We start from the raw sequence: 72,089 nt of genomic DNA, 5'->3' as shown, positions 1-72,089 counted from the left end.
TTCAATATCTTACTCAGTATTTTAACGAGAAACAAATGGATTATTGCAAATGAAGTATTTAAGGTTGTTATCTAATCAATTATGTGTTTGCATTATTTTTACTGTGTATTTAATGAATTAATACCAATAAACTGAAAATTTACAAAAACGTGGAAAAACGGGAAAATATTGCCTAATTCGATGATATTTAGTTTAAATCACATAAAGGAAAAGGGGATTGATAAACGTCAAAATATTGCTAAATTCGACGATTTTTAGTACAAAACAAATTGCAAGAAACTTGCTTAAAAATACAAACTTTGCGAAATTCTGAGATATGAAGGCCAAATCACATATCGTGAGAAAGCATGAAGTAGAATCGAAATATTGGTAAAAACGAATATATTTACGTAAAATCACACTACATGAAAAACGTGAAAAAAAGTCACTCTTTTACCACATTTGAGGATTTTAACTTCAAATCATAGAGCGAGGTTTCGTATTATTTAGATTTAAGAAAAGACATATGACAATGCGAAACACATTTTATCATTCCAATACAAATGATATAAATCAATGTGTTTTCATTAGAATTAAATAAAATGTTCCTGATTTTCCGTTTATATTACCGATGGAAGATGTACACGTAAAACCGCTCTAATCCAGCTGAAACGTCGATATATGCAACAAAAACAGAACTTCTCCCCTTTTTAATATCTTAGTCTGTATTTTAACGAGAAACAAATAGTTGATTGAAAATAAAGTATATAAGAGTAATATCTAATCAATTATGTGTTTGCATAATTTTTATCGTATATTTAATGTAACAATAACTGAAAAATCACCAAAACGTGGAAAAACAGCAAAATATTGCCTAAATCGATGATATTTTGTTTAAATCACATAAAGGAAAAGGGGAAGATAAACGTGAAAATATTGCTAAATTCGATGATTTTTCGTACGACACAAAATGCAAGAAAACTTGCTTAAAATGCAATATTATGCGAAATTCTGAAATTTGAAGGGCAAATCACATATCGTGATACTTCACGAAATAGTACGGAGATATTGGTAAAAATGAATATATTTACATAATTTCAAACTATATGGAAAAACGTGAAAAAAGTCACTCTTATACCAAATTTGATGATTTTAACTTCGAATCATGGAGCGAGGTTTCGTATTATTTAGATCCAAGAAAGGACATATGACAATGTTGCTTCCAATACAAATGATAAAAATCTATGTGTTTTCATTAGAATTAACTAATATGTTCCTGATTTTCCGTTAATATTACCGATGGAAGTTGTACACGTAAAACCGCTCAATTCCGGCTGAAACGTCGATATATGCAATAATAACCGAACTTCTCCCCTTTTCAATATCTTACTCAGTATTTTAACGAGAAACAAATTGATTATTGCAAATGAAGTATTTAAGGTTGTTATCTAATCAATTATGTGTTTGCATTATTTTTCCTGTATATTTAATGAATTAATACCAATAAACTGAAAATTTACAAAAACGTGGAAAAACGGCAAAATATTGCCTAATTCGATGATATTTAGTTTAAATCACATAAAGGAAAAGGGGATTGATAAACGTCAAAATATTGCTAAATTCGACGATTTTTAGTACAAAACAAATTGCAAGAAACTTGCTTAAAAATGCAAACTTTGCGAAATTCAGAGATATGAAGGCCAAATCACATATCGTGAGAAAACATGAAGTAGAATCGAAATATTGGTAAAAACGAATATATTTACGTAAAATCACACTACACGAAAAACGTGAAAAAAGTCACTATTTTACCATATTTAAGGATTTTAACTTCAAATCATAGAGCGAGGTTTCGTATTATTTAGATCCAAAAAAAGACATATGACAATGCGAAACACATTTTATCATTCCAATACAAATGATAAAAATCAATGTGTTTTCATTAGAATTAACTAAAATGTTCCTGATTTTCCATTTATATTACCGATGGAAGATGTATACGTAAAACCGCTCTAATCCAGCTGAATCGTCTATATATGCAACAAAAACAGAACTTCTCCCCTTATCAATATCTTACTCAGTATTTTAACTAAACAAATGGTTTATTGAAAATGAAGTATTTAAGGTTGTTATCTAATCAATTATGAGTTTGCATCATTTTTATAGTATATTTAATGTAATAATAACAATAAACTGAAAATTCACCAAAACGTGGAAAAACAGCAAAATATTGCCTAATTCGATGATATTTTGTTTAAATCACATAAAGGAAAAGAGGATGATAAAAGTTAAAATATTGCTAAATTCGATGATTTTTCGTATAACACAAAATGCAAGAAAACTTGCTTAAAATGCAATATTAAGCGAAATTCTGAGATTTGAAGGTCATATCACATATCGTGATACTACATGAAATAGTATCGAGATATTGGTAAAAATGAATATATTTACGTAATATCAAACTACATGGAAAAACGTGAAAAAAGTCACTCTTATACCAAATTTGATGATTTTAACTTCGAATCATGGAGCGAGGTTTCGTATTATTTAGATCCAAGAAAGGACATATGACAATGTTGCTTCCAATACAAATGATAAAAATCTATGTGTTTTCATTAGAATTAACTAATATGTTCCTGATTTTCCGTTAATATTACCGATGGAAGATGTACACGTAAAACCGCTCTATTCCGGCTGAAACGTCGATATATGCAATAAAACCCGAACTTTTCCCCTTTTCAATATCTTACTCAGTATTTTAACGAGAAACAAATGGATTATTGAAAAAGAAGTATATAAGGTTGTTATCTAATCAATAATGTGTTTACATTATTTTTATCGTATATTTAATGAATTAATACCAATAAACTCAAAATTTACAAAAACGTGGAAAAACGGCAAAATATTGCCTAATTAGATGATATTTTGTTTAAATCACATAAAGGAAAAGGGGATTGATAAACGTCAAAATATTGCTAAATTCGACGATTTTTAGTACAAAACTGCCGGGGAGCAAGCTGAAAAAAACTGCAAGAAACTTGCTTAAAAATACAAACTTTGCGAAATTCTGAGATATGAAGGCCAAATCACATATCGTGAGAAAGCATGAAGTAGAATCGAAATATTGGTAAAAACGAATATATTTACGTAAAATCACACTACATGAAAAACGTGAAAAAAAGTCACTATTTTACCACATTTGAGGATTTTAACTTCAAATCATAGAGCGAGGTTTCGTATTATTTAGATCCAAGAAAAGACATATGAAAATGCGAAACACATTTTATCATTCCAATACAAATGATAAAAATCAATGCGTTTTCATTAGAATTAACTAAAATGTTCCTGATTTTCCGTTTATATTACCGATGGAAGATGTACACGTAAAACCGCTCTAATCCAGCTGAAACGTCAATATATGCAATAAAAAGAGAACTTCTCCCCTTTTCAATATCTTAGTCTGTATTTTAACGAGAAACATATAGTTGATTGAAAATAAAGTATTTAAGGGTAATATCTAATCAATTATGTGTTTGCATCATTTTTATCGTATATTTAATGTAATAATAACAATAAACTGAAAATTCACCAAAACGTGGAAAAACAGCAAAATATTGCCTAATTCGATGATATTTTGTTTAAATCACATAAAGGAAAAGGGGATGATAAACGTGAAAATATTGCTAAATTCAATGATTTTTCGTACGACACAAAATGCAAGAAAACTTGCTTAAAATGCAATATTATGCGAAATTCTGAGATTTGAAGGCCAAATCACATATGGGGATTTGTGGGATACTACATGAAATAGTATCGAGATATTGGTAAAAATGAATATATATACGTAATATCAAACTACATGAAAAACGTGAAAAATGTCACTATTATACCAAATTTGAGGATTTTAACTTCGAATCATGGAGCAAGGTTTCGTATTATTTAGATCCAAGAAAAGACATATGACAATGTTGTTGCCAATACAAATGATAAAAATCATTGTGTTTTCATTAGAATTAACTAATATGTTACTGATTTTCCGTTTATATTACCGATGGAAGATGTACACGTAACACCGCTCTATTCTAACTGAAACGTCGATATATGCAATAAAAACCGAACTTCTCCCCTTTTCAATATCTTACTCAGTATTTTAACTAGAAACAAATGGATTATTGAAAATGAAGTATTTAAGGTTGTTATCTAATCAATTATGTGTTTGCATTATTTTTATCGTATATTTAATGAATTAATACCAATAAACTGAAAATTTACAAAAACGTGGAAAAACGGCAAAATATTGCCTAATTCGATGATATTTTGATTAAATCACATAAAGTAAAAGGGGATTGATAAACGTCAAAATATTGCTAAATTCGACGATTTTTAGTACAAAACAAAATGCAAGAAATTTGCTTAAAAATGCAAACTTTGCGAAATTCTGAGATATGAAGGCTAAATCACATATCGTGAGAAAGCATGAAGTAGAATCGAAATATTGGTATAAACGAATATATTTACGTAATATCAAACTACATGGAAAAACGTGAAAAAAGTCACTCTTATACCAAATTTGATGATTTTAACTTCGAATCATGGAGCGAGGTTTCGTATTATTTAGATCCAAGAAAGGACATATGACAATGTTGCTTCCAATACAAATGATAAAAATCTATGTGTTTTCATTAGAATTAACTAATATGTTCCTGATTTTCCGTTAATATTACCGATGGAAGATGTACACATAAAACCGCTCTATTCCGGCTGAAACGTCGATATATGCAATAAAACCCGAACTTTTCCCCTTTTCAATATCTTACTCAGTATTTTAACGAGAAACAAATGGATTTTTGAAAAAGAAGTATATAAGGTTGTTATCTAATCAATAATGTGTTTACATTATTTTTATCGTATATTTAATGAATTAATACCAATAAACTCAAAATTTACAAAAACGTGGAAAAACGGCAAAATATTGCCTAATTAGATGATATTTTGTTTAAATCACATAAAGGAAAAGGGGATTGATAAACGTCAAAATATTGCTAAATTCGACGATTTTTAGTACAAAACTGCCGGGGAGCAAGCTGAAAAAAACTGCAAGAAACTTGCTTAAAAATACAAACTTTGCGAAATTCTGAGATATGAAGGCCAAATCACATATCGTGAGAAAGCATGAAGTAGAATCGAAATATTGGTAAAAACGAATATATTTACGTAAAATCACACTACATGAAAAACGTGAAAAAAAGTCACTATTTTACCACATTTGAGGATTTTAACTTCAAATCATAGAGCGAGGTTTCGTATTATTTAGATCCAAGAAAAGACATATGAAAATGCGAAACACATTTTATCATTCCAATACAAATGATAAAAATCAATGCGTTTTCATTAGAATTAACTAAAATGTTCCTGATTTTCCGTTTATATTACCGATGGAAGATGTACACGTAAAACCGCTCTAATCCAGCTGAAACGTCAATATATGCAATAAAAAGAGAACTTCTCCCCTTTTCAATATCTTAGTCTGTATTTTAACGAGAAACATATAGTTGATTGAAAATAAAGTATTTAAGGGTAATATCTAATCAATTATGTGTTTGCATCATTTTTATCGTATATTTAATGTAATAATAACAATAAACTGAAAATTCACCAAAACGTGGAAAAACAGCAAAATATTGCCTAATTCGATGATATTTTGTTTAAATCACATAAAGGAAAAGGGGATGATAAACGTGAAAATATTGCTAAATTCAATGATTTTTCGTACGACACAAAATGCAAGAAAACTTGCTTAAAATGCAATATTATGCGAAATTCTGAGATTTGAAGGCCAAATCACATATGGGGATTTGTGGGATACTACATGAAATAGTATCGAGATATTGGTAAAAATGAATATATATACGTAATATCAAACTACATGAAAAACGTGAAAAATGTCACTATTATACCAAATTTGAGGATTTTAACTTCGAATCATGGAGCAAGGTTTCGTATTATTTAGATCCAAGAAAAGACATATGACAATGTTGTTGCCAATACAAATGATAAAAATCATTGTGTTTTCATTAGAATTAACTAATATGTTACTGATTTTCCGTTTATATTACCGATGGAAGATGTACACGTAACACCGCTCTATTCTGGCTGAAACGTCGATATATGCAATAAAAACCGAACTTCTCCCCTTTTCAATATCTTACTCAGTATTTTAACTAGAAACAAATGGATTATTGAAAATGAAGTATTTAAGGTTGTTATCTAATCAATTATGTGTTTGCATTATTTTTATCGTATATTTAATGAATTAATACCAATAAACTGAAAATTTACAAAAACGTGGAAAAACGGCAAAATATTGCCTAATTCGATGATATTTTGATTAAATCACATAAAGTAAAAGGGGATTGATAAACGTCAAAATATTGCTAAATTCGACGATTTTTAGTACAAAACAAAATGCAAGAAATATGCTTAAAAATGCAAACTTTGCGAAATTCTGAGATATGAAGGCTAAATCACATATCGTGAGAAAGCATGAAGTAGAATCGAAATATTGGTATAAACGAATATATTTACGTAAAATCATACTACATGAAAAACGTGAAAAAAGTCACTATTTTACCATATTTGAGGATTTTAACTTCAAATCATAGAGACGGTTTCGTATTATTTAGATTTAAGAAAAGACATATGACAATGCGAAACACATTTTATCATTCCAATACAAATGATATAAATCAATGTGTTTTCATTAGAATTAAATAAAATGTTCCTGATTTTCCGTTTATATTACCGATGGAAGATGTACACGTAAAACCGCTCTAATCCAGCTGAAACGTCGATATATGCAACAAAAACAGAACTTCTCCCCTTTTTAATATCTTAGTCTGTATTTTAACGAGAAACAAATAGTTGATTGAAAATAAAGTATATAAGGGTAATATCTAATCAATTATGTGTTTGCATAATTTTTATCGTATATTTAATGTAACAATAAACTGAAAAATCACCAAAACGTGGAAAAACAGCAAAATATTGCCTAAATCGATGATATTTTGTTTAAATCACATAAAGGAAAAGGGGAAGATAAACGTGAAAATATTGCTAAATTCGATGATTTTTCGTACGACACAAAATGCAAGAAAACTTGCTTAAAATGCAATATTATGCGAAATTCTGAAATTTGAAGGGCAAATCACATATCGTGATACTTCACGAAATAGTACGGAGATATTGGTAAAAATGAATATATTTACATAATTTCAAACTATATGGAAAAACGTGAAAAAAGTCACTCTTATACCAAATTTGATGATTTTAACTTCGAATCATGGAGCGAGGTTTCGTATTATTTAGATCCAAGAAAGGACATATGACAATGTTGCTTCCAATACAAATGATAAAAATCTATGTGTTTTCATTAGAATTAACTAATATGTTCCTGATTTTCCGTTAATATTACCGATGGAAGTTGTACACGTAAAACCGCTCAATTCCGGCTGAAACGTCGATATATGCAATAATAACCGAACTTCTCCCCTTTTCAATATCTTACTCAGTATTTTAACGAGAAACAAATTGATTATTGCAAATGAAGTATTTAAGGTTGTTATCTAATCAATTATGTGTTTGCATTATTTTTCCTGTATATTTAATGAATTAATACCAATAAACTGAAAATTTACAAAAACGTGGAAAAACGGCAAAATATTGCCTAATTCGATGATATTTAGTTTAAATCACATAAAGGAAAAGGGGATTGATAAACGTCAAAATATTGCTAAATTCGACGATTTTTAGTACAAAACAAATTGCAAGAAACTTGCTTAAAAATGCAAACTTTGCGAAATTCAGAGATATGAAGGCCAAATCACATATCGTGAGAAAACATGAAGTAGAATCGAAATATTGGTAAAAACGAATATATTTACGTAAAATCACACTACACGAAAAACGTGAAAAAAGTCACTATTTTACCATATTTAAGGATTTTAACTTCAAATCATAGAGCGAGGTTTCGTATTATTTAGATCCAAAAAAAGACATATGACAATGCGAAACACATTTTATCATTCCAATACAAATGATAAAAATCAATGTGTTTTCATTAGAATTAACTAAAATGTTCCTGATTTTCCATTTATATTACCGATGGAAGATGTATACGTAAAACCGCTCTAATCCAGCTGAATCGTCTATATATGCAACAAAAACAGAACTTCTCCCCTTATCAATATCTTACTCAGTATTTTAACTAAACAAATGGTTTATTGAAAATGAAGTATTTAAGGTTGTTATCTAATCAATTATGAGTTTGCATCATTTTTATAGTATATTTAATGTAATAATAACAATAAACTGAAAATTCACCAAAACGTGGAAAAACAGCAAAATATTGCCTAATTCGATGATATTTTGTTTAAATCACATAAAGGAAAAGAGGATGATAAAAGTTAAAATATTGCTAAATTCGATGATTTTTCGTATAACACAAAATGCAAGAAAACTTGCTTAAAATGCAATATTAAGCGAAATTCTTAGATTTGAAGGTCATATCACATATCGTGATACTACATGAAATAGTATCGAGATATTGGTAAAAATGAATATATTTACGTAATATCAAACTACATGGAAAAACGTGAAAAAAGTCACTCTTATACCAAATTTGATGATTTTAACTTCGAATCATGGAGCGAGGTTTCGTATTATTTAGATCCAAGAAAGGACATATGACAATGTTGCTTCCAATACAAATGATAAAAATCTATGTGTTTTCATTAGAATTAACTAATATGTTCCTGATTTTCCGTTAATATTACCGATGGAAGATGTACACGTAAAACCGCTCTATTCCGGCTGAAACGTCGATATATGCAATAAAACCCGAACTTTTCCCCTTTTCAATATCTTACTCAGTATTTTAACGAGAAACAAATGGATTATTGAAAAAGAAGTATATAAGGTTGTTATCTAATCAATAATGTGTTTACATTATTTTTATCGTATATTTAATGAATTAATACCAATAAACTCAAAATTTACAAAAACGTGGAAAAACGGCAAAATATTGCCTAATTAGATGATATTTTGTTTAAATCACATAAAGGAAAAGGGGATTGATAAACGTCAAAATATTGCTAAATTCGACGATTTTTAGTACAAAACTGCCGGGGAGCAAGCTGAAAAAAACTGCAAGAAACTTGCTTAAAAATACAAACTTTGCGAAATTCTGAGATATGAAGGCCAAATCACATATCGTGAGAAAGCATGAAGTAGAATCGAAATATTGGTAAAAACGAATATATTTACGTAAAATCACACTACATGAAAAACGTGAAAAAAGTCACTATTTTACCACATTTGAGGATTTTAACTTCAAATCATAGAGCGAGGTTTCGTATTATTTAGATCCAAGAAAAGACATATGAAAATGCGAAACACATTTTATCATTCCAATACAAATGATAAAAATCAATGCGTTTTCATTAGAATTAACTAAAATGTTCCTGATTTTCCGTTTATATTACCGATGGAAGATGTACACGTAAAACCGCTCTAATCCAGCTGAAACGTCAATATATGCAATAAAAAGAGAACTTCTCCCCTTTTCAATATCTTAGTCTGTATTTTAACGAGAAACATATAGTTGATTGAAAATAAAGTATTTAAGGGTAATATCTAATCAATTATGTGTTTGCATCATTTTTATCGTATATTTAATGTAATAATAACAATAAACTGAAAATTCACCAAAACGTGGAAAAACAGCAAAATATTGCCTAATTCGAAGATATTTTGTTTAAATCACATAAAGGAAAAGGGGATGATAAACGTGAAAATATTGCTAAATTCAATGATTTTTCGTACGACACAAAATGCAAGAAAACTTGCTTAAAATGCAATATTATGCGAAATTCTGAGATTTGAAGGCCAAATCACATATGGGGATTTGTGGGATACTACATGAAATAGTATCGAGATATTGGTAAAAATGAATATATATACGTAATATCAAACTACATGAAAAACGTGAAAAATGTCACTATTATACCAAATTTGAGGATTTTAACTTCGAATCATGGAGCAAGGTTTCGTATTATTTAGATCCAAGAAAAGACATATGACAATGTTGTTGCCAATACAAATGATAAAAATCATTGTGTTTTCATTAGAATTAACTAATATGTTACTGATTTTCCGTTTATATTACCGATGGAAGATGTACACGTAACACCGCTCTATTCTAACTGAAACGTCGATATATGCAATAAAAACCGAACTTCTCCCCTTTTCAATATCTTACTCAGTATTTTAACTAGAAACAAATGGATTATTGAAAATGAAGTATTTAAGGTTGTTATCTAATCAATTATGTGTTTGCATTATTTTTATCGTATATTTAATGAATTAATACCAATAAACTGAAAATTTACAAAAACGTGGAAAAACGGCAAAATATTGCCTAATTCGATGATATTTTGATTAAATCACATAAAGTAAAAGGGGATTGATAAACGTCAAAATATTGCTAAATTCGACGATTTTTAGTACAAAACAAAATGCAAGAAATTTGCTTAAAAATGCAAACTTTGCGAAATTCTGAGATATGAAGGCTAAATCACATATCGTGAGAAAGCATGAAGTAGAATCGAAATATTGGTATAAACGAATATATTTACGTAATATCAAACTACATGGAAAAACGTGAAAAAAGTCACTCTTATACCAAATTTGATGATTTTAACTTCGAATCATGGAGCGAGGTTTCGTATTATTTAGATCCAAGAAAGGACATATGACAATGTTGCTTCCAATACAAATGATAAAAATCTATGTGTTTTCATTAGAATTAACTAATATGTTCCTGATTTTCCGTTAATATTACCGATGGAAGATGTACACGTAAAACCGCTCTATTCCGGCTGAAACGTCGATATATGCAATAAAACCCGAACTTTTCCCCTTTTCAATATCTTACTCAGTATTTTAACGAGAAACAAATGGATTATTGAAAAAGAAGTATATAAGGTTGTTATCTAATCAATAATGTGTTTACATTATTTTTATCGTATATTTAATGAATTAATACCAATAAACTCAAAATTTACAAAAACGTGGAAAAACGGCAAAATATTGCCTAATTAGATGATATTTTGTTTAAATCACATAAAGGAAAAGGGGATTGATAAACGTCAAAATATTGCTAAATTCGACGATTTTTAGTACAAAACTGCCGGGGAGCAAGCTGAAAAAAACTGCAAGAAACTTGCTTAAAAATACAAACTTTGCGAAATTCTGAGATATGAAGGCCAAATCACATATCGTGAGAAAGCATGAAGTAGAATCGAAATATTGGTAAAAACGAATATATTTACGTAAAATCACACTACATGAAAAACGTGAAAAAAAGTCACTATTTTACCACATTTGAGGATTTTAACTTCAAATCATAGAGCGAGGTTTCGTATTATTTAGATCCAAGAAAAGACATATGAAAATGCGAAACACATTTTATCATTCCAATACAAATGATAAAAATCAATGCGTTTTCATTAGAATTAACTAAAATGTTCCTGATTTTCCGTTTATATTACCGATGGAAGATGTACACGTAAAACCGCTCTAATCCAGCTGAAACGTCAATATATGCAATAAAAAGAGAACTTCTCCCCTTTTCAATATCTTAGTCTGTATTTTAACGAGAAACATATAGTTGATTGAAAATAAAGTATTTAAGGGTAATATCTAATCAATTATGTGTTTGCATCATTTTTATCGTATATTTAATGTAATAATAACAATAAACTGAAAATTCACCAAAACGTGGAAAAACAGCAAAATATTGCCTAATTCGATGATATTTTGTTTAAATCACATAAAGGAAAAGGGGATGATAAACGTGAAAATATTGCTAAATTCAATGATTTTTCGTACGACACAAAATGCAAGAAAACTTGCTTAAAATGCAATATTATGCGAAATTCTGAGATTTGAAGGCCAAATCACATATGGGGATTTGTGGGATACTACATGAAATAGTATCGAGATATTGGTAAAAATGAATATATATACGTAATATCAAACTACATGAAAAACGTGAAAAATGTCACTATTATACCAAATTTGAGGATTTTAACTTCGAATCATGGAGCAAGGTTTCGTATTATTTAGATCCAAGAAAAGACATATGACAATGTTGTTGCCAATACAAATGATAAAAATCATTGTGTTTTCATTAGAATTAACTAATATGTTACTGATTTTCCGTTTATATTACCGATGGAAGATGTACACGTAACACCGCTCTATTCTGGCTGAAACGTCGATATATGCAATAAAAACCGAACTTCTCCCCTTTTCAATATCTTACTCAGTATTTTAACTAGAAACAAATGGATTATTGAAAATGAAGTATTTAAGGTTGTTATCTAATCAATTATGTGTTTGCATTATTTTTATCGTATATTTAATGAATTAATACCAATAAACTGAAAATTTACAAAAACGTGGAAAAACGGCAAAATATTGCCTAATTCGATGATATTTTGATTAAATCACATAAAGTAAAAGGGGATTGATAAACGTCAAAATATTGCTAAATTCGACGATTTTTAGTACAAAACAAAATGCAAGAAATATGCTTAAAAATGCAAACTTTGCGAAATTCTGAGATATGAAGGCTAAATCACATATCGTGAGAAAACTTGAAGTAGAATCGAAATATTGGTAAAAACGAATATATTTACGTAAAATCACACTACATGAAAAACGTGAAAAAGTCACTATTTTACCATATTTGAGGATTTTAACTTCAAATCATAGAGCGAGGTTTCGTATTATTTAGATCCAAAAAAAGACATATGACAATGCGAAACACATTTTATCATTCCAATACAAATGATAAAAATCAATGTGTTTTCATTAGAATTAACTAAAATGTTCCTGATTTTTCATTGATATTACCGATGGAAGATGTACACGTAAAACCGCTCTAATCCAGCTGAATCGTCTATATATGCAACAAAAACCGAACTTCTCCCCTTTTCAATATCTTACTCAGTATTTTAACTAGAAACAAATGGTTTATTGAAAATGAAGTATTTAAGGTTGTTATCTAATCAATTATGAGTTTGCATCATTTTTATCGTATATTTAATGTAATAATTATTACATTATTACATTAAATATACGATAAAAATGATGCAAACACATAATTGATTAGATGTTACCCTTAAATACTTTATTTTCAATCAACTATTTGTTTCTCGTTAAAATACAGACTTAGATATTGAAAAGGGGAGAAGTTTTTTTTTTTTTTTTGCATATATCGACGTTTCAGCTGGATTAGAGCGGTTTTACCTGTACATCTTCCATCGGTAATATAAACGGAAAATCAGGAACATTTTAATTAATTCTAATAAAAACACATTGATTTATATCATTTGTATTGGAATGATAAAATGTGTTTCGCATTGTCATATGTCTTTTCTTAAATCTAAATAATACGAAACCTCGCTCTATGATTTGAAGTTAAAATCCTCAAATATGGTAAAATAGTGACTTTTTTCACGTTATTCATGTAGTGTGATTTTACGTAAATATATTCGTTTTTACCAATATTTCGATTCTACTTCATGTTTTCTCACGATATGTGATTTGGCCTTCATATCTCAGAATTTCGCAAAGTTTGCATTTTTAAGCAAGTTTCTTGCAATTTGTTTTGTACTAAAAATCGTCGAATTTAGCAATATTTTGACGTTTATCAATCCCCTTTTCCTTTATGTGATTTAAACTAAATATCATCGAATTAGGCAATATTTTGCCGTTTTTCCACGTTTTTGTAAATTTTCAGTTTATTGGTATTAATTCATTAAGTATACAGTAAAAAAATGCAAACACATAATTGATTAGATAACTACCTTAAATACTTCATTTTCAATAATCCATTTGTTTCTCGTTAAAATACTGAGTAAGATATTGAAAAAGGGAGAAGTTCGGTTATTATTGCATATATCGACGTTTTAGCCGGAATAGAGCGGTTTTTCGTGTACATCTTCCATCGGTAATATTAACGGAAAATCAGGTACATATTAGTTAATTCTAATGAAAACACATAGATTTTTATCATTTGTATTGGAAACAACATTGTCATATGTCCTTTCTTGGATCTAAATAATACGAAACCTCGCTCCATGATTCGAAGTTAAAATCCTCAAATTTGGTGTAATAGTGACTTTTTTCACGTTTTTCATGTCGTTTGATATTACGTAAATATATTCATTTTACCAATATCTCGATACTATTTCATGTATTATTTCAAATCACGATATGTGATTTGGCCTTCAAATATGAAGGCCATATTTAATAATTTAATAATAATAATTAAATTCTTAGTAATTTAAGAATAATTTCGCATAATATTGCATTTTAAGCAAGTTTTCTTGCATTTTGTGTTATACGAAAAATCATCGAATTTAGCAATATTTTAAGATTGATCATCCTCTTTTCCTTTATGTGATTTAAACAAAATATCATCGAATTAGGCAATATTTTGCTGTTTTTCCACGTTTTGGTGAATTTTCAGTTTATTGTTATTATTACATTAAATATACGATAAAAATGATGCAAACACATAATTGATTAGATAACAACCTTAAATACTTCATTTTCAATAATCCATTTGTTTCTCGTTAAAATACTGAGTAAGATATTGAAAAGGGGAGAAGTTCGGTTATTATTGCATATATCGACGTTTCAGCCGGAATAGAGCGGTTTTACGTGTACATCTTCCATCGGTAATATTAACGGAAAATCAGGAACATATTAGTAATTCTAATGAAAACACATAGATTTTTATCATTTGTATTGGAAGCAACATTGTCATATGTCCTTTCTTGGATCTAAATAATACGAAACCTCGCTCCATGATTCGAAGTTAAAATCCTCAAATTTGGTATAAAAGTGACTTTTTTCACGTTTTTCATGTAGTTTGATATTACGTAAATATATTCATTTTTACCAATATCTCGATACTATTTCATGTAGTATCACGATATGTGATATGACCTTTAAATCTCAGAATTTCGCATAATATTGCATTTTAAGCAAGTTTTCTTGCATTTTGTGTTATACGAAAAATCATCGAATTTAGCAATATTTTAACATTTATCATTCTCTTTTCCTTTATGTGATTTAAACAAAATATCATCGAATTAGGCAATATTTTGCTGTTTTTCCACGTTTTGGTGAATTTTCAGTTTATTGTTAATGCATTAAATATACGATAAAAATGATGCAAACACATAATTGATTAGATAACAACCTTAAATACTTCATTTTCAATAATCCATTTGTTTCTCGTTAAAATACTGAGTAAGATATTGAAAAGGGGAGAAGTTCGGTTATTATTGCATATATCGACGTTTCAGCCGGAATAGAGCGGTTTTACGTGTACATCTTCCATCGGTAATATTACCGGAAAATCAGGAACATATTAGTTAATTCTAATGAAAACACATAGATTTTTATCATTTGTATTGGAAGCAACATTGTCATATATCCTTTCTTGGATCTAAATAATACGAAACCTCGCTCCATGATTCGAAGTTAAAATCATCAAATTTGGTATAAGAGTGACTTTTTTCACGTTTTTCCATGTATTTGATATTACGTAAATATATTTATTTTTACCAATATCTCGATACTATTTCATGTAGTATTTCAAATCACGATATGTGATTTGGCCTTCATTTCTCAGAATTTCGCATAATATTGCATTTTAAGCAAGTTTTCTTGCATTTTGTTTCGTACGAAAAATCATCGAATTTAGCAATATTTTCACGTTTATCTTCCCCTTTTCCTTTATGTGATTTAAACGAAATATCATCGATTTAGGCAATATTTTGCTGTTTTTCCACGTTTTGGTGATTTTTCAGTTTATTGTTACATTAAATATACGATAAAAATTATGCAAACACATAATTGATTAGATATTACCCTTATATACTTTATTTTCAATCAACTATTTGTTTCTCGTTAAAATACAGACTAAGATATTAAAAAGTGGAGAAGTTCTGTTTTTGTTGCATATATCGACGTTTCAGCTGGATTAGAGCGGTTTTACGTGTACATCTTCCATCGGTAATATAAACGGAAAATCAGGAACATTTTATTTAATTCTAATGAAAACACATTGATTTATATCATTTGTATTGGAATGATAAAATGTGTTTCGCATTGTCATATGTCTTTTCTTAAATCTAAATAATACGAAACCGTCTCAATGATTTGAAGTTAAAATCCTCAAATATGGTAAAATAGTGACTTTTTTTCACGTTTTTCATGTAGTATGATTTTACGTAAATATATTCGTTTATACCAATATTTCGATTCTACTTCATGCTTTCTCACGATATGTGATTTAGCCTTCATATCTCAGAATTTCGCAAAGTTTGCATTTTTAAGCAAATTTCTTGCATTTTGTTTTGTACTAAAAATCGTCGAATTTAGCAATATTTTGACGTTTATCAATCCCCTTTTACTTTTTGTGATTTAATCAAAATATCATCGAATTAGGCAATATTTTGCCGTTTTTCCACGTTTTTGTAAATTTTCAGTTTATTGGTATTAATTCATTAAATATACGATAAAAATAATGCAAACACATAATTGATTAGATAACAACCTTAAATACTTCATTTTCAATAATCCATTTGTTTCTAGTTAAAATACTGAGTAAGATATTGAAAAGGGGGAGAAGTTCGGTTTTTATTGCATATATCGACGTTTCAGCCAGAATAGAGCGGTGTTACGTGTACATCTTCCATCGGTAATATAAACGGAAAATCAGGAACATATTAGTTAATTCTAATGAAAACACATTGATTTTTATCATTTGTATTGGCAACAACATTGTCATGTCTTTTCTTGGATCTAAATAATACGAAACCTCGCTCCATGATTCGAAGTTAAAATCCTCAAATTTGGTATAATAGTGACATTTTTCACGTTTTTCATGTAGTTTGATATTACGTATATATATTCATTTTTACCAATATCTCGATACTATTTCATGTTGTATCACGATATGTGATTTGGCCTTCAAATCTCAGAACTTCGCATAATATTGCATTTTAAGCAAGTTTTCTTGCATTTTGTGCCGTACGAAAAATCATTGAATTTAGCAATATTTTCACGTTTATCATCCCCTTTTCCTTTATGTGATTTAAACAAAATATCATCAAATTAGGCAATATTTTGCTGTTTTTCCACGTTTTTGTGAATTTTCAGTTTATTGTTATTAATACATTAAATATACGATAAAAATGATGCAAACACATAATTGATTAGATATTACCCTTAAATACTTTAATTTCAATCAACTATTTGTTTCTCGTTAAAATACAGACTAAGATATTAAAAAGGGGAGAACTTTTGTTTTTATTGCATATATCGACGTTTCAGCAGGATTAGAGCGGTTTTACGTGTACATCTTCCATCGGTAATATAAACGGAAAATCAGGAACATTTTAGTTAATTCTAATGAAAACGCATTGATTTTTATCATTTGTATTGGAATGATAAAATGTGTTTCGCATTGTCATATGTCTTTTCTTGGATCTAAATAATACGAAACCTCGCTCTATGATTTGAAGTTAAAATCCTCAAATATGGTAAAATAGTGACTTTTTTCACGTTTTTCATGTAGTGTGATTTTACGTAAATATATTCGTTTTTACCAATATTTCGATTCTACTTCATGCTTTCTCACGATATGTGATTTGGCCTTCATATCTCAGAATTTCGCAAAGTTTCCATTTTTAAGCAAGTTTCTTGCAATTTGTTTTGTACTAAAAATCGTCGAATTTAGCAATACTTTGACGTTTATCAATCCCCTTTTCCTTTATGTGATTTAAACAAAATATCATCGAATTAGGCAATATTTTGCCGTTTTTCCACGTTTTTGTAAATTTTGAGTTTATTGGTATTAATTCATTAAATATACGATAAAAATAATGCAAACACATTATTGATTAGATAACAACCTTATATACTTCTTTTTCAATAATCCATTTGTTTCTCGTTAAAATACTGAGTAAGATATTGAAAAGGGGAAAAGTTCGGTTTTTATTGCATATATCGACGTTTCAGCCGGAATAGAGCGGTTTTACGTGTACATCTTCCATCGGTAATATAAACGGAAAAACAGGAACATATTAGTTAATTCTAATGAAAACACATTGATTTTTATCATATGTATTGGAAACAACATTGTCATATGTCTTTTCTTGGATCTAAATAATACGAAACCTCGCTCCATGATTCGAAGTTAAAATCCTCAAATTTGGTATAAAAGTGACTTTTTTCACGTTTTTCATGTAGTTTGATATTACGTAAATATATTCATTTTTACCAATATCTCGATACTATTTCATGTAGTATCACGATATGTGATATGACCTTCATATCTCAGAATTTCGCATAGTATTGCATTTTAAGCAAGTTTTCTTGCATTTTGTGTTATACGAAAAATCATCGAATTTAGCAATATTTTAACATTTATCATCCTCTTTTCCTTTATGTGATTTAAACAAAATATCATCGAATTAGGCAATATTTTGCTGTTTTTCCACGTTTTGGTGAATTTTCAGTTTATTGTTATTATTACATTAAATATACGATAAAAATGATGCAAACACATAATTGATTAGATAACAACCTTAAATACTTCATTTTCAATAAACCATTTGTTTCCAGTTAAAATACTGAGTAAGATATTGAAAAGGGGAGAAGTTCTGTTTTTGTTGCATATATCGGCGATTCAGCTGAATTAGAGCGGTTTTACGTGTACATCTTCCATCGGTAATATAAATGGAAAATCAGGAACATTTTAGTTAATTCTAATGAAAACACATTGATTTTTATCATTTGTATTGGAATGATAAAATGTGTTTCGCATTGTCATATGTCTTTTTTTGGATCTAAATAATACGAAACCTCGCCCTATTATTTGAAGTTAAAATCCTCAAATATGGTAAAATAGTGACTTTTTTTACGTTTTTCAAGTAGTGTGATTTTACGTAAATATATTCGTTTTTACCAATATTTCGATTCTACTTCATGTTTTCTCACGATATGTGATTTGGCCTTCATATCTCAGAATTTCGCAAAGTTTGCATTTTTAAGCAAGTTTCTTGCAATTTGCTTTGTACTAAAAATCGTCGAATTTAGCAATATTTTGACGTTTATCAATCCTCTTTTCCTTTATGTGATTTAAATTAAATATCATCGAATTAGGCAATATTTTGCCGTTTTTCCACGTTTTTGTAAATTTTCAGTTTATTGGTATTAATTCATTAAATATACAGTAAAAATAATGCAAACACATAATTGATTAGATAACAACCTTAAATACTTCATTTTCAATAATCCATTTGTTTCTCGTTAAAATACTGAGTAAGATATTGAAAAGGGGAGAAGTTCAGTTATTATTGCATATATCGACGTTTCAGCCGGAATAGAGCGGTTTTACGTGTCGGTAATATTACCTTCCATCGGTAATATTAACGGAAAATCAGGAAAATATTAGTTAATTCTAATGAAAACACAGATTTTTATCATTTGTATTGGAAGCAACATTGTCATATGTCCTTTCTTGGATCTAAATAATACGAAACCTCGCTCCATGATTCGAAGTTAAAATCATCAAATTTGGTATAAGAGTGACTTTTTTCACGTTTTTCCATGTAGTTTGATATTATGTAAATATATTCATTTTTACCAATATCTCGATACTATTTCATGTAGTATTTCAAATCACGATATGTGATTTGGCCTTCAAATCCCAGAATTTCGCATAATATTGCATTTTAAGCAAGTTTTCTTGCATTTTGTGTCGTACGAAAAATCATCGAATGTAGCAATATTTTCACGTTTATCATCCCCTTTTCCTTTATGTGATTTAAACAAAATATCATAGAATTAGGCAATATTTTGCTGTTTTTCCACGTTTTGGTGAATTTTCAGTTTTTTGTTATTAATACATTAAATATACGATAAAAATGATGCAAACACATAATTGATTAGATATTACCCTTAAATACTTTAATTTCAATCAACTATTTGTTTCTCGTTAAAATACAGACTAAGATATTAAAAAGGGGAGAACTTTTGTTTTTATTGCATATATCGACGTTTCAGCTGGATTAGAGCGGTTTTACGTGTACATCTTCTATCGGTAATATAAACGGAAAATCAGGAACATTTTAGTTATTTCTAATGAAAACACATTGATTTTTATCATTTGTATTGGAATGATAAAATGTGTTTCGCATTGTCATATGTCTTTTCTTGGATCTAAATAATACGAAACCTCGCTCTATGATATGAAGTTAAAATCCTCAAATATGGTAAAATAGTGACTTTTTCACGTTTTTCAAGTAGTGTGATTTTACGTAAATATATTCGTATATTTATATACGAATATAAAGATTCGTATCTCAAGAGGCTCAAGAGAGTGATGCAGAGGCTTAAGAGAGTGAGGGAGAGGCTTATGAGAGGGATGCAGAGACTCAAGAGAGTAATGCTGAGGCTTAAGAGGGTGATGCAGAGGCTTGAGAGATGGATGCAGGAGCTCAAGAGAGTTATGCAGAGGCTCAAGAGAGTGATTCAGAGGCTTAAGAGAGTGATGCAGAGGCTTAAGAGAGTGATGCAGAGGCTTAAAAGTGGGATGCAGAGGCTCAAGAGAGTGATGCAGAGGCTCAAGAGAGTTATGCAGAGGCTCAAGAAAGTGATGCAGAGGCTCAAGAGAGTTATGCAGAGGCTCAAGAGAGGGATGCAGAGGCTGAAGAGAGTGTTGCAGAGGCTTAAGAGAGGGAAGCAGAGGCCCAAGAGAGTGATGCAGAGGCACAAGAGAGTGATGCAGAGGCTCAAGAGAGTGATGAAGAGGCTCAAGAGAGGGATGCAGGGGGCTCAAGGGAGTGATGCAGAGGCTCAAGAGAGTGATTCAGAGGCTTAAGAGAGTGATGCATAGGCTCATGAGAGTGATGCAGAGGATCAAGAAAGGGAAGCAGAGGCTTAAGGGAGTAATGCAGAGGCTGAAGAGAGTGATGCAGAGGCTCTAGAGAGTGATGCAGATGTTCAAGAGAGTGATGTAGAGGCTCAAGAGAGTGATGCAGATGAACAAGAGAGTGATGCAGAGGCTCGAGAGAGTGATTCAGAGGTTTGCAGAGGCTCAAGATTCAGAGGCTTACGAGAGTGATGCAGAGGCTTAAGAGAGTGATGCAGAGGCTCAAGAGAATGATGCAGTGGATCAAGAGAGGGAAGCAGAGGCTTACGAGAGTGATGCAGAGGCTCATGTGAGGGATGCAGAGGCTGAAGAGAGTGATGCAGAGAATCAAGAGAGTGATGCAGAGGCTCGAGAGAGTGTTGCAGAGGCTCAAGACAGGGATGAAGAGACTGAAGAAAGTGATGCAGAGGCTCAAGAGAGGGAAAAAGAGGCTCAAGAGAGTGATGCCGAGGCTTAAGAGAGTGAGGCAGAGGCTTAGGAGAGGGATGCAGAGACTCAAGAGTAATGCAGAGGCTTAGGAGGATGATGCAGAGGCTCAAGAGAGTGATGCAGAGGCTCAAATGAGGGATGCAGAGGCACAAATGAGGGAAGCAGAGGCTCAAGAGAGGGATACAGAGGCTCAAGAGAGTGATGCAGAGGATTGAGAGGGGGGGGGCAGGGGCTCAAGAGAGTGATGCAGAGGCTTGAGAGAAGGATGCAGGGGCTCAAGAGAATTATGCAGAGGCTCAAGAGAGTTATTCAGAGGCTTAAGAGAGTGATGCAGAGGCTTAAGAGAGTGATGCAGAGCCATAAAAGTGGGATGCAGAGGCTCAAGAGAGTGATGCAGAGGCTAAAGAGAGTGATGCAGAGGCTCAAGAAAGTGATGCAGAGGCTCAAGGGAATGATAGAGAGGCTCAAGAGAGTGATGCAGAGGCTCAAGAGAGTGATGCAGAGGATCAAGAGAGTGATGCAGAGGATAAAGACAGGGAAGTAGAGGCCTAAGAGACTGATGCAGAGGCTGAAGAGAGTGATGCATAGGTTCTAGAGAGTGATGCAGAGGCTTGAGAGAGTGATGCAGAGGCTTAAGAGAGGGATGCATAGGCTTAAGAGATGGATGCAGAGTCGCAAAGGAGTGATTCAGAGGCTTACAAGAGTGATGCAGAGAATCAAGAGAGTGATGCAGAGGCTCGAGAGAGTTATGCAGAGGCCTCAGAAAAAAGGCTTACGAGATTGATGCAAATGATCAAGAGAGGGATGCAGAGGCTGAAGAGAGTGTTGCAGAGGCTTAAGAGAGGGAAGCAGAGGCCCAAGAGAGTGATGCATAGGCTCAAGAGAGTGATGCAGAGGCTTACGAGAGTGATGCAGAGGCTTAAGAGAGAGATGCAGAGGCTCAAGAGAGTGATTAAGAGGCTCAAGTGAGGGATGCAGAGGCTCAAGAGAGTGATTCAGAGGCTTACGAGAGTGATGCAGAGGCTTAAGAGAGTGATGCAGAGGCTTAAGAGAGTGAAGCATAGGCGCAAGAGAGGGATGCCGAGGCTCAAGAGAGGGATGCAAGTGCTCAAGAGAGGGATGCAGAGGCTCAAGTGAGGGATGCAGCGGCACAAGAGAGGGATGCAGAGGCTCTTGAGAGTGATGCAGAGGCTCAAGAGAGGGATACAGAGGCATAACCGAGTGATGCAAATGCTCAGGAGAAGGATACAAAGGCTCATGAGAGGGATGGAGGAGTTCAAGAGAGAGATGCAGAGGCTCAAGAAAGGGATGCAGTGGCTTAAGAAAGTGATGCAGAGGCTCAAAAGAGGGATGCAGAGGCTTAAGAGGGGGATGCAGAGGCTCAAGAGAGTGATGCAGAGGCTCAATAGAGGGATGCAGCGGCTCAAGAGAGTGATAGAGAGGCTCAAGAGAGTTCTGCAAAAGGCTCTAGAGAGGGATGCTGAGGCTCCAGAGAGGGATGCAGAGGCTCAAGAGAGTGATGCAGAGGCTTACAAGAGTGATGCAGAGGCTCAAGAGAGTGATACAGAGGCTCAAGAGAATGATGTAGATGCTTAAGAGAGGGATGCAGAGGCTCAAGAGTATGATGCAGAGGCTCAAGAGAGTGAGGCAGAGAATCAAGAGAGGGATGCAGAGGCTTAACAGAGTGACGCAGAGGCTCAAGAGAGTGATGCGGAGGCTCAAGGGAGTGATAGAGAGGCTCAAGAGAGTGATGCAGAGGCTCAAGAGAGTGATGCAGAGGATCACGAGAGGGAAGTAGAGGCCTAAGAGAGTGATGCAGAGGCTGAAGAGAGTGAAGCAGAGGCTCTAGAGAGTGATGCAGAGGCTTAAGAGAGTGATGTAGAGGCTTAAGAGAGGGATGCGTAGGCTTAAGTGAGGGATGCAGAGGCTCAAGAGAGTGATGCAGAGGCTCATGAGTATGATGCAGAGGCTCAAGAGAGTGAGGCAGAGAATCAAGAAAATGATGCAGAGGCTTAACAGAGTGATGCAGAGGCTCAAGAAAGTGATGCAGAGGCTCACGGGAGTGATAGGGAGGCTCAAGAGAGTGATGCAGAGGCTCAAGAGAGTGATGCACAGGATCAAGAGAGGGAAGTAGAGGCCTAAGAGAGTGATGCAGAGGCTGAAGAGAGTGATGCAGAGCCTCTAGAGAGTGATGCAGAGGCTTAAGAGAGTGATGCAGAGGCTTAAGAGAGGGATGCATAGGCTTAAGAGAGGGATGCAGAGGCTCAAAGGAGTGATTCAGAGGCTTACAAGAGTGTTGCAGAGAATCAAGAGCGTGACGCAGAGGCTCGAGAGAGTTATGCAGAGGCCTCAGGAGAGGGATTCAAAGGATTAAGAGAGTGATGCAGAGGCTGAAGAGAGTGTTGCAGATGGTCAAGAGAGGGATGAAGAGGCTCATGAGAGTGATACAGAGGATCAAGAGAGGGATGCAGAGGCTCAAGAGAGTGATGCAGAGGCTTAAGAGAGTGAGGCAGAGGCTTATGAGAGGGATGCAGAGGCTCAAGAGAGTAATGCAGAGGCTTAGAGGGTGATGCAGAGCCTTGAGAGATGGATGCAGGGGCTCAAGAGAGTTATGCAGAGGCTCAAGAGAGTGATTCAGAGGCTTAAGAGAGTGATGCAGAGGCTTAAGAGAGTGATGAAGAGGCTTAAAAGTGGGATGCAGAGGCTCAATAGAGTGATGCAGAGGCTCAAGAGAGTGATGCAGAGGCTCAAGAGAGTGATGCAGAGGCTCAAGAGAGTTATGCAGAGGCTCAAGAGAGGGATGCAGAGGCTGAAGAGAGTGTTGCAGAGGCTTAAGAGAGGGAAGCAGAGGCCCAAGAGAGTGATGCAGAGGCACAAGAGAGTGATGCAGAGGCTCAAGAGAGTGATGAAGAGGCTCAAGAGAGGGATGCAGGGGGCTCAAGAGAGTGATGCAGAGGCTCAAGAGAGTGACTCAGAGGCTTAAGAGAGTAATGCATAGGCTCATGAGAGTGATGCAGAGGATCAAGAAAGGGAAGCAGAGGCTTAAGGGAGTAATGCAGAGGCTGAAGAGAGTGATGCAGAGGCTCTAGAGAGTGATGCAGAGGTTCAAGAGAGTGATGCAGAGGCTCAAGAGAGTGATGCAGAGGAACAAGAGAGTGATGCAGAGGCTCGAGAGAGTGATATAGAGGTTTGCAGAGGCTCAAGAGAGTGATTCAGTGGCTTACGAGAGTGATGCAGAGGCTTAAGAGAGTGATGCAGAGGCTCAAGAGAATGATGCAGTGGATCAAGAGAGGGAAGCAGAGGCTTACGAGAGTGATGCAGAGGCTCATGTGAGGGATGCAGAGGCTGAAGAGAGTGATGCAGAGAATCAAGAGAGTGATGCAGAGGCTCGAGAGAGTGTTGCAGAGGCTCAAGACAGGGATGAAGAGACTGAAGAAAGTGATGCAGAGGCTCAAGAGAGGGAAAAAGAGGCTCAAGAGAGTGATGCCGAGGCTTAAGAGAGTGAGGCAGAGGCTTAGGAGAGGGATGCAGAGGCTCAAGAGTAATGCAGAGGCTTAGGAGGATGATGCAGAAGCTCAAGAGAGTGATGCAGAGGCTCAAATGAGGGATGCAGAGGCACAAATGAGGGAAGCAGAGGCTCAAGAGAGGGATACAGAGGCTCAACAGAGTGATGCAGAGGATTGAGAGAGGGGGGCAGGGGCTCAAGAGAGTGATGCAGAGGCTTGAGAGAAGGATGCAGGGGCTCAAGAGAATTATGCAGAGGCTCAAGAGAATTATGCAGAGGCTCAAGAGAGTTATTCAGAGGCTTAAGAGAGTGATGCAGAGGCTTAAGAGAGTGATGCAGAGCCATAAAAGTGGGATGCAGAGGCTCAAGAGAGTGATGCAGAGGCTAAAGAGAGTGATGCAGAGGCTCAAGAAAGTGATGCAGAGGCTCAAGGGAATGATAGAGAGGCTCAAGAGAGTGATGCAGAGGCTCAAGAGAGTGATGCAGAGGATCAAGAGAGTGATGCAGAGGATAAAGACAGGGAAGTAGAGTCCTAAGAGAGTGATGCAGAGGCTGAAGAGAGTGATGCATAGGTTCTAGAGAGTGATGCAGAGGCTTGAGAGAGTGATGCAGAGGCTTAGGAGAGGGATGCATAGGCTTAAGAGATGGATGCAGAGTCGCAAAGAAGTGATTCAGAGGCTTACAAGAGTGATGCAGAGAATCAAGAGAGTGATGCAGAGGCTCGAGAGAGTTATGCAGAGGCCTCAGAAAAAAGGCTTACGAGATTGATGCAAATGATCAAGAGAGGGATGCAGAGGCTGAAGAGAGTGTTGCAGAGGCTTAAGAGAGGGAAGCAGAGGCCCAAGAGAGTGATGCATAGGCTCAAGAGAGTGCTGCAGAGGCTTACGAAAGTGATGCAGAGGCTTAAGAGAGAGATGCAGAGGCTCAAGAGAGTGATTAAGAGGCTCAAGTGAGGGATGCAGAGGCTCAAGAGATTGATTCAGAGGCTTACAAGAGTGATGCAGAGGCTTAAGAGAGTGATGCAGAGGCTTAAGAGAGTGAAGCATAGGCGCAAGAGAGGGATGCCGAGGCTCAAGAGAGGGATGCAAGTGCTCAAGAGAGGGATGCAGAGGCTCAAGTGAGGGATGCAGCGGCACAAGAGAGGGATGCAGAGGCTCTTGAGAGTGATGCAGAGGCTCAAGAGAGGGATACAGAGGCTTAACCGAGTGATGCAAATGCTCAGGAGAAGGATACAAAGGCTCATGAGAGGGATGGAGGAGTTCAAGAGAGAGATGCAGAGGCTCAAGAAAGGGATGCAGTGGCTTAAGAAAGTGATGCAGAGGCTCAAAAGAGGGATGCAGAGGCTTAAGAGGGGGATGCAGAGGCTCAAGAGAGTGATGCAGAGGCTCAATAGAGGGATGCAGCGGCTCAAGAGAGTGATAGAGAGGCTCAAGAGAGTTCTGCAAAAGGCTCTAGAGAGGGATGCTGAGGCTCCAGAGAGGGATGCAGAGGCTCAAGAGAGTGATGCAGAGGCTTACAAGAGTGATGCAGAGCCTCAAGAGAGTGAAACAGAGGCTCAAGAGAATGATGTAGATGCTTAAGAGAGGGATGCAGAGGCTCAAGAGTATGATGCAGAGGCTCAAGAGAGTGAGGCAGAGAATCAAGAGAGGGATGCAGAGGCTTAACAGAGTGACGCAGAGGCTCAAGAGAGTGATGCACAGGCTCAAGAGAGTGATGCAGAGGCTCAAGGGAGTGATAGAGAGGCTCAAGAGAGTGATGCAGAGGCTCAAGAGAGTGATGCAGAGGATCACGAGAGGGAAGTAGAGGCCTAAGAGAGTGATGCAGAGGCTGAAGAGAGTGAAGCAGAGGCTCTAGAGAGTGATGCAGAGGCTTAAGAGAGTGATGTAGAGGCTTAAGAGAGGGATGCGTAGGCTTAAGTGAGGGATGCAGAGGCTCAAGAGAGTGATGCAGAGGCTAAAGAGAGGGACGCTGAGGCTCAAGAGAATGATGCAGAGGCTCATGAGTATGATGCAGAGGCTCAAGAGAGTGAGGCAGAGAATCAAGAAAATGATGCAGAGGCTTAACAAAGTGATGCAGAGGCTCAAGAGAGTGATGCAGAGGCTCACGGGAGTGATAGGGAGGCTCAAGAGAGTGATGCAGAGGCTCAAGAGAGTGATGCACAGGATCAAGAGAGGGAAGTAGAGGCCTAAGAGAGTGATGCAGAGGCTGAAGAGAGTGATGCAGAGGCTCTAGAGAGTGATGCAGAGGCTTAAGAGAGTGATGCAGAGGCTTAAGAGAGGGATGCATAGGCTTATGAGAGGGATGCAGAGGCTCAAAGGAGTGATTCAGAGGCTTACAAGAGTGTTGCAGAGAATCAAGAGAGTGACGCAGAGGCCTCAGGAGCGGGATTCAAAGGATTAAGAGAGTGATGCAGAGGCTGAAGAGAGTGTTGCAGATGGTCAAGAGAGGGATGAAGAGGCTCAAGAGAGTGATACAGAGGATCAAGAGAGGGATGCAGAGGCTCAAGAGAGTGATGCAGAGGCTTAAGAGAGTGAGGCAGAGGCTTATGAGAGGGATGCAGAGGCTCAAGAGAGTAATGCAGAGGCTTAAGAGGGTGATGCAGAGGCTTGAGAGATGGATGCAGGGGCTCAAGAGAGTTATGCAGAGGCTCAAGAGAGTGATTCAGAGGCTTAAGAGAGTGATGCAGAGGCTTAAGAGAGTGATGCAGAGGCTTAAAAGTGGGATGCAGAGGCTCAAGAGAGTGATGCAGAGGCTCAAGAGAGTTATGCAGAGGCTCAAGAGAGTGATGCAGAGGCTCAAGAGAGTTATGCAGAGGCTCAAGAGAGGGATGTAGAGGCTGAAGAGAGTGTTGCAGAGGCTTAAGAGAGGGAAGCAGAGGCCCAAGAGTGTGATGCAGAGGCACAAGAGAGTGATGCAGAGGCTCAAGAGAGTGATGCAGAACTTAAGAGAGGGATGCAGAGGCTCAAGAGAGTGATTCAGAGGCTCAAGTGAAGAACGCAGAGGCTCAGGAGAGTGATTCAGAGGCTTACGACAGTGATGCAGAGGCTTAAGAGAGTGATGCAGAGGCTAAAGAGAGTGATGCAGAGGCTCAAGAGAGGGATGCTGAGGATCAAGAGAGGGATGCAGGGGCTCAAAGGGATGCAGAGGCTCAAGTGAGGGATGCAGATGCACAAGAGGGATGCAGAGGCTCTTGAGAGTGATGCAGAGGTTCAAGAGAGGGATGCAGACGCTTACGCGATTGATGCAAATGCTCAAGAGAGGGATGCAAAGGCTCATGAGAGGGATGGAGGAGTTCAAGAGAGAGATGCAGAGGCTCAAGAAAGGGATGCAGTGGCTTTAGAAAGTGATGCAGAGGCTCAAAAGAGGGATGCAGAGGCTTAAGAATGTGATGCAGAGGCTCAAGAGAGTGATGCAGAAGCTCAATAGATGCAGCGGCTCAAGAGAGTGATTCAGAGGTTTACGAGAGTGATGCAGAGGCTTAAGAGAGTGCTGCAGAGGCTTACGAGAGTGATGCAGAGGCTTAAGAGAGGGACGCTGAGGCTCAAGAGAATGATGCAGAGGCTCAAGAGTATGATGCAGAGGCTTAAGAGAGTGAGGCAGAGAATCAAGAGAGGGATGCAGAGGCTTAACAGAGTGATGCAGAGGATCAAGAGAGTGAAGCAGAGGCTCAAGGGAGTGATAGAGAGGCTCGAGAGAGGGATTCAAAGGCTTAAGAGAGTGATGCAGAGGCTGAGAAAAGTGTTGCAGATGCTCAAGAGAGGGATGAAGAGGCTCAAGAGAGTAATGCATAGGTTTAAGAGGGTGATGCAGAGGCTCAAGAGAGTGATACATAGGCTTGAAAGAGGGATGCAGGAGCTCAAGAGAATGATGCAAAGGCTCAAGAGAGGATAAAGAGGCTCAAGAGAGGGATGCAGGGGCTCAATTGAGGGATGCAGAGGCACAAATGAGGGAAGCAGAGGCTCTTGAGAGTAATGCAGAGGCTCAAGAGAGGGATACAGAGGCTTAAGAGAGTGATGCAAAGGCTCAAGAGAGGGATGCAGAGGCTCATGAGAGGGATGCAGGAGTTCAAGAGAGGGATGCAGAGGCTCTAGAGAGTGATTCAGAGGCTTGCGAGAGTGATGCAGAGGCTTAAGAGAGTGATGCAGAGGCATAAAAGAGTGATGCAGAGGCTTAAGAGAGTGATGCAGAGGCACAAGAGAATGAAGTAGAGGCTTAAGAGAGGGATTCAGAGGCTCAAGAGAATGATGCAGGGGCTCAAGAGAGTGGTGCAGAGGCTTAAGAGAGGGATGCAGAGGATCAAGAGAGTGATGCAGAGGCTTAAGAGAGGAATGCAGAGGCTGAAGAGAATGATGCAGAGGCTTAAGAGAGGGATGCAGGGGCTCAAGTTAGGGATGCAGAGGCACAAGAGAGGGATGCAGAGGCTCTTGAGAGTGACGCAGAGGCTCAAGCGAGTGATGCAGAGGCTTAAGAGAGTGATGCAGAGGTTTAAGTGAGTGATGCAGAGGCACATGAGAATGAAGTAGAGGCTTAAGAGAGGGATGCAGAGGCTCAAGAGAATGATGCAGGGGCTCAAGAGAGTGGTGCAGAGCTCAACAGGGTGATTCAGATGCTTACGAGAGTGATGCAGAGGTTCATGGGAGGGATGCAGAGGCATAAGAGAGGGATGCAGAGGCTCAAGAATGCAGAGGCTCAAGAGTGGGATGCAGAGGCTTAAGAGAGTGATGCAAAGGCTAAAGTGAGGGATGCATGAGAGGAATGCAGGAGTTCAAGAGAGTGATTCAGAGGCTTACGAGAGTGATGCAGAGGCTTAAGAGAGGAATGCAGAGGCCGAAGAGAATGATGCAGAGGCTTAAGAGAGGGATGCAGAGGATCAAGAGAGTGATGCAGAGGCTTAAGAGAGAAATACAGAGGCTGAAGAGAATGATGCAGAGGCTTACGAGAGGGATGCAGAGGCTGAAGAGAGTGATAGAGAGGCTCAAGAGAGTGATACAGAGGCTCAACAGGGTGATTCAGATGCTTACCAGAGTGATGCAGAGGTTCATGGGAGGGATGAAGTGGCATAAGAGAGGGATGCAGAGGCTCAAGAATGCAGAGGCTCAAGAGTGGGATGCAGAGGCTTAAGAGAGTGATGCAAAGGCTAAAGTGAAGGATGCAGAGGCTCATGAGAGGGATGCAGGAGTTTAAGAGAGTGATTCAGAGGCTTACGAGAGTGATGCAGAGGCTTAAGAGAGTGATGCAGAGCCTTGAGAGAGGGATGCTGGAGCTCAAGAGAATGATGCAAAGGCTCAAGAGTGGGATACAGAGGCTCAAGAGAGGGATGCAGAGGCTCAAGTGAGGGATGCAGAGGCTCAAATGAGGAAAGAAGAGGCTTACGAGAGTGATGCAGAGGCTTAAGAGAGGGAAGCAGAGGCTTAAGAGAGTGATGCAGAGGCTGAAGAGAGTGATGCAGAGGCTCTACAGAGGGATGCAGAGGCTCAAGAGAGTGATGCATTGGATCAAGAGAGGGAAGCAGAGGCTTAAGAGAGTGATGCAGAGGCTGAAGAGAGTGATGCAGAGGCTCTAGAGAGTGATGGAGAGGCTCAAGAGAGTGATGCAGAGGATCAAGAGAGTGATGCAGTGGATCAAGAGAGGGAAGTAGAGGCTTAAGAGAGTGATGCAGACGCTGAAGAGAGTGATGCAGAGGCTCTAGAGAGGGATGCAGAGGCTCAAGAGAGTGATGCAGAGGCTCAATAGAGTGATGCAGAGGATCAAGAGAGTGTAGCAGTGGATCAAGAGAGGGAAGCAGAGGCTTAAGCGCGTGATGCAGAGGCTGAAGAGAGTGATGCAGAGGCTCTAGAGAGGGATGCAGAGGCTCAAGAGAGTGATGCAGTGGATCAAGAGAGGGAAGCAGAGGCTTAAAGAGTGATGGAAGATGTACACTTAAAACCGCTCTAATCCAGCTGAAACGTCGATATATGCAATAAAAACAGAACTTCTCCCCTTTTCAATATCAGTCTGTATTTTAACGAGAAACAAATAGTTGATTGAAAATAAAGTATTTAAGGGTAATATCTAATCAATTATGTGTTTGCATCATTTTTATCGTATATTTAATGTAATAATAACAATAAACTGAAAATTCACCAAAACGTGGAAAAATAGCAAAATATTGCCTAATTCGATGATATTTTGTTTAAATCACATAAAGGAAAAGGGGGTGATAAACGTGAAAATATTGCTAAATTCGATGATTTTTCGTACGACACAAAATGCAAGAAAACTTGCTTAAAATGCAATATTATGCGAAATTCTGAGATTTGAAGGCCAAATCACATATCGTAATACTACATGAAATAGTATCGAGATATTGGTAAAAATAAATATATTTACGTAATATCAAACTACATTAAAAACGTGAAAAAAGTCACTATTATACCAAATTTGAGGATTTTAACTTCGAATCATGGAGCGAGGTTTCGTATTATTTAGATCGAAGAAAAGACATATGACAATGTTGTTGCCAATACAAATGATAAAAATCAATGTGTTTTCATTAGAATTAACTAATATGTTCCTGATTTTCCGTTTATATTACCGATGGAAGATGTACACGTAAAACCGCTCTATTCCGGCTGAAACGTCGATATATGCAATAAAAACCGAACGTCTCCCCTTTTCAATATCTTACTCAGTATTTTAACTAGAAACAAATGGATTATTGAAAATGAAGTATTTAAGGTTGTTTTCTAATCAATTATGTGTTTGCATTATTTTTATTGTATATTTAATAAATTAATACCAATAAACTGAAAATTTACAAAAACGCGGAAAAACGGCAAAATATTGCCTAATACGATGATATTTTGTTTAAATCACATAAAGTAAATGGGGATTGATAAACGTCAAAATATTGCTAAATTCGACGATTTTTAGTACAAAACAAAATGCAAGAAACTTGCTTAAAAATGCAAACTTCTCGAAATTCTGAGATATGAAGGCCAAATCACATATCGTGAGAAAGCATGAAGTAGAATCGAATTATTGGTAAAAACGAATATATTTACGTATAATCACACTACATGAAAAACGTGAAAAAAAGTCCCTATTTTACCATATTTGAGGATGTTAACTTCAAATCATAGAGCGAGGTTTCGTATTATTTAGATCCAAGAAAGGACATATGACAATGCGAAACACATTTTATCATTCCAATACAAATGATAAAAATCAATGTGTTTTCATTAGAATTAACTAAAACGTTCCTGATTTTCCGTTTATATTACCGATGGAAGATGTACACGTAAAACCGCTCTAATCCAGCTGAAACTTCGATATATGCAACAAAAACAGAACTTCTCCCCTTTTCAATATCTTAGTCTGTATCTTAACGAGAAACAAATAGTTGATTGAAAATAAAGTATTTAAGGGTAATATCTAATCAATTATGTGTTTGCATAATTTTTATCGTATATTTAATGTTTTAATAACAATAAACTGAAAATTCACCAAAACGTGGAAAAACAGCAAAATATTGCCTAAATCGATGATATTTTGTTTAAATCACATAAAAGAAAAGGGGATACTACATGAAATAGTACCGAGATATTGGTAAAAATGAATATATTTACGAAATATCAAACTACATGAAAAACGTGAAAAAAGTCACTATTATACCAAATTTGAGGATTTTAACTTCGAATCATGGAGCGAAGTTTCGTATTATTTAGATCCAAGAAAAGACATATGACAATGTTGTTTTCAATACAAATGATAAAAATCAATGTGTTATCATTAGAATTAACTAATATGTTCCTGATTTTCCGTTTATATTACCGATGGAAGATGTACACGTAAAACCGCTCTATTCCGCCTGAAACGTCGATATATGCAATAAAAACCGAACTTCTCCCCTTTTCAATATCTTACTCAGTATTTTATCTAGAAACAAATGGATTATTGAAAATGAAGTATTTAAGGTTGTTATCTAATCAATTATGTGTTTGCATCATTTTTATCGTATATTTAATGTAATAATAACAATAAACTGAAAATTCACCAAAACGTGGAAAAACAGCAAAATATTGCCTAATTCGATGATATTTTGTTTAAATCACATAAAGGAAAAGAGGATGATAAACGTTAAAATATTGCTAAATTCGATGATTTTTCGTATAACACAAAATGCAAGAAAACTTGCTTAAAATGCAATATTATGCGAAATTCTGAGATTTGAAGGTCAAATCACATATCGTGATACTACATGAAATAATATCGAGATGTTGGTAAAAATGAATATATTTACGTAATATCAAACTACATGAAAAACGTGAAAAAAGTCACTTTTATACCAAATTTGAGGATTTTAACTTCGAATCATGGAGCGAGGTTTCGTATTATTTAGATCCAAGAAAAGACATATGACAATGTTGTTTCCAGTACAAATGATAAAAATCAATGTGTTTTCATTAGAATTAACTAATATGTTCCTGATTTTCCGTTTATATTACCGATGGAAGATGTACACGTAAAACCGCTCTATTCCGGCTGAAACGTCGATATATGCAATAAAAACCGAACTTTTCCCCTTTTCAATATCTTACTCAGTATTTTAACGAGAAACAAATGGATTATTGAAAAAGAGGTATATAAGGTTGTTATGTAATCAATAATGTGTTTGCATTATTTTTATCGTATATATAATGAATTAATACCAATAAACTCAAAATTTACAAAAACGTGGAAAAACGGCAAAATATTGCCTAATTCGATGATATTTTGTTTAAATCACATAAAGGAAAAGGGGATTGATAAACGTCAAAATATTGCTAAATTCGACGATTTTTAGTACAAAACAAAATGCAAGAAACTTGCTTAAAAATGCAAACTTTGCGAAATTCTGAGATATGAAGGCCAAATCACATATCGTGAGAAAACATGAAGTAGAATCGAAATATTGGTAAAAACGAATATATTTACGTAAAATCACAGTACATGAAAAACGTGAAAAAAGTCACTATTTTACCATATTTGAGGATTTTAACTTCAAATCATAGAGCGAGGTTTCGTATTATTTAGATCCAAGAAAAGACATATGACAATGCGAAACACATTTTATCATTCCAATACAAATGATAAAAATCAATGTGTTTTCATTAGAATTAACTAAAATGTTCCTGATTTTCCGTTTATATTACCGATGGAAGATGTACACGTAAAACCGCTCTAATCCAGCTGAAACGTCGATATATGCAATAAAAACAGAACTTCTCCCCTTTTCAATATCTTAGTCTGTATTTTAACGAGAAACAAATAGTTGATTGAAAATAAAGTATTTAAGGGTAATATCTAATCAATTATGTGTTTGCATCATTTTTATCGTATATATAATGTAATAATAACAATAAACTGAAAATTCACCAAAACGTGGAAAAACAGCAAAATATTGCCTAATTCGATGATATTTTGTTTAAATCACATAAAGGAAAAGGGGATGATAAACGTAAAAATATTGCTAAATTCGATGATTTTTCGTACGACACAAAATGCAAGAAAACTTGCTTAAAATGCAATATTATGCGAAATTCTGAGATTTGAAGGCCAAATCACATATCGTGATTTGAAATACTACATGAAATAGTATCGAGATATTGGTAAAAATGAATATATATACGTAATATCAAACTACATGAAAAACGTGAAAAAAGTCACTATTATACGAAATTTGAAGATTTTAACTTCGAATCATGGAGCGAGGTTTCGTATTATTTAGATCCAAGAAAAGACATATGACAATGTTGTTGCCAATACAAATGATAAAAATTAATGTGTTTTCATTAGAATTAACTAATATGTTCCTGATTTTCCGTTTATATTACCGATGGAAGATGTACACGTAAAACCGCTCTATTCCGGCTGAAACGTCGATATATGCAATAAAAACCGAACTTCTCCCCTTTTCAATATCTTACTCAGTTTTTTAACTAGAAACAAATGGATTATTGAAAATGAAGTATTTAAGGTTGTTATCTAATCAATTATGTGTTTGCATTATTTTTATCGTATATTTAATGAATTAATACCAATAAACTGAAAATTTACAAAAACGTGGAAAAACGGCAAAATATTGCCTAATTCGATGATATTTTGATTAAATCTCATAAAGTAAAAGGGGATTGATAAACGTCAAAATATTGCTAAATTCGACGATTTTTAGTACAAAACAAAATGCAAGAAACTTGCTTAAAAATGCAAACTTTGCGAAATTCTGAGATATGAAGGCCAAATCACATATCGTGAGAAAACATGTAGTAGAATCGAAATATTGGTAAAAACGAATATATTTACGTAAAATCACACTACATGAAAAACGTGAAAAAAGTCACTATTTTACCATATTTGAGGATTTTAACTTCAAACCATAGAGCGAGGTTTCGTATTATTTAGATCCAAGAAAAGACATATGACAATGCGAAACACATTTTATCATTCCAATACAAATGATAAAAATCAATGTGTTTTCATTAGAATTAACTAAAATGTTCCTGATTTTCCGTTTATATTACCGATGGAAGATGTACACGTAAAACCGCTCTAATCCAGCTGAAACGTCGATATATGCAATAAAAACAGAACTTCTCCCCTTTTCAATATCTTAGTCTGTATTTTAACGAGAAACAAATAGTTGATTGAAAATAAAGTATTTAAGGGTAATATCTAATCAATTATGTGTTTGCATCATTTTTATCGTATATATAATGTAATAATAACAATAAACTGAAAATTCACCAAAACGTGGAAAAACAGCAAAATATTGCCTAATTCGATGATATTTTGTTTAAATCACATAAAGGAAAAGGGGATGATAAACGTAAAAATATTGCTAAATTCGATGATTTTTCGTACGACACAAAATGCAAGAAAACTTGCTTAAAATGCAATATTATGCGAAATTCTGAGATTTGAAGGCCAAATCACATATCGTGATTTGAAATACTACATGAAATAGTATCGAGATATTGGTAAAATGAATATATTTACGTAATATCAAACGACATGAAAAACGTGAAAAAAGTCACTATTATACCAAATTTGAGGATTTTAACTTCGAATCATGGAGCGAGGTTTCGTATTATTTAGATCCAAGAAAAGACATATGACAATGTTGTTTCCAATACAAATGATAAAAATCTATGTGTTTTCATTAGAATTAACTAATATGTTCCTGATTTTCCGTTAATATTACCGATGGAAGATGTACACGTAAAACCGCTCTATTCCGGCTGAAACGTCGATATATGCAATAATAATCGAACTTCTCCCCTTTTCAATATCTTACTCAGTATTTTAACGAGAAACAAATGGATTATTGAAAATGAAGTATTTAAGGTTGTTATCTAATCAATTATGTGTTTGCATTATTTTTACTCTATATTTAATGAATTAATACCAATAAACTGAAAATTTACAAAAACGTGGAAAAACGGCAAAATATTGCCTAATTCGATGATATTTAGTTTCAATCACAAAAAGGAAAAGGGGATTGATAAACGTCAAAATATTGCTAAATTCGACGATTTTTAGTACAAAACAAATTGCAAGAAACTTGCTTAAAAATGCAAACTTTGCGAAATTCTGAGATATGAAGGCCAAATCACGAAAGACATATGACAATGCGAAACACATTTTATCATTCCAATACAAATGATATAAATCAATGTGTTTTCATTAGAATTAACTAAAATATTCCTGATTTTCCGTTTATATTACCGATGGAAGATGTACACGTAAAACCGCTCTAATCCAGCTGAAACGTCGATATATGCAATAAAAAGAGAACTTCTCCCCTTTTCAATATCTTAGTCTGTATTTTAACGAGAAACAAATAGTTGATTGAAAATAAAGTATTTAAGGGTAATATCTAATCAATTATGTGTTTGCATCATTTTTATCGTATATTTAATGAAATAATAACAATAAACTGAAAATTCACCATAACGTGGAAAAACAGCAAAATATTGCCTAATTCGATGATATTTTGTTTAAATCACATAAAGGAAAAGGGGATGATAAACATGAAAATATTGCTAAATTCAATGATTTTTCGTACGACACAAAATGCAAGAAAACTTGCTTAAAATGCAATATTATGCGAAATTCTGAGATTTGAAGGCCAAATCACATATCGTGATACTACATGAAATAGTATCGAGATATTGGTAAAAATGAATATATATACGTAATATCAAACTACATGAAAAACGTGAAAAAAGTCACTATTATACAAAATTTGAGGATTTTAACTTCGAATCATGGAGCGAGGTTTCGTATTATTTAGATCCAAGAAAAGACATATGACAATGTTGTTGCCAATACAAATGATAAAAATTAATGTGTTTTCATTAGAATTAACTAATATGTTCCTGATTTTCCGTTTATATTACCGATGGAAGATGTACACGTAAATCCGCTCTATTCCGGCTGAAACGTCGATATATGCAATAAAAACCGAACTTCTCCCCTTTTCAATATCTTACTCAGTATTTTAACTAGAAACAAATGGATTATTGAAAATGAAGTATTTAAGGTTGTTATCTAATCAATTATGTGTTTGCATTATTTTTATCGTATATTTAATGAATTAATACCAATAAACTGAAAATTTACAAAAACGTGGAAAAACGGCAAAATATTGCCTAATTCGATGATATTTTGATTAAATCACATAAAGTAAAAGGGGATTGATAAACGTCAAAATATTGCTAAATTCGACGATTTTTAGTACAAAACAAAATGCAAGAAATTTGCTTAAAAATGCAAACTTTGCGAAATTCTGAGATATGAAGGCTAAATCACATATCGTGAGAAAGCATGAAGTAGAATCGAAATATTGGTATAAACGAATATATTTACGTAAAATCATACTACATGAAAAACGTGAAAAAAAGTCACCATTTTACCATATTTGAGGATTTTAACTTCAAATCATAGAGACCGTTTCGTATTATTTAGATTTAAGAAAAGACATATGACAATGCGAAACACATTTTATCATTCCAAAACAAATGATATAAATCAATGTGTTTTCATTAGAATTAAATAAAATGTTCCTGATTTTCCGTTTATATTACCGATGGAAGATGTACACGTAAAACCGCTCTAATCCAGCTGAAACGTCGATATATGCAACATAAACAGAACTTCTCCCCTTTTTAATATCTTAGTCTGTATTTTAACGAGAAACAAATAGTTGATTGAAAATAAAGTATATATGGGTAATATCTAATCAATTATGTGTTTGCATAATTTTTATCGTATATTTAATGTATTAATAACAATAAACTGAAAAATCACCAAAACGTGGAAAAACAGCAAAATATTGCCTAAATCGATGATATTTTGTTTAAATCACATAAAGGAAAAGGGGAAGATAAACGTGAAAATATTGCTAAATTCGATGATTTTTCGTACGACACAAAATGCAAGAAAACTTGCTTAAAATGCAATATTATGCGAAATTCTGAGATTTGAAGGGCAAATCACATAACTTGATACTACATGAAAGAGTACCGAGATATTGGTAAAAATTAATATATTTACGTAATATCAAACTACATGAAAAACGTGAAAAAGTCACTATTATACCAAATTTGAGGATTTTAACTTCGAATCATGGAGCGAGGTTTCGTATTATTTAGATCCAAGAAAGGACATATGACAATGTTGTTTCCAATACAAATGATAAAAATCTATGTGTTTTCATAAGAAATAACTAATATGTTCCTGATTTTCCGTTAATATTACCGATGGAAGATGTACACGTAAAACCGCTCTATTCCGGCTGAAACGTCGATATATGCAAGAATAACCGAACTTCTCCCCTTTTCAATATCTTACTCAGTATTTTAACGAGAAACAAATGGATTATTGAAAATGAAGTATTTAAGGTTGTAATCTAATCAATTAGGTGTTTGCATTATTTTTACTGTATATTTAATGAATTAATAGCAATAAACTGAAAATTTACAAAAACGTGGAAAAAGGCAAAATATTGCCTAATTCGATGATATTTTGATTAAATCACATAAAGTAAAAGGGGATTGATAAACGTCAAAATATTGCTAAATTCGACGATTTTTAGTACAAAACAAAATGCAAGAAATTTGCTTAAAAATGCAAACTTTGCGAAATTCTGAGATATGAAGGCTAAATCACATATCGTGAGAAAGCATGAAGTAGAATCGAAATATTGGTATAAACGAATATATTTACGTAAAATCATACTACATGAAAAACGTGAAAAAAAGTCACCATTTTACCATATTTGAGGATTTTTACTTCAAATCATAGAGACCGTTTCGTATTATTTAGATTTAAGAAAAGACATATGACAATGCGAAACACATTTTATCATTCCAAAACAAATGATATAAATCAATGTGTTTTCATTAGAATTAAATAAAATGTTCCTGATTTTCCGTTTATATTACCGATGGAAGATGTACACGTAAAACCGCTCTAATCCAGCTGAAACGTCTATATATGCAACATAAACAGAACTTCTCCCCTTTTTAATATCTAAGTCTGTATTTTAACGAGAAACAAATAGTTGATTGAAAATAAAGTATATATGGGTAATATCTAATCAATTATGTGTTTGCATAATTTTTATCGTATATTTAATGTATTAATAACAATAAACTGAAAAATCACCAAAACGTGGAAAAACAGCAAAATATTGCCTAAATCGATGATATTTTGTTTAAATCACATAAAGGAAAAGGGGAAGATAAACGTGAAAATATTGCTAAATTCGATGATTTTTCGTACGACACAAAATGCAAGAAAACTTGCTTAAAATGCAATATTATGCGAAATTCTGAGATTTGAAGGGCAAATCACATATCGTGATACTACATGAAATAGTACCGAGATATTGGTAAAAATGAATATATTTACGTAATACCAAACTACATGAAAAACGTGAAAAAGTCACTATTATACCAAATTTGAGGATTTTAACTTCGAATCATTGAGCGAGGTTTCGTATTATTTAGATCCAAGAAAGGACATATGACAATGTTGCTTCCAATACAAATGATAAAAATCTATGTGTTTTCATTAGAATTAACTAATATGTTCCTGATTTTCCGTTAATATTACCGATGGAAGATGTACACGTAAAACCGCTCTATTCCGGCTGAAACGTCGATATATGCAAGAATAACCGAACTTCTCCCCTTTTCAATATCTTACTCAGTATTTTAACTAGAAACAAATGGATTATTGAAAATGAAGTATTTAAGGTTGTAATCTAATCAATTATGTGTTTGCATTATTTTTACTGTATATTTAATGAATTAATACCAATAAACTGAAAATTTACAAAAACGTGGAAAAAGGCAATGTATTGCCTAATTCGATGATATTTAGTTTAAATCACATAAAGGAAAAGGGGATTGATAAACGTCAAAATATTGCTAAATTCGACGATTTTTAGTACAAAACAAATTGCAAGAAACTTGCTTAAAAATGCAAACTTTGCGAAATTCTGAGATATGAAGGCCAAATCACATATCGTGAGAAAGCATGAAGTAGAATCGAAATATTGGTAAAAACGATTATATTTACGTAAAATCACACTACATGAAAAACGTGAAAAAAGTCACTATTTTACCATATTTGAGGATTTTAACTTCAAATCATAGAGCGAGGTTTCGTATTATTTAGATCCAAGAAAAGACACATGACAATGCGAAACACATTTTATCATTCCAATACAAATGATATAAATCAATGTGTTTTCATTAGAATTAACTAAAATGTTCCTGATTTTCCGTTTATATTACCGATGGCAGATGTACACGTAAAACCGCTCTAATCTAGCTGAAACGTCGATATATACAAAAAAAAAAAAACTTCTCCCCTTTTCAATATCTTAGTCTGTATTTTAACGAGAAACAAATAGTTAATTGAAAATAAAGTATTTAAGGGTAATATCTAATCAATTATGTGTTTGCATCATTTTTATCGAATATTTAATGTTATTATATAATATTATATATTATATTATTTAATATTATATATTTATATTATATAATAACAATAAACTGAAAATTCACCAAAACGTGGAAAAATAGCAAAATATTGCCTAATTCGATGATATTTTGTTTAAATCACATAAAGGAAAAGGGGATGATAAACGTGAAAATAATGCTAAATTTAATGATTTTTCGTACGACACAAAATGCAAGAAAACTTGCTTAAAATGCAATATTATGCGAAATTCTGAGATTTGAAGGCCAAATCACATATCGTGATACTACATGAAATAGTATCGAGATATTGGTAAAAATGAATATGTATACGTAATATCAAACTACATGAAAAACGTGAAAAAAGTCACTATTATACCAAATTTGAGGATTTTAACTTCGAATCATGGAGCGAGGTTTCGTATTATTTAGATCCAAGAAAAGACATATGACAATGTTGTTGCCAATACAAGTGATAAAAATCAATGTGTTTTCATTAGAATTAACTAAAATGTTCCTGATTTTCCGTTTAAATTACCGATGGAAGATGTACACGTAAAACCGCTCTACTCCGGCTGAAACGTCGATATATGCAATAAAAACCGAACTTTTCCCCTTTTCAATATCTTACTCAGTATTTTCACGAGAAACAAATGGATTATTGAAAAAGAAGTATATAAGGTTGTTATCTAATCAATAATGTGTTTGCATTATTTTTATCGTATATTTAATGAATTAATACCAATAAACTCAAAATTTACAAAAACGTGGAAAAACGGCAAAATATTGCCTAATTCGATGATATTTTGTTTAAATCACATAAAGGAAAAGGGGATTGATAAACGTCAAAATATTGCTAAATTCGACGATTTTTAGTACAAAACAAAATGGAAGAAACTTGCTTAAAAAGGCAAACTTTGCGAAATTCTGAGATATGAAGGCCAAATCACATATAGTGAGAAAACTTGAAGTTGAATCGAAATATTGGTAAAAACGAATATATTTACGTAAAATCACACTACATGAAAAACGTGAAAAAGTCACTATTTTAACATATTTGAGGATTTTAACTTCAAATCATAGAGCGAGGTTTCGTATTATTTAGATCCAAGAAAAGACATATGACAATGCGAAACAAATTTTATCATTCCAATACAAATGATAAGAATCAATGTGTTTTCATTAGAATTAACTAAAATGTTCCTGATTTTCCGTTTATATTACCGATGGAAGATGTACACGTAAAACCGCTCTAATCCAGCTGAAACGTCGATATATGCAATAAAAACAAAAGTTCTCCCCTTTTTAATATCTTAGTCTGTATTTTAACGAGAAACAAATAGTTGATTAAAATTAAAGTATTTAAGGGTAATATCTAATCAATTATGTGTTTGCATCATTTTTATCGTATATTTAATGTATTAATAACAATAAACTGAAAATTCACAAAAACGTGGAAAAACAGCAAAATATTGCCTAATGCCATGATATTTTGTTTAAATCACATAAAGGAAAAGGGGATGATAAACATGAAAATATTGCTAAATTCGATGATTTTTCGTACGACACAAAATGCAAGAAAACTTGCTTAAAATGCAATATTATGCGAAATTCTGAGATTTGAAGGCCAAATCACATATCGTGATTTGAAATACTACATGAAATAGTATCGAGATATTGGTAAAAATGAATATATTTACGTAATATCAAACTACATGGAAAAACGTGAAAAAAGTCACTCTTATACCAAATTTGATGATTTTAACTTCGAATCATGGAGCGAGGTTTCGTATTGTCTAGATCCAAGAAAAGACATATGACAATGTTGTTGCCAATACAAATGATAAAAATCAATGTGTTTTCATTAGAATTAACTAATATGTTCCTGATTTTCCGTTTATATTACTGATGGAAGATGTACACGTAAAACCGCTCTATTCCGGCTGAAACGTCGATATATGCAATCAAAACTGAACTTCTCCCCTTTTCAATATCTTACTCAGTATTTTAACTAGAAACAAATGGATTATTGAAAATGAAGTATTTATGGTTGTTATCTAATCAATTATGTGTTTGCATTATTTTTATCGTATATTTAATGAATTATTACCAATAAACTGAAAATTTACTAAAACGTGGAAAAACGGCAAAATATTGCCTAATTCGATGATATTTTGATTAAATCACATAAAGTAAAAGGGGATTGATAAACGTCAAAATATTGCTAAATTCGACGATTTTTAGTACAAAATAAAATGCAAGAAATTTGCTTAAAAATGCAAACTTTGCGAAATTCTGAGATATGAAGGCTAAATCACATATCGTGAGAAAGCATGAAGTAGAATCGAAATATTGGTATAAACGAATATATTTACGTAAAATCATACTACATGAAAAACGTGAAAAAAAGTCACTATTTTACCATATTTGAGGATTTTAACTTCAAATCATAGAGACGGTTTCGTATTATTTAGGTTTAAGAAAAGACATATGACAATGCGAAACACATTTTATCATTCCAATACAAATGATATAAATCAATGTGTTTTCATTAGAATTAAATAAAATGTTCCTGATTTTTCGTTTATATTACCGATGGAAGATGTACACGTAAAACCGCTCTAATCCAGCTGAAACGTCGATGTATGCAACAAAAACAGAACTTCTCCCCTTTTTAATATCTTAGTCTGTATTTTAACGAGAAACAAATAGTTGATTGAAAATAAAGTATATAAGGGTAATATCTAACCAATTATATGTTTGCATAATTTTTATCGTATATTTAATGTATTAATAACAATAAACTGAAAAATCACCAAAACGTGGAAAAACAGCAAAATATTGCCTAAATCGATGATATTTTGTTTAAATCACATAAAGGAAAAGGGGAAGATAAACGTGAAAATATTGCTAAATTCGATGATTTTTCGTACGACACAAAATGCAAGAAAACTTGCTTAAAATGCAATATTATGCGAAATTCTGAGATTTGAAGGGCAAATCATATATCGTGATACTACATGAAATAGTACCGAGATATTGGTAAAAATGAATATATTTACGTAATATCAAACTACATGAAAAACGTGAAAAAAGTCACTCTTATACCAAATTTGAGGATTTTAACTTCGAATCATGGAGCGAGGTTTCGTATTATTTAGATCCAAGAAAGGACATATGACAATGTTGCTTCCAATACAAATGATACAAATCTATGTGTTTTCATTAGAATTAACTAATATGTTCCTGATTTTCCGTTAATATTACCGATGGAAGATGTACACGTAAAACCGCTCTATTCCGGCTGAAACGTCGATATATGCAATAATAACCGAACTTCTCCCATTTTCAATATCTTACTCAGTATTTTAACGAGAAACAAGTGGATTATTGAAAATGAAGTATTTAAGGTTGTTATCTAATCAATTATGTGTTTGCATTATTTTTACTCTATATTTAATGAATTAATACCAATAAACTGAAAATTTACAAAAACGTGGAAAAACGGCAAAATATTGCCTAATTCGATGATATTTAGTTTAAATCACATAAAGGAAAAGGGGATTGATAAACGTCAAAATATTGCTAAATTCGACGATTTTTAGTACAAAACAAATTGCAAGAAACTTGCTTAAAAATGCAAACTTTGCGAAATTCTGAGATATGAAGGCCAAATCACATATCGTGAGAAAGCATGAAGTAGAATCGAAATATTGGTAAAAACGAATATATTTACGTAAAATCACACTACATGAAAAACATGAAAAAAAGTCACTATTTTACCATATTTGAGGATTTTAACTTCAAATCATAGAGCGAGGTTTCGTATTATTTAGATCCAAGAAAAGACATATGACAATGCAAAACACATTTTATCATTCCAATACAAATGATAAAAATCAATGTGTTTTCATTAGAATTAACTAAAATGTTCCTGATTTTCCGTTTATATTACCGATGGAAGATGTACACGTAAAACCGCTCTATTCCGGCTGAAACGTCGATATATGCAATAAAAACCGAACTTTTCCCCTTTTCAATATCTTACTCAGTATTTTAACGAGAAACAAATGGATTATTGAAAAAGAAGTATATAAGGTTGTTATCTAATCAATAATGTGTTTGCATTATTTTTATCGTATATTTAATGAATTAATACCAATAAACTCAAAATTTACAAAAACGTGGAAAAACGGCAAAATATTGCCTAATTCGATGATATTTTCTTTAAATCACATAAAGGAAAAGGGGATTGATAAACGTCAAAATATTGCTAAATTCGACGATTTTTTGGATCAGGAGAGGGATGCAGAGGTTTAAGAGAGTGATGCAGAGGCTCAAGAGAGTGATGCAGAGGATCAAGAGTGTGATGCAGAGGCTCGAGAGAGTGATTCAGAGGCTTTCGAAAGTGATGCAGAGAATCAAGAGAGTGATGCAGAGGCTCGAGAGAGTTATGCAGAGGCCTCAAGAGAGGGATTCAGAGGCTTAAGAGAGTGATGCAGAGGCTGAAGAGAGTGATGCAGAGGCTCAAGAGAGGGATACAGAGGGTCAAGAGAGTGATGCAGAGGCTTAAGAGAGTGAGGCAAAGGCTTAGGAGAGGGATGCAGAGGCTCAAGAGTAATGTAGAGGCTGAAGAGGGTGATGCAGAGGCTCAAGAGAGGGATGCAGAGGCTTAAGAGAGGGATGCAGAGGTTCAAAAGAGGGATGTAGAGGCTCAAGAGAGGGATTCAGAGGCTTACAAGAGTGATGCAGAGGCTTAAGAGAGTGATGCAGAGGCTGAAAAGAGGGATGCACAGGCTCTAGAGAGTGATGCAGAAGCTCAAGAGAGTGATGCAGAGGCTCAAGAGAGTGATGCAGAGAATCAAGAGAGTGATGCAGAGGCTCGAGAGAGTTATGCAGAGGCCTCAAGAGAGGGATTCAGAGGCTTAAGAGAGTGATGCAGAGGCTTAAGAGAGTGATGCAGAGGCTGAAGAGAGTGTTGCAGAGGCTCAAGAGAGGGATGAAGAGACTGAAGAGAGTGATGCAGAGGCTTAAGAGAGTGAGGCAAAAGCTTAGGAGAGGGATGCAGAGGCTCACGAGTAATGTAGAGGCTGAAGAGGGTGATGCAGAGGCTCAAGAGTGGGATGCAGAGGCTTAAGAGAGGGATGCAGAGGTTCAAAAGAGGGATGTAGAGGCTCAAGAGAGTGATTCAGAGGCTTACGAGGCTTAATTTCAGAGGCTTACGAGGATTCAGAGGCTTACGAGGCATTACGAGTGATGCAGAGGCTTAAGAGAGGGATGCAGAGGCTTACGAGAGTGATGCAGAGGCTTAAGAGAGTGATGCAGAGGCTAAAGAGAGTGATGCAGAGGCTCAAGAGAGGGATGCCGAGGCTCAAGAGAGGGATGCGGGGGCTCAAGAGAGGGATGCAGAGGCTCAAGTGAGGGATGCAGAGGCTTAGCGAGTGATTCAAATGCTCAAGAGAAGGATGCAAAGGCTCATGAGAGGGATGGAGGAGTTCAAGAGAGAGAGAGGCCGAGGCTCAAGAAAGGGATTCAGTGGCTTTAGAAAGTGATGCAGAGGCTCAAAAGAGGGATGCAGAGGCTTAAGAGGGTGATGCAGAGGCTCAAGAGAGTGATGCAGAAGCTCAATAGAGGGATGCAGCAGCTCAAGAGAGTGATAGAGAGGCTCAAGAGAGTGATTCAGAGGTTTGCGAGAGTGATGCAGAGGTTTGAGAGAGTGATGCAGAGGCTTACGAGAGTGATGCAGAGGCTTAAGAGAGTGGTGCAGAGGCTCAAGAGAGGGATGCAGAGACTCAAGAGAGTGATGCAGAAGCTTAAGAGAGGGGCGCTGAGGCTCAAGAGAATGATGCAGAGGCCCAAGAGAGTGCTGCAAAAGGCTCAAGAGAGGGATGCTGAGGCGCCAGAGAGGGATGCAGAGGCTCAAGAGAGTGATGCAGAGGCTCAAGAGAATGATGTAGAGGCTTAAGAGAGGGATGAATCACATAAAGGAAAAGGGGATTGATAAACGTCAAAATATTGATAAATTCGACGATTTTTAGTACAAAACAAATTGCAAGAAATTTGCTTAAAAATGCAAACTTTGCGAAATTCTGAGATATGAAGGTCAAATCACATATCGTGAGAAAACATGAAGTAGAATGGAAATATTGGTAAAAACGAATATATTTACGTAAAATCACACTACATGAAAAACGTGAAAAAAGTCACTATTTTACCATATTTGAGGATTTTAACTTCAAATCATAGAGCGAGGTTTCGTATTGTTTAGATCCAAGAAAAGACATATGATAATGTTGTTGCCAATACAAATGATAAAAATCAATGTGTTTTCATTAGAATTAACTAATATGTTCCTGATTTTCCGTTTATATTACCGATGGAAGATGTACACGTAAAACCGCTCTATTCCGGCTGAAACGTCGATATATGCAATAAAAACTGAACTTCTCCCCTTTTCAATATCTTACTCAGTATTTTAACTAGAAACAAATGGATTATTGAAAATGAAGTATTTAAGGTTGTTATCTAATCAATTATGTGTTTGCATTATTTTTATCGTATATTTAATGAATTAATACCAATAAACTGAAAATTTACAAAAACGTGGAAAAACGGCAAAATATTGCCTAATTCGATGATATTTTGATTAAATCACATAAAGTAAAAGGGGATTGATAAACGTCAAAATATTGCTAAATTCGACGATTTTTAGTACAAAACAAAATGCAAGAAATTTGCTTAAAAATGCAAACTTTGGGAAATTCTGAGATATGAAGGCTAAATCACATATCGTGAGAAAGCATGAAGTAGAATCGAAATATTGGTATAAACGAATATATTTACGTAAAATCATACTACATGAAAAACGTGAAAAAAGTCACTATTTTACCATATTTGAGGATTTTAACTTCAAATCATAGAGACGGTTTCGTATTATTTAGATTTAAGAAAAGACATATGACAATGCGAAACACATTTTATCATTTCAATACAAATGATATAAATCAATGTGTTTTCATTAGAATTAAATAAAATGTTCCTGATTTTCCGTTTATATTACCGATGGAAGATGTACACGTAAAACCGCTTTAATCCAGCTGAAACGTCGATATATGCAACAAAAACAGAACTTCTCCCCTTTTTAATATCTTAGTCTGTATTTTAACGAGAAACAAATAGTTGATTGAAAATAAAGTATATAAGGGTAATATCTAATCAATTATGTGTTTGCATAATTTTTATCGTATATTTAATGTATTAATAACAATAAACTGAAAAATCACCAAAACGTGGAAAAACAGCAAAATATTGCCTAAATCGATGATATTTTGTTTAAATCACATAAAGGAAAAGGGGAAGATAAACGTGAAAATATTGCTAAATTCGATGATTTTTCGTACGACACAAAATGCAAGAAAACTTGCTTAAAATGCAATATTATGCGAAATTCTGAGATTTGAAGGCCAAATCACATATCGTGATACTACATGAAATAGTATCGAGATATTGGTAAAAATGAATATATTTACGTAATATCAAACTACATGAAAAACGTGAAAAAAGTCACTATTATACCAAATTTGAGGATTTTAACTTCGAATCAAGGAGCGAGGTTTCGTATTGTTTAGATCCAAGAAAAGACATATGAAAATGTTGTTGCCAATACAAATGATAAAAATCAATGTGTTTTCATTAGAATTAACTAATATGTTCCTGATTTTCCGTTTATATTACCGATGGAAGATGTACACGTAAAACCGCTCTATTCCGGCTGAAACGTCGATATATGCAATAAAAACCGAACTTCTCCCCTTTTCAATATCTTACTCAGTATTTTAACTAGAAACAAATGGATTATTGAAAATGAAGTATTTAAGGTTGTTATCTAATCAATTATGTGTTTGCATTATTTTTATCGTATATTTAATGAATTAATACCAATAAACTGAAAATTTACAAAAACGTGGAAAAACGGCAAAATATTGCCTAATTCGATGATATTTTGATTAAATCACATAAAGTAAAAGGGGATTGATAAACGTCAAAATATTGCTAAATTCGACGATTTTTAGTACAAAACAAAATGCAAGAAATTTGCTTAAAAATGCAAACTTTGCGAAATTCTGAGATATGAAGGCCAAATCACATATCGTGAGAAAGCATGAAGTAGAATCGAAATATTGGTATAAACGAATATATTTACGTAAAATCATACTACATGAAAAACGTGAAAAAAGTCACTATTTTACCATATTTGAGGATTTTAACTTCAAATCATAGAGACGGTTTCGTATTATTTAGATCCAAAAAAAGACATATGACAATACGAAACACATTTTATCATTCCAATACAAATGATAAAAATCAATGTGTTTTCATTAGAATTAACTAAAATGTTCCTGATTTTCCGTTTATATTACCGATGGAAGATGTACACGTAAAACCGCTCTAATCCAGCTGAAACGTCGATATATGCAATAAAAACAAAAGTTCTCCCCTTTGTAATATCTTAGTCTGTATTTTAACGAGAAACAAATAGTTCATTGAAATTAAAGTATTTAAGGGTAATATCTAATCAATTATGTGTTAGCATCATTTTTATCGTATATTTAATGTATTAATAACAATAAACTGAAAATTCACAAAAACGTGGAAAAACAGCAAAATATTGCCTAATTCGATGATATTTTGTTTAAATCACATAAAGGGAAAAGGGGATGATAAACGTGAAAATATTGCTAAATTCGATGATTTTTCGTACGACACAAAATGCAAGAAAACTTGCTTAAAATGCGATATTATGCGAAATTCTGAGATTTGAAGGCCAAATCACATATCGTGATTTGAAATACTACATGAAATAGTATCGAGATATTGGTAAAAATGAATATATTTACGTAATATCAAACTACATGAAAAACGTGAAAAAAGTCACTCTTATACTAAATTTGAGGATTTTAACTTCGAATCATGGAGCGAGGTTTCGTATTATTTAGATCCAAGAAAGGACATATGACAATGTTGTTTCCAATACAAATGATAAAAATCTATGTGTTTTCATTAGAATTAACTAATATGTTCCTGATTTTCCGTTAATATTACCGATGGAAGATGTACACGTAAAACCGCTCTATTCCGGCTGAAACGTCGATATATGCAATAATAACCGAACTTCTCCCCTTTTCAATATCTTACTCAGTATTTTAACGAGAAACAAATGGATTATTGAAAATGAAGTATTTAAGGTTGTTATCTAATCAATTATGTGTTTGCATTATTTTTACTGTATATTTAATGAATTAATACCAATAAACTGAAAATTTACAAAAACGTGGAAAAACGGCAAAATATTGCCTAATTCGATGATATTTAGTTTAAATCACATAAAGGAAAAGGGGATTGATAAACGTCAAAATATTGCTAAATTCGACGATTTTTAGTACAAAACAAATTGCAAGAAACTTGCTTAAAAATGCAAACTTTGCGAAATTCTGAGATATGAAGGCCAAATCACATATCGTGAGAAAGCATGAAGTAGATTCGAAATATTGGTAAAAACGAATATATTTACGTAAAATCACACTACATGAAAAACGTGAAAAAAAGTCACTATTTTACCATATTTGAGGATTTTAACTTCAAATCATAGAGCGAGGTTTCGTATTATTTAGATCCAAGAAAAGACATATGACAATGCGAAACACATTTTATCATTCCAATACAAATGATATAAATCATTGTGTTTTCATTAGAATTAACTAAAATGTTCCTGATTTTCCGTTTATATTACCGATGGAAGATGTACTGGTAAAACCGCTCTAATCCAGCTGAAACGTCGATATATGCAATAAAAAGAGAACTTCTCCCCTTTTCAATATCTTAGTCTGTATTTTAACGAGAAACAAATAGTTGATTGAAAATAAAGTATTTAAGGGTAATATCTAATCAATTATGTGTTTGCATCATTTTTATCGTATATTTAATGTAATAATAACAATAAACTGAAAATTCATCAAAACGTGGAAAAACAGCAAAATATTGCCTAATTCGATGATATTTTGCTTAAATCACATAAAGGAAAAGGGGGATGATAAACGTAAAAATATTGCTAAATTCAATGATTTTTCGTACGACACAAAATGCAAGAAAACTTGCTTAAAATGCAATATTATGCGAAATTCTGAGATTTGAAGGCCAAATCACATATCGTGATACTACATGAAATAGTATCGAGATATTGGTAAAAATGAATATATTTACGTAATATCAAACTACATGAAAAACGTGAAAAAAGTCACTAATATACCAAATTTGAGGATTTTAACTTCGAATCATGGAGCGAGGTTTCGTATTATTTAGATCCAAGAAAAGACATATGACAATGTTGTTGCCAATAGAAATGATAAAAATCAATGTGTTTTCATTAGAATTTACTAATATGTTCCTGATTTTCCGTTTATATTACCGATGGAAGATGTACACGTAAAACCGCTCTATTCCGGCTGAAACGTCGATATATGCAATAAAAACCGAACTTTTCCCCTTTTCAATACCTTCTTCAATATCTCAGCAGCCCTCTCTTCAGCCTCTCCAGCACTCTCTTGAGCCTCTTCATCATTCTCTTCAGCCTCTGCATCCCTTTCTTATGCCTCTGCATCATTCTCTTCAGCCTCTGCATCCCTCTCTTATGCATCTGCATCACTCTCTTGAGCCTCTGCATCCCTCTCTTGAACTCCTGCATCCCTCTCATGAGCCTCTGCATCCCTCTGTTCAGCCTTTTCATCACTCTCTTAAGCGTCTGTATCCCACTCTTGCGCATCTGCATCACTCTCAAGAGCCTCTGAATCCCTCTCTTGTGCCTGTGCATCCCTCACTTCAGAATCTCCTTCCCATTCTTGAGCCTCTGCATCCCTCTCTTGAGCCTCTGCATTCCTGTCTTGAGCCTCTGCATCACTCTCTTGAGCCTCTGCATCCCTCTCTTAAGCCTCTGCATCACTCTCTTAAGCCTCTGTATCACTCTCGTAAGCCTCTGCATCACTCTCTTAAGCCTCTGCATCTCCCTCTTCAGCCTCTGCATCACTCTCTGCAGCCTCTGCATCCCTCTTTGGAGCCTCAGCAGCGCTCTCTTGAGCCTCTCCATCACTCTCTTGAGCCTCTGCATCACCCGTTTAATCCTCTGCATTCCTCTTTTGAGCCTCTGCATCACTTTCGTAAGCCTCTGCATCCCTCTCTTTAGCCTCTGCATCCCTCTCTTGAAATCCTGCATCTCTCTCATGAGCCTCTGCATCCCTCTCTTGAGCCTCTGCATCACTCTCTTAAGCCTCTGCATCACTCTCGTAAGCATCTGATTCACTCTCTTGAGCCTCTGCATCCCTCTCTTGAGCCTCTGCATCACTCTCTTCATCCTTTGCATCCCTCTCTTGAGCCTCTGCATCAGTCTCCTAAGCCTCTGCATCACTCTCTTGAGCCTCTGCATCACTTTCTTCAGCCTCTGCATCCCTCTCGTAAGCCTCTGCATCATTCTCTTTAGCCTCTGCATCCCTCTCATAAGCCTCTGCATCCCTCTCTTGAGCCTTTGGGTCACTCGCTTAAGCCTCTTTATCCCTCTTTGAGCCTCTGCATCACTCTCAAGAGCCTCTGCATCCCTCTCTGGTGCCTCGGCATCCATCACTTGAGCCTCTGCATCCCTCTTTTGAGCCCCTGCATCCCTCCCTTAAGCCTCTGCATCCCTCTCTTGAGCCTCTGCATCCCTCTCTTAAGTCTCTGCATCACTCTCTTAAGCCTCTGCATCTCTTTTGTAAGCCTCTGAATCACTCTCTTGAGCCATGTGATTTGGCCTTCATATCTCAGAATTTCGCAAATTTTGCATTTTTAAGCAAGTTTTCTTTCATTTTGTTTTGTACTAAAAATCATCGAATTTAGCAATATTTTGACCTTTATCATCCCCTTTTCCTTTATGTGATTTAAACAAAATATCATCGAATTAGGCAATATTTTGCCGTTTTTTCAGGTTTTTTGAATTTTTAGTTTATTGTTAAGAATTCATACATATACGATAAAAATGATGCAAACACATAATTGATTAGAAAATAACCTTAAATACTTAATTTTCAATCACCAATTTGTTTCTCGTTAAAATACTGAGTAAGATATTGAAAAGGGGAGAAGTTCTGTTTTTATTGCATATATCGACGTTTCAGCCGGATTAGAACGGTTTTACGTGTACATCTTCCATCGGTAATATAAACCGAAAATCAGGAACATTTTAGTTAATTTTAATGAAAACACATTGATTTTTATCATTTGTATTGGAAGCAACATCTTTATACGTCTTTTCTAGGGTCTAAAAAATGCGAAACGTCGCTTTATGATTCGAAGTTAAAATCGTCAAATTTGGTATAATAATGACTTTTTTCACGTTTTTCATGTAGTTTGATATTACGTAAATATATTCATTTTTACCAATATTTCGATAAGCTCAGGTTATTTTATTTAGGTTTTCCAACTAAGTTGGAAAACACTATACGTCACCTTACAAGTTCACTCACCAAAGTCATACTAAGTTTATAGAGTGGCTACGGCAGTCAGTTCTCCTCCCACTCGGCCTGAAGGTATAGTCTGGCTACGGGAACTTATCGACAAGCGATCTCTCTCTCTCTCTGTCCTGCTCAAATAGACAATTTTGAGAAAGCAACAGGTGCTGTCATTAACAAAGACAAAACGTGTATGATGAGGCATGGCAGATGGTATAATAAAGTTACCTGGACAGGTTCATGGTTCAAAGTAGTGAAGTCTATTTAAGATCATTTTGGGATTTGCTGGTGTAAAACATATGGAACAACATTGGTTACGAATTGTTAAGTATTATGTGGAAATATAATAGTAGCTACGAGTATTTTGTCAAATATGAAAATAATCCTGTTTCAGAAGGCTGTAATAATCAATTCCAAACTTTGTCTAAAGTGTGGTATTTGCCTCAGTTTTCCAACTGACAAGAAAAGTGCAATGGAGATTGACAATATTTTTAGGTATGTTGGTATGGTTGATACCAACCAATTAAACGGACTACTCTATGTAGAGGTAAGAAAAACGGTGGAATAGGAATACTGAATGTGTACCATAAGTCATTGACAATCTTATGTGTTACCTTTAGAAAGGAGATAACGCGGAGGAATAGAGTAAATGCGCTAGGACATTACTTTTGTAAATTACGTGTTAGCTATTTGATACATATGCCAGAGTATACTGACCTTGATACATATGCCAGAGTATACTGACCTTGATACATATGCCAGAGTATACTGACCTTGATACATATGCCAGAGTATACTGACCTTGATACATATGCCAGAGTATACTGACCTTGATACATATGCCAGAGTATACTGACCTTGATACATATGCCAGAATATACTGACCTTGCCTTTACTTCACCTCACTGTTATTCATGTGCAATTGATGTTCTCAAGCAGATTTGTAATATTGAAGGTTTTTTAATGATGAAGAGTAAACACGTGTGTGATGTTCTGCTCCTAATTATAGTTGCTAGAGTAGAGGAGGCATATCCACTCTCTAACTGGCGAGCAATATGGGCAAACCTTCATGTTAAATTTATTGTCCCAAGACAACGTGAGCTATTGTATGGCTATATTCATGAGACCCTCCCTACTAATGACAGGTTGTTGATGTTGGGCATTAAGGACAACAATAGGTGTGACCAATGTACTGAAATTGAGAATAATATGCAAGTATTTTATTTCTTGTAAGCAGAATGTTGTTCTTGTAAACTGTATTACACTCTTAAAAAACTTTATGTGGTCCAAGCATTAGAGTGGAGTTAGAGAGATTTTTTAAAGTTTCAAAAATAATAAAATGCAAGAAAAAAAATCAATAATTATGCTACTTATTTATGACATTTTATATGTAAATAGGCAGGTTCTTAGGAGGGTTACTCAGCAGACAGAATATTGAAGTTCTTGCCAGGAAGGATCAAGTATAACATTTGGGGTTTACGACATAGCCTCAGGCTCTCTACCAACCACACCTTAAACAGTCGCTTGTTTGATGGGCACAACCCTGTCAGCCGTCCGCAATTATCACCTTAGCAGAAAGCAAGGTCACTTAACACCACCTGACCCCCTACTCAACCTGTGACCATTAAATCTTTAAAGTTTGTCTTAAAATCTTTTAAATCTTAATTGCTCATGGCCAGTAGTTGGCGACACCAATATCATTTGTGATTGACTCGTTGTATGTGAAATATTGTAAATAAAACACGTTTATGGTGTTAAACAATATATTTATTTTAAATATATTAAAATATTTACATCAATACAAAAAATCTATCAATCTCAGTACGTCATGTTTTCCCAGTCCTTCCCCCATGTCTTCCCACCGACAATCCACATCTTCTCCCATTCAGCCATTATCTTGCTTAATGCTGCCTCGTAATCATCCCATGAGCCCATCCCACAACCATTTTCCAGTTTCCGGCGCTTGGGGGCTGGGACTGGCGTCTCAATGTGGCTCGTTTCTCTCTTGTAGGTGTAATACTGGTCCAAGGTCTCCATCTCGTCGTCAGTCGGAGGAGAAGGCTCGCTAGGGGCTCTATCTGCCTGACTAGGAGAGTGACCCAATAAGCTTAGTAAATATACTGGATGATCCAGAATTTAGTTAGGGGAAAATACTGTCCCAAGAATACCACCCTCAGACCAACCTTCATAGGGTGAGGTTAGTGGCTGTGTTCACTCAGATATTGTTATGGGGAGAGAGGGAGGAGGGAGAAAGAAGGGAGAGGGGAGAGAGAGGGGAGAAAGAGGGGGAGAGAGGGAAAAAGAGGGAGAAAGAGGGGAGGGAGGGAGAGAGGGAGAAAGAGGGGAGGGAGAGAGGGAGAAAGAGGGGGGAGAGGAGGCAGAAAGAGGGAAGAAAGAGGAAGAAAGAGGGTAGAGAGGGGAAAGAAAGACAACACCTTCTATATACATTAATGAAAACAATATTTTTTTTCATGGGAAGGGCGAGGGGCAGATTAGGGAGAGGGGGGGTGAGGGGGGGGGGAAGGGAGGTGAGGAAAATGGAGGAGATGAAAGTTAAGAGAGAGGGTGGGAGGTAGATAATAAACAGGGAGAGAGGAGGGTTAGGAAGGGGTTGGAGGGGGAGGGAAGACGAGAGAGGGAGAGGATGTGAAGAGAAGGGAAATGAAGAGTGTTGAGGATGTTCGAGTGTAGTGTTGATGGTCGAGTGTAGTGTTGAGGATGGTCGAGTGTTGCGTTGAGGATGGTTGAGTGTAGTGTTGATGGTCGAGTGTAGTGTTGATGGTCGAGTGTAGTGTTGAGGATGGTCGAGTGTAGTGTTGATGGTCGAGTGTAGTGTTGAGGATGGTCGAGTGTTGCGTTGAGGATGGTTGAGTGTAGTGTTGAGGATGGTTGTGTGTAGTGTTGAGGATGGTCGAGTGTAGTGTTGAGGATGGTTGAGTGTAGTGTTGATGATGGTTGAGTGTAGTGTTGAGGATGGTTGTGTGTAGTGTTGATGATGGTTGAGTGTAGTGTTGATGATGGTCGAGTGTAGTGTTGATGGTCGAGTGTAGTGTTGAGGATGGTCGAGTGTAGTGTTGAGGATGGTTGAGTGTAGTGTTGATGGTCGAGTGTAGTGTTGAGAATGGTCGAGTGTTGTGTTGAGGATGGTCGAGTGTAGTGTTGAGGATGGTCGAGTGTAGTGTTGAGGATGGTCGAGTGTAGTGTTGAGGATGGTCGAGTGTAGTGTTGAGGATGGTCGAGTGTAGTATGCAGGATGGTCTTATCCCAGATAGTGTGGAGGGTTGCAGGTTATGTGGTTAAGATAGTTACAGTGCTGAAGATAGTAAGTAGTGAAGATGTCACCCGAACCATCCTGGTTAACCCCTTTGTGTGTGTGTGTGTGTGTGTGTGTGTGTGTGTGTGTGTGTGTGTGTGTGTGTACTCACATATTTGTACTCACGTATTTGTGCTTGCAGGATCGAGCATTGACTCTTGGATCCCGCCTTTCCGGCTATCGGTTGTTTACAGCAATGACTCCTGTCCCATTTCCCTATCATACCTAGTTTTAAAAGTATGAATAGTATTTGCTTCCACAACCTGTTCCCCAAGTGCATTCCATTTTTCCACTACTCTCACGCTAAAAGAAAACTTCCTAACATCTCTGTGACTCAGCTGAGTTTCCAGTTTCCAGCCATGTCCCCTCGTTCTGTTATTATTACGTGTGAACATTTCATCTATTTCCACTTTGTCAATTCCTCTGAGTATTTTATATGTCCCTATCATATCTCCTCTCTCCCTTCTTTTCTCTAGTGTCGTAAGGTTCAGTTCCTTCAGACGCTCTTCATATCCCATCCCTCGTAACTCTGGGACAAGCCTCATCGCAAATCTCTGAACCTTCTCCAGTTTCTTTGTGTTTCTTCACGTGGGGGCTCCATGATGGCGCGGCATACTCTAAGACGGGTCTCACGTAGGCAGTGTAAAGCGCCCTAAATGCCTCCTCATTTAGGTTTCTGAATGAAGTTCTAATTTTCGCCAGTGTAGAGTACGCTGCTGTCGTTATCCTATTTATATGTGCCTCAGGAGTTAGATTAGGTGTCACATCCACTCCCAGGTCTCTTTCTCGAATCGTTACAGGTAGGCTGTTCCCCTTCATTGTGTACTGTCCCTTTGGTCTCCTATCACCTGATCCCATTTCCATAACTTTACATTTACTGGTGTTAAACTCCAGTAGCAATTTCCCTGACCATCTCTGCAACCTGTTTAAGTCCTCTTGGAGGATCCTACAATCCTCGTCTGTCACTACTCTTCTCATTAATTTTGCGTCATCCGCAAACATTGACATGTATGATTCCACTCCTGTAAACATATCATTTACGTAAATTAGAAAGAGGATTGGTCCCAGCACCGATCCTTGAGGTACTCCACTTGTTACTGTTCGCCAGTCCGACTTCTCGCCCCTTACCATTACCCTCTGGCTCCTTCCTGTTAGGTAGTTCTTCACCCATACTAGGGCCTTTCCGCTTACTCCTGCCTGCCTCTCAAGTTTGTATAGCAGTCTCATGTGCGGTACTGTATCAAAGGCCTTTTGGCAGTCAAGAAATATGCAGTCTGCCCAGCCTTCTCTGTCCTGCCTTATCCTTGTTACTTTATCATAGAATTCTAAAAGGTTTGTTAGGCATGATTTTCCTGTCCAGAACCCATGTTGGTGCTTGTTTACAAACCCAATGCTCTCCAGGTGCTCAACAAGTCTTAGCCTAATTATTCTTTCAAGTATTTTGCAGGGGATGCTTGTCAGTGATACGGGTCTGTAGTTAAGTGCCTCCTCCCTATCACCTTTCTTGAAAATCGGTACGACATTTGCCTCCTTCCAGCAACTGGGCAATTCTCCCGACATAAGTGACTCATTAAAGATCATTGCCAGAGGCACGCTGAGAGCCTGCGCTGCCTCTTTAAGTATCCACGGTGATACGTTGTCTGGTCCAACAGCTTTATTTGCATCCAGTGTTGTCAACTGTTTCATTACCTCCTCTGCTGTCACCTCTATATCAGATAATCTTTCATCTATGTTAATCGCTTCTAACAATGGGAGCTGCTCAGGCTCGGTTGTGAACACTCCATGGAATTTTGCATTCAGTACCTCGCAGATTTCCTTGTCACTTTCTGTATATGCCCCTTCTGTTTTCCTCAATCTTGTCAATTGGTCATTTACCGACATCTTCCTTCTTATATGGCTATGTAGTAATTTAGGTTGCTTTTTCGCTTTGACTGCAATATCATTCTCATAATTTCTTTCCGACACTCGTCTTATGTTAATGTAATCATTCCTAGCTCTGTTACATCTAATCCTGTTGTCCTCTGTCCTTTGTCTTCTGTACTTCCTCCACTCCCTCCTGCTTCTCACCTTTGCTTCCTGACACTGTCTATTAAACCATGGGTTATTATATTCCCTCCTGCTTTTTTCCTTTATTGTTGGAATAAATCTCTCTTCAGCCTCCTTGCATTTCAATATGATTTGGTTCATCATACTTTGCACTGTTTTTCCTCTAAGTTCTTCCTTCCACTGCACTTCTCCCAGGTAGTCCCTTATCCTTCTGTAGTCCCCTTTTCTGTAATCAAGTCTCCTTTCCCGGACCTCTTGTCCTTTGGTCACAATTTTAAGCTCCATCATGTTGTCAAAGACTAGGACACAATGGTCACTGGCTCCTAGTGGTATTTCATGTTCCACCTGCTCGATGTCTTCTACATTCTGGGTGAAAATGAGATCTAAGAGGCTGCTCGTATCCCCTCCTCTTTCCCTAGTATCTTCCTTCACATGCTGTGTTAGGAAATTCCTGTCAATAACGTCTACCAGCTTCGCTCCCCAGGTCTCCTCCCCGCCATGGGGATTCTTCGTTTCCCAATCTATCTCTCCATGATTTAGGTCCCCCATGACCAGCAGCTTCGCTCTCATTCTATGCTCTATAGTTGCTGCCCTTTGTGTGTGTGTGTGTGTGTATTATACTATATTCCTGTTAAAAGTCCAGCCCGTCCTCATAAATAAAGTCCAGAGTTCATTCCATGCACCCGGCAAACACCTTTTTTATGAAAGGAAAACGGTTTACACACGACTCACAACTGATGACATCCGAACACTTCCGGAACAAGTGCTTCGCTTACGAATTTTGTTCGAACCACAACGCTGTAAATGCTTCACCCACGTACTACAAATACAAATAATCGCCAACACAACCTAAACACCTAACCTAACTAATGCCTAAATATGCACAGTAAGCCAATATACTAAATGGTAATTTATATTTAAGAAAATTCCCATTTTGAATGAACAGCTTGTTAAAATTATTGAATGCGTCTTTGGGGTCGACCACTGGATGGAATGGACTTGAGAGGACGGGTTGTTCAGGCTGTGATCCTGTTCTATTATCTGTTTCTCATTTACTAAGAAAAAAGCTTAAAAGATCCAAATATGTTATATATTAAGGAGCGTGAAGCACCTATCCGATTCCTTCAAGATACCAACTTTTCCGGGCATCCTAAAATAGTTAGAACTTGTAAAAACTTGTTTTTACTTCTAGAAATATTAATATGAAAATCAATATCAAATACTGACAAGTTTTTTGTTCCTGTCAGAGTTGTGGAAAATGTGAATAACGCGTCGACAGATGTCGCTGGTGAATAGGATCCTCTATGGATCGTCTGTATAGGGGATTCGAAACTGTTTATGTTAACTAAACCCATATTTGATTTCCTCTACACATGACGTTGTGATTATTGGGGCTCTGACCAGGCCTCGTGGTTGGCGGTCTGGTCATATAAACTGTTAGACGCCGCGACTTGCATTATAACCCATCCTTCCAAGCAATTTGTGAATTCTTGATTTTGCCAAATAAAATGAAATGAAATGTGTAATTAGACTTAGATGCTTAGGTTAGGTTAGGTTCTGTTCGTAATTCTGTGTGTTTGTGGTCCATGGAGTGAGGCATTCGCAGAGCTGCAATTTGAACAAAGGACATCAGAGAAGTAAGTAATTATCAAAAGAAGGCACCAAACCAGGAAGGCTATGTAGCACCATCAAATGCACAGAATTATCAAATGGCGCTAAATATCATCAAGGATGCCAATACGAGAACAAAAACGCATAAGGCGAACGATTACCGATGGAAGATGTACACGTAAAACCGCTCTAATCCAGCTGAAACGTCGATATATGCAATAAAAAGAGAACTTCTCCCCTTTTCAATATCTTAGTCTGTATTTTAACGAGAAACAAATAGTTGATTGAAAATAAAGTAATTAAGGGTAATATCTAATCAATTATGTGTTTGCATCATTTTTATCGTATATTTAATGTATTAATAACAATAAACTGAAAATTCACAAAAACGTGGAAAAACAGCAAAATATTGACTAATTCGATGATATTTTCTTTAAATCACATAAAGGAAAAGGGGATGATAAACGTGAAAATATTGCTAAATTCGATGATTTTTCGTACGACACAAAATGCAAGAAAACTTGCTTAAAATGCAATATTATGCGAAATTCTGGGATTTGAAGGCCAAATCACATATCGTGATTTGAAATACTACATGAAATAGTATCGAGATATTGGTAAAAATGAATATATTTACGTAATATCAAACTACATGGAAAAACGTGAAAAAAGTCACTCTTATACCAAATTTGATGATTTTAACTTCGAATCATGGAGCGAGGTTTCGTATTATTTAGATCCAAGAAAGGACATATGACAATGTTGCTTCCAATACAATTGATAAAAATCTATGTGTTTTCATTAGAATTAACTAATATGTTCCTGATTTTCCGTTAATATTACCGATGGAAGATGTACACGTAAAACCGCTCTATTCCGGCTGAAACGTCGATATATGCAATAATAACCGAACTTCTCCCCTTTTCAATATCTTACTCAGTATTTTAACGAGAAACAAATGGATTATTGAAAATGAAGTATTTAAGGTTGTTATCTAATCAATTATGTGTTTGCAATATTTTTACTGTATATTTAATGAATTAATACCAATAAACTGAAAATTTACAAAAACGTGGAAAAACGGCAAAATATTGCCTAATTCGATGATATTTAGTTTAAATCACATAAAGGAAAAGGGATTGATAAACGTCAAAATATTTCAAAATTCGACGATTTTTAGGATCAGGAGAGGGATGCAGAGGTTTAAGAGAGTGATGCAGAGGCTCAAGAGAGTGATGCAGAGGATCAAGAGTGTGATGCAGAGGCTCGAGAGAGTGATTCAGAGGCTTTCGAAAGTGATGCAGAGAATCAAGAGAGTGATGCAGAGGCTCGAGAGAGTTATGCAGAGGCCTCAAGAGAGGGATTCAGAGGCTTAAGAGAGTGATGCAGAGGCTTAAGAGTGATGCAGAGGCTGAAGAGAGTGTTGCAGAGGCTCAAGAGAGGGATGAAGAGACTGAAGAGAGTGATGCAGAGGCTTAAGAGAGTGAGTCAAAGGCTTAGGAGAGGGATGCAGAGGCTCAAGAGTAATGTAGAGGCTGAAGAGGGTGATGCAGAGGCTCAAGAGTGGGATGCAGAGGCTTAAGAGAGGGATGCAGAGGTTCAAAAGAGGGATGTAGAGGCTCAAGAGAGTGATTCAGAGGCTTACGAGAGTGATGCAGAGGCTTAAGAGAGGGATGCAGAGGCTCAAAAGAGTGATTCAGAGGCTGAAGTGAGGGATGCAGAGGCTCAAGAGAGTGATTCAGAGGCTTACGAGAGTGATGCAGAGGCTTAAGAGAGTGATGCAGAGGCTAAAGAGAGTGATGCAGAGGCTCAAGAGAGGGATGCCGAGGCTCAAGAGAGGGATGCAGGGGCTCAAGAGAGGGATGCAGAGGCTCAAGTGAGGGATGCAGAGGCACAAGAGAGGGATGCAGAGGCTCTTGAGAGTGATGCAGAGGCTCAAGAGAGGGATGCAGAGGCTTAGCGAGTGATTCAAATGCTCAAGAGAAGGATGCAAAGGCTCATGAGAGGGATGGAGGAGTTCAAGAGAGAGAGAGGCCGAGGCTCAAGAAAGGGATTCAGTGGCTTTAGAAAGTGATGCAGAGGCTCAAAAGAGGGATGCAGAGGCTTAAGAGGGTGATGCAGAGGCTCAAGAGAGTGATGCAGAAGCTCAATAGAGGGATGCAGCGGCTCAAGAGAGTGATAGAGAGGCTCAAGAGAGTGATTCAGAGGTTTGCGAGAGTGATGCAGAGGTTTGAGAGAGTGATGCAGAGGCTTACGAGAGTGATGCAGAGGCTTAAGAGAGTGGTGCAGAGGCTCAAGAGAGGGATGCAGAGACTCAAGAGAATGATGTAGAGGCTTAAGAGAGGGATGAATCACATAAAGGAAAAGGGGATTGATAAACGTCAAAATATTGCTAAATTCGACGATTTTTAGTACAAAACAAATTGCAAGAAATTTGCTTAAAAATGCAAACTTTGCGAAATTCTGAGATATGAAGGCCAAATCACATATCGTGAGAAAACATGAAGTAGAATGGAAATATTGGTAAAAACGAATATATTTACGTAAAATCACACTACATGAAAAACGTGAAAAAGTCACTATTTTACCATATTTGAGGATTTTAACTTCAAATCATAGAGCGAGGTTTCGTATTATTTAGATCCAAAAAAAAGACATATGACAATGCGAAACACATTTTATCATTCCAATACAAATGATAAAAATCAAGGTGTTTTCATTAGAATTAACTAAAATGTTCCTGATTTTCCGTTTATATTACCGATGGAAGATGTACACGTAAAACCGCTCTAATCCAGCTGAAACGTCGATATATGCAATAAAAACAGAACTTCTCCCCTTTTCAATATCTTAGTCTGTATTTTAACGAGAAACAAATATTTGATTGAAAATAAAGTATTTAAGGGTAATATCTAATCAATTATGGTTTGCATCATATTTATCGTATATTTAATGTAATAATAACAATAAACTGAAAATTCACAAAAACGTGGAAAAACAGCAAAATATTGCCTAATTCGATGATATTTTGTTTAAATCACATAAAGGAAAAGGGGATGATAAACGTGAAAATATTGCTAAATTCAAAGATTTTTCGTACGACACAAAATGCAAGAAAACTTGCTAAAAATGCAATATTATGCGAAATTCTGAGATTTGAAGGCCAAATCACATGTCGTGATACTACATGAAATAGTATCGAGATATTGGTAAAAATGAATATATTTACGTAATATCAAACTACATGAAAAACGTGAAAAAAGTCACTCTTATACCAAATTTGAGGATTTTAACTTCGAATCAAGGAGCGAGGTTTCGTATTGTTTAGATCCAAGAAAAGACATATGACAATGTTGTTGCCAATACAAATGATAAAAATCAATGTGTTTTCATTAGAATTAACTAATATGTTCCTGATTTTCCGTTTATATTACCGATGGAAGATGTACACGTAAAACCGCTCTATTCCGGCTGAAACGTCGATATATGCAATAAAAACTGAACTTCTCCCCTTTTCAATATCTTACTCAGTATTTTAACTAGAAACAAATGGATTATTGAAAATGAAGTATTTAAGGTTGTTATCTAATCAATTATGTGTTTGCATTATTTTTATCGTATATTTAATGAATTAATACCAATAAACTGAAAATTTACAAAACCGTGAAAAAACAGCAAAATATTGCCTAATTCGATGATATTTTGATTAAATCACATAAAGTAAAAGGGGATTGATGAACGTCAAAATATTGCTAAATTCGACGATTTTTAGTACAAAACAAAATGCAAGAAATTTGCTTAAAAATGCAAACTTTGCGAAATTCTGAGATATGAAGGCTAAATCACATATCGTGAGAAAGCATGAAGTAGAATCGAAATATTGGTATAAACGAATATATTTACGTAAAATCATACTACATAAAAACCTAAAAAAAAGTCACTATTTTACCATATTTGAGGATTTTAACTTCAAATCATAGAGACGGTTTCGTATTATTTAGATTTAAGAAAAGACATATGACAATGCGAAACACATTTTATCATTCCAATACAAATGATATAAATCAATGTGTTTTCATTAGAATTAAATAAAATGTTCCTGATTTTCCGTTTATATTACCGATGGAAGATGTACACGTAAAACCGCTCTAATCCAGCTGAAACGTCGATATATGCAACAAAAACAGAACTTCTCCCCTTTTCAATATCTTAGTCTGTATTTTAACGAGAAACAAATAGTTGATTGAAAATAAAGTATTTAAGGGTAATATCTAATCAATTATATGTTTGCATCATTTTTATCGTATATTTAATGTAATAATAACAATAAACTGAAAATTCACCAAAACGTGGAAAAACAGCAAAATATTGACTAATTCGATGATATTTTGTTTAAATCACATAAAGGAAAAGGGGAAGATAAACGTGAAAATATTGCTAAATTCGATGATTTTTCGTACGACACAAAATGCAAGAAAACTTGCTTAAAATGCAATATTATGCGAAATTCTGAGATTTGAAGGGCAAATCACATATCGTGATACTACATGAAATAGTACCGAGATATTGGTAAAAATGAATATATTTACGTAATATCAAACTACATGAAAAACGTGAAAAAAGTCACTCTTATACCAAATTTGAGGATTTTAACTTCGAATCATGGAGCGAGGTTTCGTATTATTTAGATCCAAGAAAGGACATATGACAATGTTGTTTCCAATACAAATGATAAAAATCTATGTGTTTTCATTAGAATTAACTAATATGTTCCTGATTTTCCGTTAATATTACCGATGGAAGATGTACACGTAAAACCGCTCTATTCCGGCAGAAACGTCGATATATGCAATAATAACCGAACTTCTCCCCTTTTCAATATCTTACTCAGTATTTTAACGAGAAACAAATGGATTATTGAAAACGAAGTATTTAAGGTTGTTATCTAATCAATTATGTGTTTGCATTATTTTTACTGTATATTTAATGAATTAATACCAATAAACTGAAAATTTACAAAAACGTGGAAAAACGGCAAAATATTGCCTAATTCGATGATATTTAGTTTAAATCACATAAAGGAAAAGGGGATTGATAAACGTCAAAATATTGCTAAATTCGACGATTTTTAGTACAAAACAAATTGCAAGAAACTTGCTTAAAAATGCAAACTTTGCGAAATTCTGAGATATGAAGGCCAAATCACATATCGTGAGAAAACATGAAGTAGAATCGAAATATTGGTAAAAACGAATATATTTACGTAAAATCACACTATATGAAAAACGTGAAAAAAGTCACTATTTTACCATATTTGAGGATTTTAACTTCAAATCATAGAGCGAGGTTTCGTATTATTTGGATCCAAAAAAAGACATATGACAATGCGAAACACATTTTATCATTCCAATACAAATGATAAAAATCAATGTGTTTTCATTAGAATTAACTAAAATGTTCCTGATTTTCCGTTTATATTACCGATGGAAGATGTACACGTAAAACCGCTCTAATCCAGCTGAAACGTCGATATATGCAATAAAAACAAAAGTTCTCCCCTTTTTAATATCTTAGTCTGTATTTTAACGAGAAACAAATAGTTCATTGAAATTAAAGTATTTAAGGGTAATATCTAATCAATTATGTGTTTGCATCATATTTATCGTATATTTAATGTAATAATAACAATATACTGAAAATTCACAAAAACGTGGAAAAACAGCAAAATATTGCCTAATTCGATGATATTTTGTTTAAATCACATAAAGGAAAAGGGGATGATAAACGTGAAAATATTGCTAAATTCAAAGATTTTTCGTACGACACAAAATGCAAGAAAACTTGCTAAAAATGCAATATTATGCGAAATTCTGAGATTTGAAGGCCAAATCACATGTCGTGATACTACATGAAATACTATCGAGATATTGGTAAAAATGAATATATTTACGTAATATCAAACTACATGAAAAACGTGAAAAAAGTCACTATTATACCAAATTTGAGGATTTTAACTTCGAATCAAGGAGCGAGGTTTCGTATTGTTTAGATCCAAGAAAAGACATATGACAATGTTGTTGCCAATACAAATGATAAAAATCAATGTGTTTTCATTAGAATTAACTAATATGTTCCTGATTTTCCGTTTATATTACCGATGGAAGATGTACACGTAAAACCGCTCTATTCCGGCTGAAACGTCGATATATGCAATAAAAACTGAACTTCTCCCCTTTTCAATATCTTACTCAGTATTTTAACTAGAAACAAATGGATTATTGAAAATGAAGTATTTAAGGTTGTTATCTAATCAATTATGTGTTTGCATTATTTTTATCGTATATTTAATGAATTAATACCAATAAACTGAAAATTAACAAAACCGTGGAAAAACAGCAAAATATTGCCTAATTCGATGATATTTTGATTAAATCACATAAAGTAAAAGGGGATTGATGAACGTCAAAATATTGCTAAATTCGACGATTTTTAGTACAAAACAAAATGCAAGAAATTTGCTTAAAAATGCAAACTTTGCGAAATTCTGAGATATGAAGGCTAAATCACATATCGTGAGAAAGCATGAAGTTGAATCGAAATATTGGTATAAACGAATATATTTACGTAAAATCATACTACATGAAAAACGTAAAAAAAAGTCACTATTTTACCATATTTGAGGATTTTAACTTCAAATCATAGAGACGGTTTCGTATTATTTAGATTTAAGAAAAGACATATGACAATGCGAAACACATTTTATCATTCCAATACAAATGATATAAATCAATGTGTTTTCATTAGAATTAAATAAAATGTTCCTGATTTTCCGTTTATATTACCGATGGAAGATGTACACGTAAAACCGCTCTAATCCAGCTGAAACGTCGATATATGCAACAAAAACAGAACTTATCCCCTTTTCAATATCTTAGTCTGTATTTTAACGAGAAACAAATAGTTGATTGAAAATAAAGTATTTAAGGGTAATATCTAATCAATTATGTGTTTGCATCATTTTTATCGTATATTTAATGTAATAATAACAATAAACTGAAAATTCACCAAAACGTGGAAAAACAGCAAAATATTGCCTAATTCGATGATATTTTGTTTAAATCACATAAAGGAAAAGGGGAAGATAAACGTGAAAATATTGCTAAATTCGATGATTTTTCGTACGACACAAAATGCAAGAAAACTTGCTTAAAATGCAATATTATGCGAAATTCTGAGATTTGAAGGCCAAATCACATATCGTGATACTACATGAAATAGTACCGAGATATTGGTAAAAATGAATATATTTACGTAATATCAAACTACATGAAAAACGTGAAAAAAGTCACTCTTATACCAAATTTGAGGATTTTAACTTCGAATCATGGAGCGAGGTTTCGTATTATTTAGATCCAAGAAAGGACATATGACAATGTTGTTTCCAATACAAATGATAAAAATCTATGTGTTTTCATTAGAATTAACTAATATGTTCCTGATTTTCCGTTAATATTACCGATGGAAGATGTACACGTAAAACCGCTCTATTCCGGCAGAAACGTCGATATATGCAATAATAACCGAACTTCTCCCCTTTTCAATATCTTACTCAGTATTTTAACGAGAAACAAATGGATTATTGAAAACGAAGTATTTAAGGTTGTTATCTAATCAATTATGTGTTTGCATTATTTTTACTGTATATTTAATGAATTAATACCAATAAACTGAAAATTTACAAAAACGTGGAAAAACGGCAAAATATTGCCTAATTCGATGATATTTAGTTTAAATCACATAAAGGAAAAGGGGATTGATAAACGTCAAAATATTGCTAAATTCGACGATTTTTAGTACAAAACAAATTGCAAGAAACTTGCTTAAAAATGCAAACTTTGCGAAATTCTGAGATATGAAGGCCAAATCACATATCGTGAGAAAACATGAAGTAGAATCGAAATATTGGTAAAAACGAATATATTTACGTAAAATCACACTATATGAAAAACGTGAAAAAAGTCACTATTTTACCATATTTGAGGATTTTAACTTCAAATCATAGAGCGAGGTTTCGTATTATTTGGATCCAAAAAAAGACATATGACAATGCGAAACACATTTTATCATTCCAATACAAATGATAAAAATCAATGTGTTTTCATTAGAATTAACTAAAATGTTCCTGATTTTCCGTTTATATTACCGATGGAAGATGTACACGTAAAACCGCTCTAATCCAGCTGAAACGTCGATATATGCAATAAAAACAAAAGTTCTCCCCTTTTTAATATCTTAGTCTGTATTTTAACGAGAAACAAATAGTTCATTGAAATTAAAGTATTTAAGGGTAATATCTAATCAATTATGTGTTTGCATCATATTTATCGTATATTTAATGTAATAATAACAATATACTGAAAATTCACAAAAACGTGGAAAAACAGCAAAATATTGCCTAATTCGATGATATTTTGTTTAAATCACATAAAGGAAAAGGGGATGATAAACGTGAAAATATTGCTAAATTCAAAGATTTTTCGTACGACACAAAATGCAAGAAAACTTGCTAAAAATGCAATATTATGCGAAATTCTGAGATTTGAAGGCCAAATCACATGTCGTGATACTACATGAAATACTATCGAGATATTGGTAAAAATGAATATATTTACGTAATATCAAACTACATGAAAAACGTGAAAAAAGTCACTATTATACCAAATTTGAGGATTTTAACTTCGAATCAAGGAGCGAGGTTTCGTATTGTTTAGATCCAAGAAAAGACATATGACAATGTTGTTGCCAATACAAATGATAAAAATCAATGTGTTTTCATTAGAATTAACTAATATGTTCCTGATTTTCCGTTTATATTACCGATGGAAGATGTACACGTAAAACCGCTCTATTCCGGCTGAAACGTCGATATATGCAATAAAAACTGAACTTCTCCCCTTTTCAATATCTTACTCAGTATTTTAACTAGAAACAAATGGATTATTGAAAATGAAGTATTTAAGGTTGTTATCTAATCAATTATGTGTTTGCATTATTTTTATCGTATATTTAATGAATTAATACCAATAAACTGAAAATTAACAAAACCGTGGAAAAACAGCAAAATATTGCCTAATTCGATGATATTTTGATTAAATCACATAAAGTAAAAGGGGATTGATGAACGTCAAAATATTGCTAAATTCGACGATTTTTAGTACAAAACAAAATGCAAGAAATTTGCTTAAAAATGCAAACTTTGCGAAATTCTGAGATATGAAGGCTAAATCACATATCGTGAGAAAGCATGAAGTTGAATCGAAATATTGGTATAAACGAATATATTTACGTAAAATCATACTACATGAAAAACGTAAAAAAAAGTCACTATTTTACCATATTTGAGGATTTTAACTTCAAATCATAGAGACGGTTTCGTATTATTTAGATTTAAGAAAAGACATATGACAATGCGAAACACATTTTATCATTCCAATACAAATGATATAAATCAATGTGTTTTCATTAGAATTAAATAAAATGTTCCTGATTTTCCGTTTATATTACCGATGGAAGATGTACACGTAAAACCGCTCTAATCCAGCTGAAACGTCGATATATGCAACAAAAACAGAACTTATCCCCTTTTCAATATCTTAGTCTGTATTTTAACGAGAAACAAATAGTTGATTGAAAATAAAGTATTTAAGGGTAATATCTAATCAATTATGTGTTTGCATCATTTTTATCGTATATTTAATGTAATAATAACAATAAACTGAAAATTCACCAAAACGTGGAAAAACAGCAAAATATTGCCTAATTCGATGATATTTTGTTTAAATCACATAAAGGAAAAGGGGAAGATAAACGTGAAAATATTGCTAAATTCGATGATTTTTCGTACGACACAAAATGCAAGAAAACTTGCTTAAAATGCAATATTATGCGAAATTCTGAGATTTGAAGGCCAAATCACATATCGTGATACTACATGAAATAGTACCGAGATATTGGTAAAAATGAATATATTTACGTAATATCAAACTACATGAAAAACGTGAAAAAAGTCACTCTTATACCAAATTTGAGGATTTTAACTTCGAATCATGGAGCGAGGTTTCGTATTATTTAGATCCAAGAAAGGACATATGACAATGTTGTTTCCAATACAAATGATAAAAATCTGTGTTTTCATTAGAATTAACTAATATGTTCCTGATTTTCCGTTAATATTACCGATGGAAGATGTACACGTAAAACCGCTCTATTCCGGCTGAAACGTCGATATATGCAAAAATAACCGAACTTCTCCCCTTTTCAATATCTTACTCAGTATTTTAACGAGAAACAAATGGATTATTGAAAATGAAGTATTTAAGGTTGTTATCTAATCAATTATGTGTTTGCATTATTTTTACTGTATATTTAATGAATTAATACCAATAAACTGAAAATTTACAAAAACGTGGAAAAACGGCCAAATATTGCCTAATTCGATGATATTTTGTTTAAATCACATAAAGGAAAAGGGGATTGATAAACGTCAAAATATTGCTAAATTCGACAATTTTTAGTACAAAACAAATTGCAAGAAACTTGCTTAAAAATGCAAACTTTGCGAAATTCTGAGATATGAAGGCCAAATCACATATCGTGAGAAAACATGAAGTAGAATCGAAATATTGGTAAAACGAATATATTTACGTAAAATCACACTACATGAAAAACGTGAAAAAAGTCACTATTTTACCATATTTGAGGATTTTAACTTCAAATCATAGAGCGAGGTTTCGTATTATTTGGATCCAAAAAAAGACATATGACAATGCGAAACACATTTTATCATTCCAATACAAATGATATAAATCAATGTGTTTTCATTAGAATTAACTAAAATGTTCCTGATTTTCCGTTTATATTACCGATGGAAGATGTACACGTAAAACCGCTCTAATCCAGCTGAAACGTCGATATATGCAACATAAACAGAACTTCTCCCCTTTTTAATATCTTAGTCTGTATTTTAACGAGAAACAAATAGTTGATTGAAAATAAAGTATATATGGGTAATATCTAATCAATTATGTGTTTGCATAATTTTTATCGTATTTTTAATGTGTTAATAACAATAAACTGAAAAATCACCAAAACGTGGAAAAACAGCAAAATATTGACTAAATCGATGATATTTTGTTTAAATCACATAAAGGAAAAGGGGAAGATAAACGTGAAAATATTGCTAAATTCGATGATTTTTCGTACGACACAAAATGCAAGAAAACTTGCTTAAAATGCAATATTCTGCGAAATTCTTAGATTTGAAGGGCAAATCACATATCGTGATACTACATGAAATAGTACCGAGATATTGGTAAAAATAAATATATTTACGTAATATCAAACTACATGAAAAACGTGAAAAAGTCACTATTATACCAAATTTGAGGATTTTAACTTCGAATCATGGAGCGAGGTTTCGTATTATTTAGATCCAAGAAAGGACATATGACAATGTTGCTTCCAATACAAATGATAAAAATCTATGTGTTTTCATTAGAATTAATGTTCCTGATTTTCCGTTAAT

The sequence above is a fragment of the Procambarus clarkii genome, chromosome 75 (assembly GCF_040958095.1).
Source record: "Procambarus clarkii isolate CNS0578487 chromosome 75, FALCON_Pclarkii_2.0, whole genome shotgun sequence".
Taxonomy (NCBI): domain Eukaryota; kingdom Metazoa; phylum Arthropoda; class Malacostraca; order Decapoda; family Cambaridae; genus Procambarus; species Procambarus clarkii.
Note: the sequence above shows the minus strand (reverse complement) of the source record.